The sequence below is a fragment of the Mesocricetus auratus genome, unplaced genomic scaffold, assembly GCF_017639785.1.
Source record: "Mesocricetus auratus isolate SY011 unplaced genomic scaffold, BCM_Maur_2.0 Super-Scaffold_100040, whole genome shotgun sequence".
NCBI lineage: Eukaryota > Metazoa > Chordata > Mammalia > Rodentia > Cricetidae > Mesocricetus > Mesocricetus auratus.
The window spans coordinates 1049426-1121514 of NW_024429217.1; the positions used below are offsets into that span (position 1 = coordinate 1049426).

General features: G+C 35.7%; 1 protein-coding gene across 1 annotated transcript; it reads left to right on the forward strand.

Annotated features, from left to right (window-relative positions):
- The first annotated feature begins 1813 nt into the window (after window positions 1–1813).
- LOC101833079 (vomeronasal type-2 receptor 116-like) lies at window positions 1814–56180 on the forward strand. The gene is made up of 6 exons (XM_040734720.1): window positions 1814–2022; window positions 29867–30158; window positions 30521–31324; window positions 32013–32240; window positions 33652–33775; window positions 55258–56180. The coding sequence occupies exons 1-6, from the start codon at window positions 1814–1816 to the stop codon at window positions 56178–56180; spliced, it is 2580 nt and encodes an 859-aa protein (XP_040590654.1).
- The last annotated feature ends 15909 nt before the right edge of the window (window positions 56181–72089 follow it).

Below are 72089 nucleotides of genomic sequence, written 5' to 3' on the forward strand. Positions count from 1 at the left end.
CCTTTGCTGCTGTTAATATTCTTTATTTATTCTGTATGTTTTGTGTTTTGATTATTATGTGGTGAGGAATGTTTATCTTAGGTTGGGAAATTTTTTTCTATGATTTTGTTGAATTATTTTTCTGCACATTTGAGCTGGGCTTCTTTGCTTTCATCTACACCTACTATTCTTAAGTTTCATCTTTTACAGTGGCCCATATTTCCTAGATATTTTGTGTTAAAGATTTGTTGGACTTAAGATCTTTGGTTGATGAATCTATTTCCTCTAGTGTATATTCAACATCTGAGATTCTCTCTTCCGTATCTTTTCTTCTGTTGGGCATGCTTGCTTCAGTTGTTCCTGATCATTTGCCCAGTTTTTCTATTTCCATCATTTTCTATGTTTGTGTTTTATTGTTTCTATTTCAGCTTTCAGTTCTTGAACTGTTTGATTTGCTTCCTTCATCTGTTTGATTGTTTTTTCTTGTGTTTCCTTGCTTTCTTTAAGAGATTTGGTGACTTCTTACATTTTTGGTTTGTCTTTTCTTCCATTTCTTCCATTTTTTATTTGTGTTTTTCCATTTATATAATGAATTTTCTCACTTCCTGTTTGAGAGCCTCTATCATCTTCATAAAATTGATTTTAAGTTGGTTCTCTTCTGTTTCATCTGCATTAGGATATTAAGACCTTGTTGTTGTAGATTCCCTAGAATCTGGTGGAGGCTTATTAGTTTTTCTGTTGTTGACTGTATTCTTATACTATCATCTTCCCATCCCTTCTTTTAGTTGGTGCAGGTATGGTTTCTCCCTCTCCTGGTGTGTATGGATCGAAGGCTGTCTCCCTCTTCTGGTGTATGGGGGTTCAAGACTCTCCTCTTTGGGTGGGTGCAGGTCCAAGATTGGGATTGCTCAAGATGCTGGATTCTTTGGTCTTCCTCTAAACTCTCTGGGAAATTTTAGTGTGGTGTGTGTCTGGGGGCCACGGTCCAGGTGATTCCAAACAGGAAAGTGGTATTGGAGAAGCATATCCTTGTTCCCTCACTTATAGAATTAGAAAACTGAGGAATAAACGACCACTTTTCCAATTTACTGGAAAATTGATTTAGATAGTGAAAACAGAAAATAAACTTATTGCTGACCTCCTTAGTTATATCTCTAGGAGTCAAGGTTTTAATTGTGTACAGTGTAACTCCATGCATCTGGTAGCTAGTTCCACAATTAATTCAAAGAATTCTAACAAAATTCCTTTATCTTATCAAAGTACCTTAGTGACTTTCCTCAGAATAGGAAAGTAGGCAATAATAAAAATATTTGGAGGAAAGAATAAAAATTGATTGTAATCAGGAAGGAAAATTAGAAATGTAAATGATGTGAACTATTTTTATCTGAATAGAACTTATTTTTGTCAAATTCTTTTCGTTACATGGACATTTTCTTTGGGCCCCATACTCATTTCTAATATATTTGCATTATCCTCAGTGCCTTCAACACTAAAAACTTCTTTGTTTACACTTGTAGTCAAATCCACCCCAGATGTCTATGCCTGAGGTCTTGCTGTCTCTTGTCTTACATCGTAGGCATGCAGCTGAAGATCAATAAGCATTTTTTCAACTTGCTTTTCACTTAAATGCAGGGCATCAGATGCAGAGCCTAAGGGAAGAACTCTTTACGGCCCCATATGGCCCCATTTGGTGTGATTATGCTAACAAATACAGTGACCAACAAAGTTATAAGTTCACTTGCACAAAAACACATAAACTGAGTATATAGCTGGTGGACACTATGTCTTATATAACTAGCAATCTTAAGAATTGGAAGTCACTTGTATTAACAGAATGATCTCTTGGAGTTCTATCCCTTGGATTCTGCAGATTCCCCATCTGGTTTGTGCGTTTGGGGACTCTGAGTGCTATTTCAGAGTCAAAGACTTTCGTCGTGATGGAAATGTAATGATTGGAGCATTTTTCCCTCTTTATTATTATTACACAGCCAATAAAATTCCTCATAAAATTCTGCCAAACCATTTTGAGGATTTTTACTTACAGTAAGTGCCTTTGAGTTTCCATACAGTACTTTGAGGCTATATGGATTCAATGAAACTTCTCTCTGATTTCTACTTTTAATCACTCTTGTCCATTCTTAAGTTCTTTTTAAAATACCTTTTCTTCTTGATTTCTATGCTTCTCAAATGGGGTAAATAAGACTTTTGGCTTTCCTCATTTTAACATCCACTTTTAATAAGTAAATTTTCTTGCTATTTTTATGTCATGTCTATATCACTCCACACTATGCATATTTTAAATGTTAAATCTTCAGGATGATTATTAATCAGGGATTGATATCATACTTCATGGCATTATAGAAATTGAGCTGTGCTCTTACAATGAGAAATGATAAATGGAATTTCATATATGATGTTAGAATCACAACTCTTGCTTATATTAGATGATGCTAATTCTGTGCCGGAGTGTCAGAATTAGAATTTTCAATGGTTTCTCTGATATATAAATATCATATTTTTGTGTGTGTATATATATACATATATGTGTGTGTGTGTGTGTGTCTACTAATTTTCCTGATGCTCAGAAATACATTTCATGATCATTGATTTTCTCTATAAATTTCCAATATGCCTTTCATAGTTAAAAATGTGTTCAAGAAGACACATTGATTGTGCTGGCAGACACTTAGTACTGTTTCTTAATTGATTTAAATACTTCAAGTTTAAAGGATGGTTCTGACATGTCCATTTGATATACTTAGTCTAATATAAGAAAAATAACTCCATGTGTTACCTTCTAAAGAAAATAATGTGTGTTTTATCTCACACAGATGTTACCAGAGAAGTAGGAATACATTCAATAAGGACCCATTGAGAAAGGCCATAACTTGCACATCACATTGAATACAACATGAGGAAAGGGAATTACATACTAAAGGGCATGTAGGAACTCACTTGATGGAAAAAACAAAAGAGGAATAAAACATTAGTGAAAGTGGATTGTCATCAGTATAACATTACTATGATTTTCTAAAAATTTGGTGAGGTAAGAAGTAACTAGATCAGAGTGGAGAAGATGAGATTTTAGATGGTCAATGCTCTTGGAGATTGAAGATATCTTGCCATTTATTTTGAAAATGACATAGTAAATATGGTCACAGCAATTCAAAACAGGATATTTGAGAACATTTTATTGTTCAGAAGCCTCTAAGGCCATATCTTATATCAACAAGATTACTATTTTTGATATGTTTTAGTTGATATAATAACTGTTGTGGTGGATGGAGGTCATTCTACTTTATAAAAGATAATACTGCCTGTAATTATGTACTCTTTTACTAATTTTTTCCAATAAAATAATAATATTCATTATTGCACATTATGAACCTCTCATTTTACTGTAGAGTAGCTAGGCTTTTTGTGCCAAGAGCCTGCTTTCATTTGCATGAGCTCTTAGTTCCTGGCTTATCCATAATAAAAGAGGATATTGGCCTACAAAGATGATTTTACTTCTTATTAAGAAAAACATCATGATTAGGAAATTGTTATATTTAGTATGAAAGACTAAAATAACTGATTATGCAGCACTTTTTCTCAATATATTTATTCATACATGTGTAAAAGATAAAGGATATATACTTCAAAGCAAAACAAGGAAATAATCTATATTGATTCTGATTAAGTTCCCTTTACAGGTGTTTATATATATATATATATATATATATATATATGAAAGATATTGTTCTATTTCTCTCTTCAATTGAATCCATTCATATTCTTCTACTCTGATTATTATATATCACAGTAATCATGATTATTAAAAAATAACATGAGGAGCTACAATTATTTTGTATCACGTTAGTTTGTATATGCTACAATCTTTTAATAGGAATTGAATTCCAGGCAAACATAATTACTCACCAGAATTTCCTAACATAAGGAATATAAGAAATATGTCCTAGCGTTCTGATTAATGCAAGCTTATTTTTGGGAACACAGTTGATTTTTGATTGTTAAATTGTTTTTGTGAATGTCAAAGTCTTCAAATATATACTATGTTTATTTAGTTTTGTTTGTATATGTTTATGAGTATGTGTATGCACCAAGCACACACATTCTGAAACCTACAAAAATCTCCTTATTCAATGAGATATGGAAGACTTTAATTGTTCAGATAGGCAAAATCCTTGACTATAGCATGAATATCTTAGAGGTCCTTTGGTCAATAATTGAAATATATATAAACAATTCCTGCCACTACAAGTTCCCCTAGCTTAAGAAATCTATCTCATAGTTGATTCAATTTAGATTTCTTTTCTCTATGTATTTTGAGATGATTTTACAATAGTAAGTTTCCATATAACCCCTCAGATGTTGTCCTTCACCATATTCCTTTCCTTACCACCCTCTTTATCCATTTCTTCATTTAATCCTCTGACTATCATCTCCTCTCTCTCTTACTGTAAACATATATTCTATTTCTTCTTCCTTGTGCTGTCCTTTCTTCCCAACTAATCTCTTACTCTATATGTAACTTCTGTCATATTTATGGTAGAGTGCCTATGGAAAGCTTAAAAGGTAACATTACATGTAAAAAGCATTACGGACAATATTTTACTTTTTGTGTTTGGGTTATCCTACATCAGAGTCTCACTAAGAATATGGAATCTGTATTATGTTTACAGATTTCATTTGATAGGAAGTTCATTCATGTTCATTCTTGCTTAGATACAGCCTTGATGCTCATAAACAGATAAATAAGTAGATAAATGTGTTCAACAATGAACTACTATTTACCTTTTTGAAAAATGGAATAATAAAAATCTGACATAAATGGATTGAATTAGAAAAAATTAGGCTAAGAGAGATAACCCATTGTATGCTTGGATGTTCGTAGATGTATGGAAGTTTCTTTTAGCTTTCCTGGAAATTTTGTGGTTCCATGTGACACTGAAAATTATCTTTAAAATTGCTGTAAAGATTAGTTTAATAAGTTTGATGAAAATTTTGTTGAATCAGAAGATAGTTTTTGTAGGGCAGCACTTTTTCTATACTAAACCTACTATTCCATTAGCATTGGATATCATTCCAATTTCTAATGTCTTCTACATTTATTTCTTCAATTTCATAAAGATTTAAACAAAAAGTCATCTCCTTTGTTAGAGTTATCCCATGGTACTTTACATTTTGAATCTATTGTAAGAGAGATTATTTTCCTGATTTCTATTGTAATCTGTTTGTCAATTGTACTATAGGAATATAGCTGATAATTTTGCATATTGAATTTTTACATTTTAAAATTAGAAATAAGCTTGTTTCCCATGTCAATTCCACCTCCCTCTCCCTCCCCACCTCCAGCAACCCCCCACCAGTCACCACCCAGCTTCCCACATTGTACTTAATTCCTTCCCCATAGAGGATATCTAGAGTCTATCTTTTCACCTAGGGCAGGGCCTAAGCCCTCCCCTAGGTGTCCAGGCTGAGAGACCATCCCTCTTTGTGTTATTGACACTCAAAGTCCATTTGTGTGCCAATGATAAATACTGATCTACTGGCCACGGCCCCATAGATTGCCCAGTCATCTTCCCTGACAACCACATTTAGGACATCTGGATCAGTCCGATGATGGACTTCCAGTTCTCGGTATGATATCCAAGTGTTCCCCCTTGATCAGGTCAGCTGTTTTTGTTCATTTCACTTGCCCATTCTTCACATTTTGCTTATCTCTCCTCCCTCTCTGTCATTGATTTCCAGGAGGTCAGTTCAGTATTTAGCTGTTGGTGTGTGCTTGTGCTGCAATCAATCACTACATGAGGGGTCCAGGATGACATAAAGGTCGTAGTCAAAGTCATTATCAGGCATGGGCATATAAAATAATGTCTCTACTATTGCTTGCTTTGCCATTTGGTGTCATCCTTGTAGATAACTATAGGACCCACTAGTGCCAGAACTCTCCTCAAACCTATAATGACTGCCTCTATTATCGTATTTCTCATCTTCTACTCCCCTACTTTTCCCCAACTTAACTTTCTTGGTCCCCACTGAACTCCCCTCTTCTGCTTTTCTCATCCTCTCTTTTTTTACAACTTCTGGTCCCCTCAACCTTGATCCCAATATGCTGAAGAGATTTTTCTTCATTCCCTTGATCTGAAGTACCATGCATAGCTTTGTTAGGTTTCTTTCTGATTCCCAGACTTTCTGGCAGTAGGCTAGCAATCACCTGACCCATGTCTAAAACACATATATGAGTGAGTACATACCATGTTTGTCTTTTTTGATTGGGTTACCTCACTCAGCATGGTTTCTTCTAGTGCCATCCATTTGCCTGTAAATTTCAAGATTCCATTGTTTTTTTTCTGCTGAGTAGTACTCCATTGTGTAAATGTACCACATTTTCTCTATTCACTCTTCAGTTGAGGGGCATCTAGGTTGTTTCCAGGCTTTGGCTATTACAAATAATGCTGCTATGAACATGGTTGAACATATGTCCTTGTTTATAAATGTGCATCTTTTGGCTATATGCTTAAGAGTGGAATTGCTGGGTGTGGTGGTACACTGACTCCTATATTCCTGAGGAATCTGTATACTAATTTCCAACGTAGCTGCATGAGTTGGCATTCCCACCAGGAGTGGAGGAGTGTTCCCCTCTCTCAACATCCTCTACAGCATAAACTGTCATTGGTGCTTTTGATTTTAGACATTCTGAAAGGAGTGAGATGGTATGTCAGAGTTGTTTTGATTTGCATTTCCTTAATGGCTAAGGATGTTGAGGATTTTCTCAAGTGCCTTCAGTCATTTTCGACTCCTCAATTGAGAATTCTCTATTTAGTTCTGTACCACACTTTTTAAATGGATCCTTTCGTGTTTTGGAGACTTGATTCTTGAGTTCTTTGCAAATTTTTTAGATCAGCACTCTGTCAGATGTGGGGTTAGTGAATATATTTTCCCATTCTGTGTTCTCCCATTTTGCCTGATTGACTGTGTCATTTGCCTTCCAGTAGCATCTTAATTTCAGAATTGGTTAATTGTCAATCTTAGTGTCTGTGCTACTGGTGTAATGTTCAGGAAATGGTCTCCTCTGCCAACTCATTCAAGAGTACCTCCCACTTTCTCAAGAGTTTCATTGTGGCTGGATCGATGTTGAAATTTTTAATCTATTTTGCCTTAAGTTTTGTGCATGGCAATAAACATGTATCTATCTCCAGTCTTCTACATGCCAATATCTAATTATGCCAGCACCATTTGTTGAAAATACTATCTTTTTTCCATTTTATAATTTTAGATTCTTGGTCAAAAATCAAGTGTTCATAGGTGTGTGGGTTAAAATCAGGTTTTTCATATGTAGATTGCATGGGTCTACCTGTATATTTTTATGCCACTACCAAGCTGTTTTCAGGCCTATAACTCTATAGTATAGCTTAAAGTCAGGGATGACGATTCCTCCAGAAGTTCCTTTATTATATAGGGTTGTTTTGGCTATACTGGGTCTTTTGTTTTTCTGTATTAAGTTGAGAATTTTTCTTTCAAGGTATGTGAACAATTGTGCTGGTATTTTGATGGATATTGCACTGAATCTTGAGATTGCTTTTGACAAGATTGCCATTTTCACTCTGTTGATCCAGGATCTTCTTTAATTTCTTTCTGTAGAGACTCATAGTTGTGCCTACATAGGTCTTTCCCTTGTTTGGCTAATGTTATCTGCAGTTATTTAATATTGCTTGTGGCTATGGTAAAGGGTGATGTTTCTTTGATTTCTTTCTCAGCCCATTTATTGTCTGTATGTAATAGGGTTACTGATTTTTTGAGTTAATCTTGTATCCTGACACTTTGCTGAAGGTATCCGATTGCTGTAGGAGTTCCCTTGTAGAGATTTTGGGGTCACTTATGTAAACTATCATATCATCTGCAAATAGTGAAAATGTCACTTCTTCCTTTCCAACTTGTATCCCCTTGATCTCCATTCATTGTCTTTTTGCTCTAGATAGAATTTCAAGTACAATATTGAGGAGATATGGAGAGACTGGAAAGCCTTGTCTTGCTCCTGATTATAGAGGAATCATGTTATGTCTCTCTCCACTTAGTTTGATGCTGGCTATTGGTTTACTGTGCATTGCTTTTATTATGTTCAGATATGTTCCGTTTATCCCTAATCTCTCCAGGACCTAAATCATGAAGAGCTGTTGGATTTTGCCAAAAGTTTTCTCAGCATCTAGTGAGATAATCAAATGGTTTTTCCTTTGTCATTTGTTTACATGGTGAATTGTATTGATATTTTTGCATATGTTGAATCATCCCTGTATCACTGGGATGAAGCCTACTTGAACATGGTGGATGATTTTTCTGATGTGTTCTTGGAATTTATTTTCTAGCATTTTATGAAGTACATTTGCATCAATATTCATGAGGGAATTTGGTCTGTAGTTCTTTTTCTTAGTTGAGTCTTAGTATGTCTTGGGTACCAAAGTAATTGTAGGCTCATAGAGTTTGACAATCAACCTCCTGCTTTTATTCTGTGGGACTCTTTGAGAAGTATTGGAATTATCTGTTCTTTGAATTTATGGTAGATTTCTGCACTGAAGCCATCGTGGCCCACCATTTTTTTATGGGAGACTTTTGATGAAGCTTCTATTTAACTATGATATAGGTCTGTTTAGATTGCTTATCTATTCTTGATTTAATTTTGGAAAGTGGTTTCTATACAGAAAATTGTTTACTTCCTTTAAATTTTCAATTTTTTTTGAGTACAGGACTTCAAATATGACCTCATGACTGTCTGGATGTCCTCAGTGTCCATTGTTATATTCCCCTTTTCATTTCTGATGTTGTTAATTAGCATGCTCTTTCTCTGCCTTTTGGTTAGTTTGGATAAATCTTTGTCTATCTGGTTGATTTTCTCAAAGACCACACTCTTTGTTTCATTGATTCTTTGAAATGTTTTCCTGATTTCTACTTTATTGATTTTCTCCTCAATTTGATTATTTCCTGGCATCTATTCCTCCAGGGTGACTTTGCTTCTTTTTGTCCTAGAGCTTGCAGTTGTGCTGTTAATTCTCTAATGGGACTATTATCCAGTTTCTTCATATGAGAACTTAGTGCTATGAAATTCCCTCTTAGCACTGCTTTCCAAATGTCCCATAAGCTTGGGTATGTTATGTCTTCATTCTCATTGAATTCCAGGAAGTCTTTAATTTCTTTTTTTTTCATTTCATACTTGACCAGGGATGGTGCAATTGTGCATTGTTCAATTCTTATGAGTTTGTAGTGTTTCTGCAATTTATGTTGTTGAATTCTAATTATAAAACATAGTGGTCTGATAAGTGGGGCAGAGGGTTATTCCATTTTTATGTATCTTTCATTTTTTTCTATGTTTCTGGTTATGTGGTCTATTTTAGAAAAGGTTCCATGTGGTGCCGATAAAAAGTATATTCTTTTGCATTTGGATGGAATGTTTTATAGATGTCTGTTAAACCCATTGGGTCATAATTTCTGTTAGTTCTTTTGTTTCTTTGTTAAGTTTCTGTTTGGAGGTCCTTTATATTGGTGAGAGTGGTGTGTTGAAGTCTCCTACTATTGTGTGAGATTTTATGTGTGATTTGAACTTTAGTAATGCTTGTTTCATGAGTGTGGGCACCTTTGTATTTGGGGCATAGATGTTCAGAATTGAGACTTCAGTTTGATAGACTTTTCCTTTGATGAATATGAAACATCCTGCTTCAAGACTTTTGATTTATTTTAATTTGAAGTCTAATTTGTTAGATACTAGTGTTTATACACCAGCTTGTTTCCTGGGTCCGTTTGATTGGAAAATCTTTTAGAAACCCTTTACTTTGAAATACTGTCTCTTTTTGATACTGAGATATGTTTCTTGTATGTAGCAAAAGGATCAGTTCTGTCTTTGTATCCATTCTGTTAGTCTTTGTCTTTTTATAGGCAAGTTGAGACTGTTGGCATTGACGTTATTAATGACCATTAATTGTTGATTCTTGTTTGGTTTGGATTTATTGGTGGTGGTGTTAGTGTATATGGCTTTCCTTCCCTTTTTCTTTTGATGCTTGATAAAGTGGGATTATCTATTGCGTATGTCCTTTTGAGTGTAGTTATCTTCATTGGGTTAAAGTTTTCCTTCTAGTACTTTCTGTAGCGCTTGATTTGTGGATATGTATTGTTTAAATCTGGTTTTGTCATAGAATATCTTGTTTTCTCCATCTATGGTAATTGAAAGCTTTGCTGGGTACAGTAGTCTGGGCTGGCATCCTTGTTCCCTTCATCATTTTAGGACATCTGTCCAGCATCTTCTGGTTTTCATAGTTTCTATTGAGAAGTCAGATGTAATTCGGATAGGTCTCCTTTTATATGTTACTTTATCTTTTTCTTTAGCTGCTCTTAAGGTTTTCTGTTTATTTTGTAGGTTTGAGGTTTTGCTTACTGTGTGGTGACAGGAATTCTTTTTCTGGTCCAGTCCATTTGGTGTCCTGGAAGATTCTTTTACTTTCATATGCTTTCCTTTTTTAGGTTAGGGAAATTTTCTTCTATGATTTGGTTGTATTTTCTGTACCTTTGATCAGTATTTCTTCACCATCTTCTACACCTGTTATTCTCAGTTTGGCCTCGTCACAGTGTCCCATATTTCCTGGATATTTTGTGTTAGGAATTCTTTGGACTTGAGTTTTTCTTTGGTCGATGAATGTATATCCTCTAATGAGTCTTCAACACCAGAGATTCTCTCTTCCACATCTTGTATTCTATTGGTTATACTTATATGTGTAGTTCCGGATGGTTTACAAAGTTTTTCTATTTCCAGCATCCCCTCATTCTGTGTTTTCTTTATTGTTTCTATTTTAGTTTTCAAGGCTTGGACTGTTTGTGTTTTTTCCTTCAGTCACCTGAGGCCAGCATGTAGGTGTCTTGTGTATTGATTTTATGTCCTACTGTTTTGAATTTATCAGCTTCAGTATTTTCCTTGTGGATTTTAAATCTTTTATACATAAAATCATACCACCTACAAATCAAGATACTTTGACTTCTTCCTTATCTGTTACTATTATTTTGATCACTTTCACTCATCTTACTTCTCTACCTACATTGAATGGGGAATGCCATCCTTCTCTTATTCCTTATGGTAATTGAAAATAATTTAATTTCTCTTAGTTTAAGTTGATGTAGGTTGAGTTCTTGCTGTGTTTTGCCATTATTGTTTTGAAGTATGTCCTTTATAACCTTAGTTCCTCCAGGACTTATATCATGAAGAAGCATTTAATGATATCAAAGGAACGTTCTCATATAAAGTGATTAGCAGGTAATCTTTGTCTTTGTTTAGGTGGAAAATTACATTTACTAATTTATATACAAATATCTTTTCAATTCTATGATAAAGCCTACTACATCAAGGTGTATCATCTTTTTGATGTGTCCTTGAATTTTATTTGCAAATATTTTATTGAGACTTACTTAATGTTTGCTCATTAATGAAAGTGAATCAGAATTTTCTCTTTTGGATCTTAGTGTGGTTTAGGTGTCATGGCAGTTGTGTCATCATGAAAAGAATTAGGCAATGCAACTTCCTGATATTAATTTCTCTGAACTTCTAATAGAATTCTTTTATGAATGCACATTGCCTCATCTTTTTAGGTTTCTGTTGCTAGATGAGTTTAAATAACTGATTATATTTCACCAAGGATATGATGCTATTTAAGTTTCTTATCTGATTTTAATTTAACTTTCACTGGGTCATACATATCTAGGTATTTAACCATTTCTGTTTTGTTTTCTAGTTTGCTGAATTACAGAATTTTAAAGTATGCCCTTAGTATTCTCTGGATTTCCTTGGTGTTTATTATGATATCATCTATTCATCTTCAATTTTATTAATTTGGAAATTCTCTCTACGTCTTTGTGTTAATTTGAATCAGATTTATCAATCTTATTGATTTTCACAAAGAACATCCTCTTCATTTTATTGACTATTGTAATTTTCCTTAATTTGTATTTTGTCAATTTCAGATCTGAGTTTGTATTTCTTGATTTGTATGCCTCCTCTCTGTTAGTATTTCTTTTTGTTCTATAACTTTGAAGATGTCATTTGGTTATTTGTAGTAAATATCTACAAATATACATGATCAGTTTTGAGAAAAGTTCTATTAATGACAAGAATCAACTATATTCTCTGCTTTTGGGTGAAATATTCTGGAAATATTTACTAGGTCCTTTGAATTTTATCATGTTATTTAACTGTTTATTTCCCTATTTAGTTTTAATTAATTTTTATTTAATTTTTTCTGAGTTAATTTTGTGTAGGCCATCTGCTACTAGAAATCAGTCTTTCCCTTATTAATGTTTCCCCCAGTGAGACAATCTTCAATTTAAAAATTTTTTTATTTGCAAGTGGCTATAAGTCAGATATATCCTCTTGGTTATGAATGGTATCTAGCGTTCATATCTCCTTTCAGCAATAGGACTGCATCTGGGCCATACCTTTGCAGGCCCAGGCAATGCTACCTCAGTCACTGAGTTCAGCTTGCATTGGTCTTACTTGTTAAAAAGACCTTGTTTCCTTTTTTGTAATTTATTTTTTCTGGATCTTTCACTCTTTCCATTTCTTAGATTTTTAGTGGGGGTCATCCTTGTGGTTTCTTGGGAGTTTCCCAAGTGCCCAAGCATGTCGATTTCAAACTACCAAATAATCCAATTGAAACTGGGATTCAGAGATAACCAGAGAATTCTCAACAGAGGAATCTAAAATAGCTTAAAGACACTCAAGGAATTGTAGAACATCCTTAGCCATCAAGGAAATGCAAGTCAAAACAACTCTGTAATACCATCTCATACCTGTCAAAATGGTTAAGAACAAAAATACTAATGAAATCATATGCTGCAGAGGATGTGGAGTAAAGGGAACACTGCTAATTGATGGTTGGAGTGCAAATGTATGCAGCCTTTTTTCAAATCAGTATGATTAATACTCCAAAAATTGGGAATCAGTCGACCTCAGGAGCCATCAGTAACACTGTCACATACTCAAAGGTTGCACAATCATACCACAAGGATATTAGCTCAACTACGTTCATAGCAGCATCAGTTTTAAAGCTAGAACTTGGAAGCAACCTAGATGCCCATCGACCAAAGTAAATGGGATATCTTTACCCAGTGGAGTACTACTCAGTGGAAAAAACGACATCTTGAAATTTGCAGGAAGAGAATAAACTATCCTGAGTGAGATAACTGAGCCTGAAAGACAAACATGGCATAAGCTGATGTTAGACACGAAACAAAGGATAGCCTGCCTATAGACCACGATCCCTGACAAGCCAGTAACCAGGATGACACTAACAGAGACATATTTGGATCTCCCATGGTAGGGGAAATAGAAAAGCTCTCCTGAGTAAATTAGCAGCATTAACAGTGGGGGAGGAATGTTAGGAGAGTGAGGAAGGGAGAAGGAGAGAGGAGAGAACATGAGGAATTGGGAAGCTCAAGTTGGGAGATGATGAAAGAGGGAGAGCAAGGAAAGAGGTGCCTTGATCGAGAGGGTAATGATGTTGTTAACAAGGAACCTTGCATTTGAGAATTCTTTTTTTTCACACTTTGATTCACATTTTATACAGCGTTGCATTTATTCAGTGCATATATTACATGAAAATAATCAGACAGCCTCTTCTGTCTGGGCTTAAGATGAAATAATCCTAAATAAACAAACAAACAATTGCACATGCACACATGCTAAGGCATTCCTATGCTTCCCTTTCTGAGTGACAGCCTCTAAGAAGTAAGATAGGGAATGGCTGCAGCTGCAGTATGTGCAGTTGGGAGTAGGGTGGGGTTCTACATTCACAGTTGTACACACCCTACCAGGGCTGTACTCCTGCAATAGTGCTCCTATCCCAGGATGGAAAAGAAGAGCATGGACTCTTCCACAGGAACCATTACCATTCCTACTATTATAACATACATCTTGGTTTTTTAAATATTTTATTACTTTAATTTTGAATAGCTTGATTCACATGACAATCCCAGTTCCCTCTCCCTCCCCTCCTTCTGCACCCCTCCACTATACCCCCAGCCTCCCACCCTATCACCAATTCCTTCCACATAGGGGATATCCAGATTCTATCATTTTACTCAGGGCAGGGTCCCGGCACACCCCTAAGAGTGCAAGCTGAGAGAGCATCGCTCTTGTGTTATTGACAAATGAAGTCCATTTGTATGCCAGGGATAAACACTGATCTATTGCCCAGGGCCCCATAGATTTCCCAGGCCTCCTCACAGACTCTCACACAAATGGGGTCTGGATAAGTCCCATGCTGTCAGTCTGGGGTCCAAGAACTTCCGCTTATTCAGATCATCTGCCTCTGCTGGATTCACCAGCTCATTATTTGCCAATTTGCTCATCGCTCCTCTCTCTCTGTCACTGGGTTCTATGGGTTCAGTTCAGTGTTTAACTGTGGATGTTTGCTTACGCTTCCATCAGTCACTAGCTGAAGGTTCTAGGATGGCACATAGGCTAAACGTCAAGTTCATTATCAGGAATGGGAATTTAAGGTGGTCTCTCCACTATTGCTTAGCTTGCCAGATGGTGTCATTCCTTTAGATCATTAGAAGTCTCACTGGTACCAGATCTCTCTTCCATCCTATGAGTCCCTCTACTTTGGTATATCTCATCATGTTCTCCCCCTATTCTACCCCCACTCAACCTTTCTGTTTCCCCATGATTTACTCTCTCTTCCTCTTCTCTGCCTCTCTTCTTCCCAGCTCCCAATCCCCCCTACGTCTGACCGTGTTCCCAATCTGTTCAGGAGATCTTAGTGGAGCAGATTAATTGTTGCATGAATTTGCATCTTTTGAATATATGCCTAAGAGTGGAATTGTTGGGGTTTGTGGTAGATTGATCCCAATTTTCCTGAGGAATCTCCATATTGATTTCCAAAGTGGGTGTAAGAGTTGGCACTCCCACCAGCTTTGGAGGAGTGTTCCCCTCTCTCCACATCCTCTGTAGCATAAATTGTCTTTGGTGTTTTTGATTTTAGCCATTGTGACAGGAGTAGGATAGTATCTCAGTGTTGTTTTGATTTGCATTTCCCAGATGGCTAGGGATGTTGAGCAATTTCTAAAGCGCATCTCAGCCACTTTAGACTACTCTATTTTGAATCTCTATTTAGTTCCGTACCTCCCTTTTGGTGATTTGAAGCCTTGCTTCTTGAGTTCTTTGTAAATTTTGGAGGTCAGCCCTCTGTCAGATGTGGGGTTAGTGAATATATTTTCCCATTGTTTGTGTTGCCTTTTTGGCTTTTGACTGTTTCCTTTGCCTTACAGAAGCTTCTTAGTTTCAGGAGGTCCCATTTGTTAATTGTCAATCTCAATGTCTGTGCTACTGGTGTTATGTTCAGGAAGCAGTCTCCTATACCAATTCATTGAAGAGTATCTCCGACTTTCTCTTCTAAGAGTTTCAGTGTGGTTGGATTTATGTTGAGGTTTTTGATCCATTTGGATTGAAGTTTTGTTCAAGGCAATAGACATGGATCTATCTGCAGTCTTCTGTATGCCAATATCCAGTTATGCCAGCAACATTTGTTGAAGATACTGTCTTTTTCCATTGAAAATTTTAGCTTCTTTGTCAAAAATCTAGTGTTCATAGGTCTGGGATAAAATGAGGGTTTACAATTCATTTCCATGTCTATTTTTGTGTAAATACCAAGATGTTTTCAGGACTATAGCTCTGTAATAGAGCTTGAAGTCAGGTATGGTGATGCCTCCGGAAGTGCCTTTATTCTTTAGGGTTGTTTTGGCTATCCTGGCTCATTTGTTTTTCCGTTTAAAGTTGATTATTGTTCTTTCAAGGTCTGTGAAGAATTGTCCCGGAATTTTGATAGGGATTGCATTGAATCTGTAGACTGTCTTTAGCAAGATTGCCATTTTTATTATGTTGATCCTACCAATACAAGAGAATGGGAGATCATTCCATTGTCTGGTATCCTCTTTGATTTCATTCTTTAGAGACTCAAAGTTATTGATATACAGGTCTTTCACTTCTTTGGTTAACGTTATTTCCAGATATTTCCTGCTGTTTATGGCTATTGTAAAAGGTGATGTTTCTGTGATTTCTTTCTCAGACCCTTTATCATCTGTATATAATAGGGCTACTAATTTGAGAATTCTTCAAAGAAGATATTAGTTTAAAGAGAAAATTTTTCCCACATTAAAAAATGGGAATCACTATTATAGTAGAAAATGTTTGGCCCCTGCAATGCTTGATTTAAAAAGGGAACAATTAAATGAAGGGTTAATCATATTAACTGGGATTGAAATAAAGCTAATTATTATTTTGATAATATTTCTTGTTGGTTTAATAATTGCTGATTCATCTCAAAATAGTGGGTTGATATGAGTCCTGACATGCAGGACTTATAAAACTTGTTAAAGTAGATCTTAGAGATATTCAAATCCAAATGGAGGAATTTAGCGAAGAACCACATTCAGTGTTGCATTATAAGGTAAAAGAAGAACAGCCTAAGTTTATCCAGAGAACTAACAATAACATATCCAGTAACCTTACATGAAGGCCCAGTTGGTAGATGCTGTATAATAGGTAATTGGACCCTTGTGTCAGTGTTCTATATGAAGAAATTCTACGGAGCAATAGTTGCATATGACATGCATTCCTCATCTGTGAAGCAGATGTTAAACTCATGGGGAACTTGCAATAATATTATTCTTAAAAACTGGATATTCTTGGTCAATAATGTCTCAGAACTTGGTCAACAAATATGATGGGTTGCCTGGTCCAAAGAAGTGGTTACACTATTGAAAAAACATATAAAGCTCAAGGAATGGGAATCTCCTAATATCAACTTCTTGGATAAGGAGATTATGCTACTATAGAAAGGAAATCTTCATGTGATAGCCATACCCTGGCTTTATGCCTTGTAGCAGCTTTGAATGCTTGGGACAGAGTTAGAGAAATAGGAAAGAAAATTTAATCATTTGAAATAGTTACACAGGACCAAAGGAATGCTTCATGATTTTTTATATTTTATTTTTAAATTTAAATTTAAATTAGAAACAGGGTTGCTTCACATGTCAATTCCAGGTCCCTCTCCCTTTCCCTCCCCTCCTCCTGCAACCTCCCACCAACCTCCCCAATATACCCTCATTTCACCAGGGAGGGTGAGGCCCTCCATGGGGTATCCATAGTCTGTCATTTCATCCAGGGCAGGACCTAGAACCTCCCCCAAGTTTTCAGGGTGAGATTGCATCTCTCATTTTTGGATGGGAACCCAAAGTCCATTTGTATACCCGAAACAAATACTGATCTACTACCCAAGGCTCAATAGATTACCTAGGGCTCCTCACTGACACCCACATTCAGGGGGTCTTGATCAGTCCCATGCTGGGTTCCCAGGCATCAGTCTGGGATTCAAGAGCTAAAACTTGTCAGGTCAGATGTTTCTGGGGGTTAAACCAGCCCAGTCTTAACCCCTCTTGTCATTATTGCTCCCTCCCTGTCACTGGATTTCTTGAGTTCAGCTCAGTGCTTAGCCGTGGGACATGGCATGTACTCTCTCATATATGGATTTTAGACATAGATCTGGGGAGTACCTGCCTACAATCTATACTGCCAGAGAGTCTGGGAAACATAACCTTCATTCAGTGGCTGATGGAAGCAGAGGCAGACTCCCACGGCTAAGTACAGCTAAGCTTCATTATTTTTTTTTACAAAGATTGATTTCAGAAGTAATTAGGATGGTACAGATTCAAAAGCTAGAAAAAAGTAGTTGAATCTCTGGTTTTTGAAAATGCCAATTCTCAATGCAAAACAAGAATTCAAGGTCAGAAGCTTTCAAAGATTGGATCAGAGATACAGTAACTATTGAGTCTCATGACCTTGATGATGCATGGAAAAGTGGGGTGGTTTTAAGAGGCTTGTAGAAAATTAGAAATGCCAAATGTTTTAATTGTGGCAAACAATGCAATTTTAAAAGGTATTATAATTGGTATTCATAGAAACAATTTTTTCTAAGCATAATACAAACAGAATGTCCCTCCATTCTGAATTATTTAGAAGGCGTTGCATTTCCAGGCATTGCTCTAATGGGTAGAGATCTACAAGAAATTCAAGGCAATCCTTTGCTGTTGGACAAATCCTTCAGATGGCCTTTAGTAGTCCCCTATGCCAAATCTTGCTTAGTCCTTCCCTGACACTGTGGAAACTCCTTTCCAGAGTAATTAAGGAAGCATACTCCTCTGGATGTTAGAAGTATTATAGAAAAGAGAAAATTTTCAAAGAAACCTGCAAAGCAAGTATATTGGCAAACAACTATAAATGAACAAACACCAAAATGAAAATTATGAATAGAATAAATGACTTTGTCATTGATGGCCTGGTCTGGTAGACAGAGTGTGAACATGACAGTAATTTCGCCAGAATGTTTGCATTCACATTGGCATCTTCGGGATATAAATATTCATCTACTAGGGATTGGAATTTTATCGCAGGTGGAATGGTGCATGAGATGGGTTGAATTACAGGACCACATGGACAGAGAGGAAAAATAAATGCATATACTGTTAACATAGCAATGAATTCATAGGGGTGTGATTTGTTGTAACAATAGAACACACAGATTATATTCCTCCAATCTTTGAAAGAAACAATAATTAAATATATGTTTCCAGGACAAATATTAAAAGGTATTGTAAAGAACAGTCACTGATCTTTCAGATTATGCAAGAACATGGTATCATGGCTGCTGATCTTCCAAATGCATCAACATCCCTATTTTTAATGTGGTTGACAGACAAACCCTTATGGACTGTACAATGGCCTTTAGCAACAAAGCTACTGCAGGCTTTGGAAGAACTGGTACAGAAGCAACTAAATTCTCAGCATCTTGAAGAACCCAGCAGCCCATGGAATTCTCTTGTACTTATTATTAAAAAGAAATATGGAAACTGAAGAATGATAATAGAACTAAGAACTGTTAATAGCTGATATACCAATCAGGCTCTTTAGAGTCTGGAATTCCTTTGCCTTCCCTAGTGCCTAAAGGATGACCTCTCAGAGTTTCATTGAGAATTAGTATTTTCAAAATTCAGAGATTCAATTATTAGTTTTGTAACTTTTGAATCTGTACCATTCTAATTACTTCTGAAGTCAATCTTTGCAAGAAAAACATGAAACCTTCCTTTGGGTCCTGTGCAACTATTGTAAATGACTAAATTTTCTTTCCTATTTCTCTAGTTCTGTCCCAAGCATTCAAAGCTGCTACAAGGCATAAAGCCAGGGTATAGACATCATATGAAATTTGCCTTTCTATATAGCTAAATATCCTCATCCAAGAAATTGATCTTGAGAGATTTCCATCCTTCTAGCTTTATACCATTTTTCAGTACTGTAAATCACTTCTTTGAACCAGGTATCCCATCATAATTATTTCTCTAGAATGCCATTACAAGAAAAAGTCAGAGAAATATTCGCCTTCACAGTGCCTACTTAAAATATTTCTCAGCTTTCTAACAGATACCAGTGGAATGTCCTCCAATAGGAATGTTAAACAGCCACACTGTGTGCCAATATTTTGTAAGGCAGCCATTGGAAATAATACCTAAGCAATTTCCTCAAACTATAGTTTGTATTTACATAGACATTGTTGTATTAACTGAATCAAATGTAGATAATTAAAAATAATATTTGAATATGTAACAAAAAGTTTGCTTTCTTGGGATTAGTCTGAAAAAATACAAAGAGGAGGTGCTCTTAATTATTTAGGCTATGAAAGAGGTTCACAAAAATTAGACCTCTAATGGTGAAATTAGGAGCGTTAATTTGCAGACAATGACATTCAAATATTACTTCAAGACATTTCTATCTATGTACCAACTGATTAACTTACACTAAGCCTTAGATGGAGACAAGGAATTAAATAGTCTCTGAGAATTTTCAGCTAATCCTGAGAGAGTATTTGATTCAGTGGAAGAGAAATTACAGATTACAAATATGTGTCATGTGGTCCGAAGTTTAATTGCATTCTTGTCACATTACCCTCTAAGTAGTGCAGCAGGAAGATATTGTCATAGAATTGATCTTTTTTACCACGTAAATTGTGTAAAACTCAAAACCTTATGTGGAAAAGTTTTCTTAGTTGATTCTAAAAGGAAAATTGAGACTTTGCTAAATAGCAGTAGTAGAAAAAGTAGAAATTTAGTAACTTTTTCTAATGATGAAATTGACAAATTATGCACAGAAAGTGAACCATGATGAAAAACTTGTAAAAATATTTGGGAGTTATCAAGAACAAATATCCAAGAAGCTATAAAATTCAACTTATAAAGAGACCTAAAGGATCATTTCTGTAATTGTAGAGGAAACACCAATATCTAGAACCCCTATAATCTATGATCATGCAAATGGATCAGACAAGGTAGGTTACAAATCAGAAAATTTGAGTAAAATGGATCTATAACTTTAGAATTCTTTCTAAAAGTAATAATTATATACTATTCTCATGATGTTAATGGATCATATGGAACATTTCAACACAGTTACTGATTCACAATATGAACAAAGTATTGTGTTGAATATTATAACCACTGAATTTATAACAGATGATACTAGATTGTCATTATTATTTAGATATAGGTCATAATCAGGAATAAGAATCAACCCATATAAATAATGCACATCAAATCCCACATCGTTCTGCCAGGCCCTCTAGCACAAGGTAATAAGGAAATTTTTCAACTATTGATTGGAAATGTTCTGAAGACCTAAGGGTATCAGGAAAAAATAAACATTGTCAGTAGCAAGGGTTTGAAAAATGTATGTTCTATCACATTGCTACAAGAGAAGGACATTGTAAGGAAATGTCCTTTTTTTTCCTTGTATAACCAAACTCCACCACATGTGGGAAGTAACCCAAATGGTGCTCAAAGGAATGAAACATGGATTTGCTCAATTTTGTAAAAATTGTTTTCAATGGGAAACTTCTTTGAGTTCAAAATGGCTGATTTGGCAGTCACAGATTTGCTAGTATTTATGTCCATCATGGTTATACCTGTACAAATAAAAACAGACCATTATCCAGCATATGCACCAAGAAAATGAAACAGCATTTTGCACAGTATACGATAAGCCATGGAAATTACACTATCCTAAACGGCAGGCAGTTATGGAAAGTCCAAATCGAACTCTAAAGGATATGATAAATAAACAAAAAAGGATAATAAAGATCTCCCCAAATTCATTGCATAATGCTTTATTTTGAATTTTCTGCTAAGAAAGGAACATCAGCAAATGGAAGATATTGAATAATAGAAACAAACTATGGAATTAAATAATCAGGTATACTCTAGGTATGTGTTGACCATAGAAGAAATTTTGCTTCCATTGCATGGGAGAAGTAAATCTGTGGATTCCATCAAAATTGATAAATATTTTATTTAAAGAAGAGAGACCTCTTACGTAGAACAGATGATAGTTCATCAAGCAATGTGGCCACTTAATCTAAACTAACCTCTAAAATTAACAAGTGCTTTTCTTTTCATAAGATATAACTTGCCAAAAGAGAACCTACCTGTAATTAGGGTTGGAGAAGGGTTTCTATTTTGTCTGTCTAGGAGAATAAGGGCATCCAGCTAAGGAATCTGAAGACCACTGGAGAAATGATACATCTGAAGAGAAAAAAAAATCATCCAGAAAAAAAATGTCCCAAGAAAAAGAATATCACATTCCCTACAGAAAATTTTGAGAAAAGTTTGTTTCCAACATTCTCTGCAGACATATAATGCAAATGATCTTTTTGTAATCCCAGTTCAATTAAGTACTAAAGCTGGCTTTAGATTTAGAATGTGGCTCTCTCCTTTAAACCCAAGCATGCTTATTAAATTAAAATCCAAAATCATTTTCTCATGTCAGAAAAACCAACAAAATTTTGAAGACTATTATATTGTCACTAAACTCATAATTCTTTGGTTTCATTTTGACTGATTAAAACTTTTCTTGATATAAATTATTTAAGGTTATATGAGATTTATATACAATACATATAAACATATATGTATTAAAGTTTTTGTCATTATGTTAATGTTTATATACAATACTAGCTAATTCTAGAAAAAGTTTTATCTACCTTCTTATGCATGATTACTGGTTTGAATCTCTATGAGTTTTCTCCAGCGAACCAGGAACATACCCAACAGTCAACTTTGAAGTCTCCAAAATGAAGATGGGGCCCAATAATGATATTTCCAACAGGATTATGATAACATCATGAAGCTGACACACACCAACTAAAGATCTGCTTTGCATTGCAAACCACTCAAAACAATTTCCCTGTGGCTAACTGAGATTGTCCAGCCTCATACACACACTTCTTAGAAAAAGTTTGAGGTAGCTAGCTGACATGATCCATCCATACAGAGTACTCTCCCCACGACTTGAAACAAAGATCTGCAGCTTCCCATTATGCAGAGAGTGTACAAAAATGATACAGCAAGGTCTCCCAAGACTTGATAATTAGACACAATTATTATTTTCTAAATCCTCTAAAAATGCTTTTTCCCACAGTTAACAGGAATTACATTTAAGAACATGACGCTCACATTCTAAAGAAGTGGGATATGTAGTTTCTGTTTTTTCATTTGGTTTGGATATTTTTATTGCTTAGATGGATGTTTCCAAGTTGTTATAGGTTATAGTCAGGAAGAAATTTCAATAAGGTCATTAGGTTCAGAGTTCTTTGGCCACACATATATTATAGAATAAAAGGGTGTTTTATTCTATATTTAATCCAGTCTGAATAGGAAAATGGGAGCATATAGATATGATAAAATAAAAAAGATGTATTACTGAATCTACTTTTAAAAGGCAACTACTAGTTTTAAATATTCTATATTGGATTGAACTTTTGTATATTGTATACAAATATTGTATATTGATAAAATTTTTAGATTACTTTACTAAAATATACTGTATGTTTGTTTCTAGTCTTGTTCAAGGAACTGTACTTATACAGCTAATTTAACAATGTAATACAAATTTGTAGTATTTGAAATTTATTTTTAACAACTATATAGGATAAAAATCAGATGCAGGTTAGTACTTAATCAACTAATACAGTTAAACTTGCAGTCACATTAGGTATACTTTCAAGGAAAAACAGATATATTTGATGGATGTATAGAAGATAGCATTTAAGATGTTTTTCAATAACATAAGTCTTTTTTTCACAGTCTTTGGGAAGCCACAATCTTGCCCCTTATCTTGTTATTGCAATGTAAAACCTAAGTTAACCCCTTGGGTTTTAAGTCCTCACTAGAAGTTTCACTACTACCCTGTCCTCCTCACCAGATACTCTCCTGCAGCCCATCTGTTTTGATAAGCCAATGTCTTCAAGCAGTTAGTAACTGTAGGAGCTAAGTGTGCAGTCCACAGTGGGAGCTAGGTTATGTCATAGTTGCTTGAAAACAGTTCCCGTTTCCTAGAGGGCACAATTGCTAGAGTCCAGAGATCCACTTTCACCCACACCTCACACAGTTCAATATGATAATGTACACTGATTAAATGATCCTTAAGGAGGGAATCACATAAAAAATGACTTTTGCTGACCTTATTGTTGTGAAATTGTATATATAGAGAGCTTAAAGAATGAATTGTTGCTAGCACCCATTACCAGATCCAGAAGGCAGGCATGTACCCTTCTATTCACCCTTATAATCATTTTTACATACCTATGTCTCTGAATCACTTCCTCAGTATCCTTTACCACCTAATGGTATATCTGAGAACACTAAAGATTTCTTTTGCCACTTGAAAGTTTCTAGAAATTGAATTAGTCCATATAAATACTTTTTAGGCATGCTGCTAAAGATCCCTATATCTGAAGCTTTACTTTTGAAATAATTATATATTTTATATGAAATTGTAAATGTAATAGAAGACTCTAGTATCTTAAGTTAGCCTCCCCAAAATTAATATCTTCCATAACAATAATATCATATCAGACTAGGACATTTCCATCACTGATGTCCACTGACTGTATTTGGATCTCACCCTTTGTGTGTATCCTTATATGACATGTGCATTCTTTTTTTAATTTTTCTTTTATGTATGTACTATTGTTTTTGAAATAGGATCTTACTATATAGCCCAGGCTAGTCTCAAACTTGCAATACTCCTGTTTCAGCCTTCCACGTGCTGAGATTACCACATTGGTTTTTTTTCAATGAGGCATGTCTACTCCTGGAGCACAGATCTACATTGGAGAAGATGATGAGCATCAAAGTAACTCTACATGGAGTTTCTTTCTTTGTGGCAAAATTAAACCAGTTGGCATGAAAGTACACTTACGTCTACTGCTGACAGTATGCTTTCCAAATTCAGAAAGCAGCACATGAAAAGAGTGACTACAAAATAATGTCAAGATAAGAGAGGACAGTCCTTCAAAATTCTTGCTTCACAAAAGGGTCTGTCAGATATTCAAGGTCTATAGGCAAAGATGAATGCTTCATAATTGCAGTAGAACTTGGATGACTGTCCAGGAAACCATCTGTTTTTGACTTTTCTCAAATTTTTTGTATTTGCTTGCTCATACTTCCTGTTTACTCAGTTATTACTTCCTTCTCTCATGCCTGAGAGTGTTGAAGACTAGACAATCATAGTTATTGTTTTCCTGGTTTACCAGACTCAGAAAAGAAATTCAATAAAGAGATATAAAGTGGAAATGTTTGAGAGACATTAAAAGGTAATTTGATAATGAAAATTAGAATGGAAAGAGAATTAGTTACAAACTTTTGAACCCATCAAGATAGGCTAGATAATGGAGTATTTTCTCTGTATTTTTCAAATGAAAAGTGGATACATATTGCCTGTATATATTGTACATAGTTTTGTACTTACTCTACATAGTTTTTCTTATATTAGTGTTACATTGTTTTTATTTCAGTCACAAAAGGGGAAATGTGTGATATTTCATTTATGATCTAATAAATCTTGCCTGAATATCAGAATACAAAGCTGTACAGGCCAGGCAATGGTGGCACACAACTTTAATCCAAGTTGTCACTCAGTCATAGAAGCTGGGGAGATGGTGGTGCACGACATTAATCTCAGTACTAGAGAGGAATATAATGGGGTCTGTAACAGAAACTTGTTCTTTTTTCAGTCTGAAGATTTTTTAATAGTAAGACCTCTCTAGTAGTTGACTGATTTCTGATCTTCAGCTTGAACCTGATTATCTGGGATTTTATTATTCATGTTATATAGTAGCCATAAATATGATTGAGCAAATGTCTGTTTAGCAGGATGAAGCATGTCCAAGAGTAGTAATATACTGGATCTTGAGGTATATCCATTCTCCACCTCTTGAGGAATCCCACACATATTTATACTGGTTGTACAACTATGCAGTAGCACCAAGAGTGGATTAGTGTTTCTATTACACTACATCCTTGCCAAAATGAGATGTTATTTGTTTCATTTATCTTGCTTGGCTAATGTGATGGATATAAGTTGAAAACAAATTAGGTTTGATTTTTAATATAGACTGAATGTTTCTTTAAGTTCTTCTCACTCATGTGAGTTTGCTGTTGAAAGTCATCCATTTAGATTTGCACCCAGTTTATTTCCTTGATGATTTTGAATTCTTTGTTTTCAATATAAGTCCTGTATCAAATACATAGTAGTAAAATTGTTTTGCCTTTCTGTACTCTGCCAATTTGTATGAATGTTTTTCACTGTCATATGGAAGTTTCTCCATTTCATGGGGCCCCATTATTAATTGTTGATTTGAGTGTCTGTGTTATCAGTGTTAAGGCTGTGACAAAAATTTTTCAATTGTGTTCACAACTTTCTATTCTACCATATTCTGAATTTCTATAGTATATCTCTGTTGGGGAGGTCCTGTGCATTTGTCAATAAAGCACTGTCTATCTATCTCAAATATATTTCTGTATATCTAGAAAACCTAACTTACCTAACTATAAATTCTATTATAAGTAACTATCTATAGTCTGTATTCAATTATGCATTATGTTTTAAAAGATCAGTATAAGCACAATACTTAATCAAGAGGAGAAATATACACATCACAAAATTGACCTTGGATTTGCATCAATAAATGAAAAACAATGCCCATACCATAATTCCTCTTTTTACCATTAAAAGGAGATTGGTTGTGATCATTAACCAATTATAAACAATCCCATTTAAATGAAAACAAAGATTTATGAACAAGATGGGAATTGGGATGTCGTTCATTCCAAACTGCTTCCTGCTGGAAGGGGGGAGCTGTTCATACCATGGTTATCATGACAAAACTCAGAAACCCATATAAGTCCTTATTTTCGTGGACTGTAAAGCTGCATCATCTTAGCTGTTTCAGCTGTTGGAACACCTGGTCCACTGCTTCTGGGGGTCTTGGTTCATCAAACCACAGAAGCCTGGAAGGAATTCTCAGCTTTTCATTTTCTGTAGAAACATATGCAAAATCTCCTTTTCCGAGTAACATATCCTTATACTTAAATTTTGAAGTCAAGGCATTTTCAAAAGATATAAGTTGGATTAATTCAGCAGCATTTATAATCAAGTGTACTTTAGCATTTGTTCCTTCCTTAGCAATGAAAAAACTGAAAAACACAATAGCATACAGTATCCAGACTCTCTGTGTATTTTCCATTTTTACATGGCTTATTTATTTATCTATTATTACTTTATTTATTTTACTTTTATTTATTTTTCTCTGAGACAGGGTTTCTCTTTGGAAATTCGCCTGCCTCTGCCTCTGGAGTAAATCCTACCGGCGTGCACCACCACAACGCCAGCTTTTGTATTTATATACCACTTTGCTGTTTCATTTTCTCTCTCAATCTCACGTATATTTTTAAACACACTGTAAACCTTTAGAGGCTTTTCTTTATCCAAGTCTGACTTTACAGTAAATCTTTATGTTTTTCTGGCCATGTGTCTTATCTATTAAAACCGCGGCAGTTTAACTGCCTTTTTTTCAAGATGGCGGGTGTAAGCGTGATTTCAACTTACCACCTCAGTCCATGCTGACATCCAGCAAAAGCTGCCACTTCCAGGTATACATACACACCTTTCAATCGTTAACAGAGTCTCTTAAAACAACCTTGGTGGTTTTTTTTATGCCGAGTCAGGAAGATTCCAGTAAGCGAGGCACGTGAATCTCAGCTTGTGGCTAGCAAAACAGACACACCTGAGAAAAATACTGCTACTAAAATCTGTGCTTCTCTCTGTTCTTCTGTTTCTAAAATTCCTTTAAAGCTGTTGTTGCTTTGCATGGAAATTCAATCCCACAGTCTTCAAACCTTTCAAAGACCTTCAGAAAATAGCATTTAAAATGGTTTAGGGATTTTCTTGACAATGATAGATGTCTGCTCCTGGCAACACCAATTATGTCTGAGAGGAAGATGGGCATCGAAGAAACTTGTTATGGAGTTTGCTTTCAACATGGCAAGAATAGCCATTTGGGCAACAAAACTGCTCTTGCCTACACTGTTTGACTGTTGCTGTATAAACTGGACATACAGGACCCACAGGAAAGTGACTAGTGAACTCAGTCTTACAGGTTCCTGCTTCATGATGGAAAGAGTCTACTAGACTTTCTACAGGACACAGAAAAATGACTGACAGACTGCTGATGCAGATGGACAGTTTGAAATTTCCTGCTTTGCTGAGAAGTGTTCCAGACACATTGTGGCCTATGGGCTGAAGATGGATGCCCCAACGTTACAGAGGAACTTCGGGTGACTGTCCAGGCAGTAAGATATCTCTGTCAATCCTAGTGTTTATATATTATCCTTCTGTGGTCTTTGGTGGAGTTGAAGACAGATAGCTATAATTATAATTTTCCTTAGTTATGATAAGAGATAAGCTACATATAGGACTTTGGACTCACAAGGATGAGATGGATGATATTTTCTTTAAATCTTCCTAAAATATTGTAACTATGTTCTTATTTGATAACTGCTCTGTTATATATAATTTGACTATGTGAAAGTTAAGACCTTTCTTTTTGTTTAAACAGAAAAGAATAGATGTTGGGGAGGTCCTGTGCATTTGTCAATAAAGCACTGTCTGGCCTATAGGGAATCAGGATAGGAGGGACTAGGAGTCCAGAAGGACTCTGGGTAGGAGAAACACAAGGAGAGTCAACATGTAACCGCCATGTGGTAGGAAGCCTGGAACTATTCTCCGGTAAGAGAAATACTTAGATTAACAATTATGGGATAATTACTTAAGTCTGAGCTAGCCAGTAGGAAAAAAGCAAGGCCAACAGCTTTATAATTAATACAGAGTCTTGTGTGTTATTTGGGGACTACAATGCAGCAGAGCCCAGGCGGCTGGCGGGGGATAAACCAAAGTGGTTAGCAAAGAAAAAGCTTCTCATAACATATCTCAATTTATATTGAAACCCTTTTTCCATTTAGAATTAATTTTTGTGCAGACTTATAAACATGAATGTATATTCATTCATCTATAAGAAGTCAGCTAATTTGTCCAGAAGCATTTGTTTAAGGTACATCATTGTCAAATATAAGGAATTCACAGGAGTGTGCATATATGTCTGGGCCTTCAAATTGATTCCATAGATTAATAGTTCTGTTTTTATGGCAATACCAATTTGTCTTTACTCAAAGTCTGAAGTACAAGTACATGAATGTCTGTAATACTTCTTGATATCAGGAACGGTGATACTTCTGGAAGTTCAGAAATATTTTAGACAAACTTTTATTGTTGTTGCTTTTGTTTGTTGTGTGTGCGTGTGTTTCTGTGTGTGTGTGTGTTTGTGTGTGTGTGTTTACATACAAAGGTGAAAATTTTCCTTTTAATTTTTGTGCAGAGCACTGCAGAATGTTTGATGGGGATTACAGTAAAGCTGTACAGTGCTTTGGTTATGATTTTTGTTTTTGTATTTTTTTACTCTATTTATTCTACTAATCCATGAACTTAGGAGATCTTTCCTTCTTCTGAAATCTTCTTACATTTTTTTCTCCAATTTCCTAAATGTTTGATTATGTGGGTCTTTTAATTTCTGGTTTAAGGATACCCTAAGTTATCTTACAATGTTGAGTATATGGCAGACAATATTATCATAGTTTATTTCCCATTCAGTTTGTCACTTCCACATCTGGAGGCTAGTACTTTTTGCTTTAATTTTGTATCCTGATAATTTGAGGAAGTTCTATATCAATTGTAAGACTTTCGTTGTAGCATTTTCAAGTCACTCATATGTATATATGATCATATCATCAGCAACAAATGGTACTTTGTATTCTACCCTTTCTATTTGTATCTTCTTGATTTCCTTAATTAGTCAGAACTGAAACATATGTACAGGTATATTAAATAGATTGAAATATATATGTACATGCAATAACAACTGATGAGAAAATGAAGCTATGAATTTGAAGGAGAATGTGGGAGGGTAAACAGGATAATTTAGTTGTAGAAAAGGTAAAGAAGAGAGGTTTTAAATAAGTTGTAGTTTCAAAAATAAACAAAACAGTGTTATCTTAGAAAAGTTAATTGCTAAATTCTAAAATGTTGGTTTTATATATTTGTAGAGGCTGAGAAACTATGGTCCAAATATCAGAACATTTCTGTATTTGAGGGTTTACTTTCTGTTTTCAGGGCAGAAGTTTTCATGTATTCTCATAAGAAAGGTGCATAAAACATGCTCACCTTTAGCTTTTATTAATTGCTGTTATAACAATAGGATCATAATTAATCCTAACTATAAAACAACCCTTCTAATTCTAGCCATTTAATGGAAATTTTAAATAATTGGTTTTGCAGAAAAAATAACATTTTAACTAAAGGAGAAGATACGTGTTGTCTAAGCCCTGCCTCCTATATATTTTTATATCCTATTTGCAGGTATAAATTTAAGAACTACCAGTTTGTCCTGGCTCTGGTATTTGCCATTGAGGAGATCAACAGGAACCATCATCTTTTACCTAATACATCTCTTGGATTTGATCTTTATAATATCCCTTTCAGTGAAAAAAATACTCTTATGAATGCTTTTATTTGGCTCACAGGGATAAATGATTTCAAAGCTAATTACAATTGTAAAAAGGAGCAGAAGTTAGCAGCTGCACTTACAGGAACATCATTTGCAGTATCAGCCCATATGGGGACACTATTTCAACTTTACAAAATGCCGCAGGTAAGGGAGCATGGTGTGCTGGAACAGGAAATCAGCATTCCTTTGGTGATATTTCAGATTCTACAGAGGTAAAATATGTCATTTGAATTATTAATCTGACAAGGAGTAAATATCTAGACATTTAATGATTTATTTATACTTCACCTACCTGGATAGAATGGACTAACAGGTAAAGAAGACAAATGGTTCTGTTAATCTTAGTATTCTTGACATAAACTTTTGAAACTTCACATGGGGGTATGTCTTAAAAATTAGAATATATAGATTATCATGTTTACAAGTCCCAACTGTTGCTTCAAAAGTAAAACTGCATTTGATGGCAATGTTCTCATATTTTTTTCAAAACTCTGCTTTCACCTTAGCTTACCTTTGGGCCTTTTAACACTATTCTGAGTGATCGAACACAGTTTACATCTCTCTATCAGATGTCTCCCAGTGACATATCTCTGCCACGTGGCATTGTCTCTTTGATGCTTCATTTCAAATGGAGCTGGGTAGGACTGATCTTCACAGATGACCACAGAGGAATGCAGATTTTATCTGACATGAAACAAGAGATGAAGAAAAATAAAGTCTGTGTGGCTTTTGTGGAAATGATTTCAGGAACCTGGGACTCATTTTCACACAAATTCTGGAAAAGTCTGGGAAAAATCCAAGACTCATCTGCAAATGTGATTATCATTTTTGGAGACACTGATTCTCTACAAGGTGTAATGAAAAATATAGGGCAGAAGTTAACAACATGGAAAGTCTGGGTTATGAACTCACAATGGGATGTTACCAACCACATTGATTATTTTATGCTAGATTCTTTCCATGGTAGTCTCACATTTTCACACCACTATGAGGAGATTGTGGAATTTGAAAATTTTATACAAACTGTTCAACCTTCCAAATACCCTGAAGATACATATCTTCCTAAATTATGGCATTTGTTTTTTAAATGCCCGTTTTCTCACAGTGATTGCAAATTGGAGAACTGTCAACCCAATGCTTCCTTGGATTTATTGCCTAAGCAAAATTTTGACACAGCCATGAGTGAAGAGAGTTACTATATATACAATGCTGTGTATACAGTGGCCCACAGTCTCCATACAATGATTCTTAAGCAAATTCAAATTCAGCAACATAAAAATGGAGCAGAAATTGTATTCCTCCCCTGGCAGGTAACATCTCTTCATTATGTTTTTAAATCAACATTGTTTCACTGAGATTGTTTTCAAAGTTACCAAACCTGAACACTGTAGGTTATGGTATATGTGTTCAAATTGCATAGGAATGCATGTATTTGTTTCTCTGGAGCTCAATACTTAGAAAAATTTCTTTTTCCCTGATAAATTAGGTGCCAGATACAAAAAATGTTTTTAAGCAGTACAAAATTTGTTTTACAAATAGGCTAAGAGTCACCTTGGTAATAGTTTCAATAAGAAAATGGTTGACTTTCTTTGCACATTATTCACAGTAGAAATAAAAACGTAGATGCATAAATATCACATTGTTATTAAACACTGCAGCAATGGTTAGGTATGTAAATAATCATTTAATTACCATTTTTACATTTTACCTTCATGTTATACATTGAAAGCTTAGGTATAATTTCAAAATAAATAGGGCTGTCCAGGTTTGATATTTGCCTTATCTTTGACTTATGTGTGAAACAGATGTACATTTTATGATTATAATAATATTTCTTATCAGTTGGGATTACATTTATTACTCATTTCCAAGTAAAATTACCTATACTAAAGTTTCATTTTACTTCAGGCACAGAAAACACAGAGACTTAACCTTATTTTGGTTCTATTGCAACTGTCAGAAACCTACATTAATAATAGGTTCATGTATCTCTTTTAGCTCCACCCATTGCTACAGAATAAATATATGAATAATCACGTGGGAAGCCATATGGAAATGGATATGAAATCTAAGTTAGATTCTAAGTATGACATTATCAACTTTTGGAATTTCCCAAAAGGGATTGGACTAAAGGTGAAAGTAGGATCATTTTCTCCAAATGCTCCACATGATCAACAATTGTCTTTAACTAATCATTTGATACAATGGCCCACAAGATTTACAGAAGTAGGTTGTTCTTGTTTCAATTGCTTGAAATTACTAAATAAAACAAAACATGTTTGTATAGGTAAAAGTCTTAGTTTCTCACTTAGATCCAATCAGTATAGAACTATGAATTCAGAATACCATAATAACCCAACATCCACTCAGATCAATGGAATTTTCAATATTTCTTAATTTTCAATAATTTCCTGTCATAAATATATGCTAACATAAAATTCATGTCATTGCATCAAAACATTCATATGAGGCTTATTTGATGCCTACTTGTAAAACTGCAGGAGTTTTCCTGGAATTTAATTCTCTATCAAAACTATAAAGTATAAAGGATATATGTGTGCATCTTAATTACTTATATTGGAGCTGAAAACAAATTTGTTGACAAAAATATTTGAAATAATTTATTTGGCTTTCAAATTGAGAGAACAGTTTCATTAAGTTGTATAAAATATAATTATAGGAACAGGAAGTCACTGGTAATATTATATCTACATTCAGAAATCACAAATGGTAAATGAAACTGCTGATTTCATTTCTGCTCTTAATTCAGAATGAAATATCCAAAGAAATACTTTAAACCATTTTAAGAATTTCTCTTTCTAATCCATGTAAACTCATGTGGCAATACCTCAGATTAGTCTGCAAATATTTATCCCATATTGGTTATATGTATTTCTAAGCTGACAGGATTAGCAATTCTTTTGGAAATAAAAGATTTATTGTCAATACAGGCAGAGAAAAGATCAATTTAGAATCATACATAGACAGGCCACTATCACCAAAGTTCTTCCTAATTAACCATGGCCCTTATTGATGAGTGATGTCCTTATGTGTATATGTTTCTTTATTGGTTGATAGAAAAATACTGTTTGGCCAATAACCAGTGAGACAGGATGATAGGTTGGACTAGGAGACAGGGAAAATTCTGGGACAGGTAGAAAAAAGAGAGACAAAGGGGACGCCATATAGAGACTGGGAGGATAGGACACAACAGGTTTTGTCTGGTAAGATAAAGACATGTAAAAACAGATAGATTACTAGTTATGGGTTAATAATTAAGACAGAGCTATCCAAAAAGAAGCCCTAGTCATCTGCCAACAGTATTATAATTAATAAAGTGTGTGTGTGTGTGTGTGTGTGTGTGTGTGTGTCTTTACTTGGGTCAAGGCAGCTGCAGAATATGATGGAACAAAACCCTACAATAACATGTTACAGTTTACATAATTCCAACAAAATCATGGTCTTTGAGTCAAATTTTATCACTATGGTCTTCTGTTGAGCACAACCTTCCAAAACTGGTAGTACCATTACTATTATCATCACAAGTATGAAATCTGAATTAATAATTTAATATTTAATAACTGTACTTATCCCTAGAACACTGAAAATTTTCTAAAATGTCTTCCATTTTCTTCAGATCCCTACATCTGTATGCACTAATCTCTGTCAACCTGGATTCAGAAGAACTGTCAAAGAGGGTCAAGATCTGTGTTGCTTTGATTGTACTTCCTGTCCAGACAATGAAATTTCCAATGAGACAGGTAAATGAAAGTCTAAGAAACATTCAAAATTTCCATCAAATCCTAAAACATCTAAGCAAATGAAATAAAGATCTAAAGGAGAACTGCAGTCATGAAACTTTCTTTTCGTTTTTTTCTTTTATCATTTTTTATTTTAATTTTAAACAGCTTGTTTTACATGTCAATCCCAGTTCCCTCTCCCTCCACTCCTCCCGCACTCCCCTTCCCCCCCTAGCCTCCCACACTATTGTCAATTCCTTCCACATAGGGGATATCTAGAGTCCCTCATTTCACTCAGGGTAGGGTCGAGGCACTCCCCTAAGAGTCCAGGCAGAGAGAGCATCCCTCTTTGTGCTATGGGCACACTATGACAATTTGTATTCCAGGGATAGACACTGATCCACAGCTCAGGGCCCCATAGGGTGCCCAGGCCTTCTCGCTGACACTCACATTTGGGGGGTCCAGATCAGTCCCATGCTGGCATCCTTGCTGTCGACCTGGGGTCCAAGAGCACTCCCCTATTCAGATAAGCTGTCTCTGCTGGTTTTGCCAGCCCATTTTTGCCAATTTGCTCATCACTCCTCTCTCTGTCACTAGGATCCTTGGGTTCAGTTCAGTGCTTAATTGTGTGTTTGCCTCTGCTTCCATTAATCACTGGATGAAGGCTAATGGATGGTTATCGACATCAACTTCATTATCAGAATTGGGCATTCGAGGTGGTCTCTTCACTATTGCTTAACTTGCCAATTGGTGTTATCGCTTTAGATCACTAGAGGTCACTCTGGTGCCTGAACTGTATTCTAACCTATGATTCCCTCTTCCCCCTATTCTACACCCACCCACTCAACTTCCTATTCCCCCATGACCTACTCTCTCTTCCTCTTGTTCCATTCACTTCTTCCCAGCTTCCACTCCCCCCTCAGCCCTCACGGTGTTCCCCATCCATTCAGAAGATCTTGTCTCAATCCTCTTCTCTTGGGTACTATGCATATATGCATATATTTTAGGTTCTTTCCTGTTTCCCAGACTCTCTATCAGTGGAAGTGCAGACAGGCACTATATTGATCCATGTCTAAAATCCATATATGAGTGAATACACACCATGTTTGTCTTTTTGCGACTGGCTTACCTCACTCAGGATGGTTTCTTCCAGTGCTATCCATTTACCTGTGAATTTCAAGATTCCATTGTTTTTTTCTGCTGAGTAACACTCCATTGTGTAAATGTACCACATTTTCTCTATCCAGTCTTCAGTTGAGGGGCATCTAGCTTGCTTCCAGGTTCTGGATATTACAAATAATGCTGCTATGAACATAGTGGAGCAGATTTCCTTGTTGTATGAATTTGCCTCAATTGGATATATGCCTAAGAGTGGAATTGCTGGGTATTGTGGTAGATTAATTCCCATTTTCCTGAGGAATCTCCATACTGATTTCCAAAGAGGCTGTACGAGTTGGCACTCCCACCAGCAGTGGAGTATTGTTCCCCTCTCTCCAAATCCTCTCCAGCATAAATTGTCTTCGTTGTTTTTGATTTTAGCCATTCTGACAGGTGTAAGAAGGTATCTCAGAGTTGTTTTGATTGTCATTTCCCTGATGGCTAAGGATGTTGTGGACTTTCTTAAGTGTCTCTTGGCCATTTTAGACTCCTCTATTGAGAACTCTCTATTTAGTTCCACCTTTTAATTGGATCCTTTGGTGTTTTGGAGACTTGTTTCTTAAGTTATTTGTAAATTTTGGAGATTAGCCCTCTGTCAGATGTAGGGTTAGTGAATATCTTTTCCCATTCTGTGGACTTCCTTTTTGTCTTGTTGACTGTGTCCTTTGCCTTACAGAAGCTTTTTAGATTCAGGAGGTCCCATTTGTTAATTGGTGACCTCAGTGTCTGTGCCTCTGGTATTATGTTTAGGAAGTGGTGTCCTGTACCAACTCATTGAAGAGTATCTCCCACTTTCTCTTCTAAAAGTTTCAATGTGGCTGGATTTATGTTGAAATCTTTGATCCACTTGGACTTAAATTTTGTACAAGGCGATAAAAATGGATCTATCTGCAGTCTTCTGCATACCAGTAACCAGTTATGCCAGCACCATTTGTTGAAGATGCTTTCTTTTTTCCATTGTACAGTTTTAGCTTCTTTGTCAAAAATCAAGTGTTCATAGGTGTGTGGGTTAAAATTAGGGCTTTCAGTTCGGTTCCATTGGACTACCTGCCTATTTTTGTGCCAATACCAAGCTGTTTTCATGACTAGAGCTCTATAATAGAGCTTGAAGTCAGGTATGGTGATGCCTCCTGAAGTTCCTTTATTGTATAGGGTAGTTTTCGCTATCCTGGGCCTTTTGTTTTTGCATATAATGTTGATTAATGTTCTTTCCAGGTCTGTGAAGAATTGTGCCGGAATTTTGATAGGGATTGCATTGAATCTGTAGAATGCTTTGGCAAGATTGCCATTTTTATTATGTTGATCCTACCAAGAGCATGGGCGATCTTTCCATTATTGGTATCTTCTTTGATTTCTTTCTTTAAACACACAAAGTTCTTGATATACAGGTCTTTCACTTCCTTGATTAACATTATCCCCAGATATTTGATGCTGTTTTTGGCTATTGTAAAGGGTGTTGTTTCTCTTATTTCTTTCTCAGTCACTTCATCATCTGTATATAATAGGGCCATTGATTTTCTTGAGTTTACCTTCTATCCTGTCACATTGCTGAAGGTGTTTATCAGCTCTAGGAGTGACCTTGCGGTGTTTTTTGAGTCACTTATGTAAACTATCATATCATCTGCAAATAGTGAAAGTTTGACCTCTTCTTTTCCTATTTGTATCCCCTTTATCTTCTTTTGCTGTCATTGCTGTAGCTAGAAATTCAAGTACAATATTGAAGAGATATAGAGAGAGTGGACAGCCTTGCCTTATTCCTGATTTTAGTGGAATTGCTTTGAGTTTCTCTCCATTTAGTATGATGTTAGCTGTTGGTTTACTGTATATTGCTTTTATTATATTCAGGTATGTTCCTGTTATCCCTGATCTCTCGAGGACCTTTATCATGAAGGGGTGCTGGATTTTGTGAAAGGCTTTCTCAGCATCTAGTGAGATGATCATGTGGTTTTTCTTTCGCAGATTGTTAATATGGTGGATTACATTGATAGAATTTCTTATGTTGACCCATCCCTGCATTCCTGGGATGAAGCCTACTTGATCATGTTGGATGATTTTTCTGATGTGTTCTTGAATCCGGTTTGCGAGTATTTTATTGAGTATTTTTGCATTGATATTCATGAGGGAAATTGGTTTATAGTTCTCTTTCTAAGTTGTGTCTTTGTGTGGCTTGGGTATCAAGGTAATTGTAGCCTTGTAAAAAGAGTTTGCCAGTGAGCCTACTGATTCTATTGTGTGGAGTATTTTGAGGAGTATTGGAATTAGTTCCTCTTTGAATTTCTGGTAGAATTCTGCACTGAAGCCATCTGGGTCTGGGCTTTTTTTGTTTGGGAGATTTTGATGACTGCTTCTATTTCATTAGGGGTTATAGGTCTGTTTATATTGTTTATCTGTTCTTGATTTAGTTTTGGCAAGTGATATCTATCCAGGAAATTGTCCATTTCCTTTAAATTTTCAAATTGTGTGGAGTACAGGTTTTCAAAGCATGCCCTGATGGTTCTCTGGATTTCCTCAGAGACCGTTATTATGTCCCCTTTTTAATTCCTGATTTTGTTAATTAGCATGCTCTCTCTCTGTCTTTTGGTTAGTTTGGACAGAGCTTTGTCTATTTTGTTGATTTTCTCAAACAAGCAACTCTTTGTTTCATTGATTCTTCTCAGTGTTTTCCTGGTTTCTACTTGATTGATTTCAGCCATCAGTTTGATTATTTCCTGGCATCTGCTCCTCCTGGGGGAGTTTGCTTCTTTTTGTTCTAGAACATTCAGCTGTGCTATTAATTCTCTAGTATGACTGTTCTCCCATTTTTTCATGTGGGCACTTAGTGCTATAAAATTTCCTCTCAGCACTTCTTTAAAGTGTCTCATAAGTTTGTGTATGTTGTGTCTTCATTCTCATTGAAATCGAGGAAGACTTTAATTTCTTTTTTATTTGTTCCTTTACCCAGGGATGGCGCAATTGTGCATTGTTCAATCTCCATGAGTTTGTAGGTTTTCTGCAATTTGTATTATTGTTGAATTGTAATGTTAATGCATGGTGGTCTGATAAGATACAGGAGGTTATTCCAATTTTTTGTATCTGTGGAGATTTGCTATGTTTCCTATTATGTGGTCAATTTTAGAGAAGGTTCCATGTGGTGTCGAGAAGAAGGTATATCCCTTTGTATTTGGGTGGATTATTCTATAGGTGTCTGTTAAACCCAGTTGGGTCATAACTTCTATTGGTTCTTTTGTTTCTTTGTTAAGTTTCTGTCTGGAGATCCTGTCTAGCGGTGAGAGCCGAGTGTTGAAGCCTCCTACTATTAGTGTGTGAGATTTTATTTGCATTTTGAACTTTAGTAGTGTTTCTTTCACGAATGTAGGTTCCTTTTTATTTGGGGCATAAATGTTTCAATTTGAGACTTCATCTTGATGTACTTTTCCTTTGATGAATATGAATTGTCCTTCTTCATCTCTTTTGATCGATTTTAATTTGAAGTCTAATTTGTTAGATATTAGGATTGCTATACCCACTTGTTTCTTGGGACTCTTTGATTGGAAGATCTTTTCCCAACACTTTACTCTGAGATAATATCTGTGTTTGATGTTGAGATGTGTTTCTTGTATGCAGCAGAAGGAAGGGTTCTGTCTTCGTATCCATTCTGCTAGTCTGTGTCTTTTTATAGGCACACTGAAGCTGTTGACATTGAGGGATATTGATGACAATTGATTGATGATTCTTGTTTGTGCTTGATTTATTGTTAGTGAAGTTATTTTGTGTACTTTCTCCTCCCTTTTTCTTTTGGTGTTTTGTAAAGTGGGATTATATATTGCCTGTATCTTTCTGAATGTAGTTATCATCCTTGGATCTAGGTTTTCCTTCTAGCACTTTCTGTAGAGCTGGATTCATGGATATATGTTGTTTAAATCTGGCTTTGTCATGGAATATTTTGTTTTCTCCATCTATGGTAATTGAGAGCTTTGCTGGATATAGTAGTCTGGGCTGGCCTTCTTGTTCCCTTAGCGTTTGTAGGACATCTGTCCAGGATCTTCTGGCTTTCATCGTTTCCATTGAGAAGTCAGGTCTGCCTTTGTATGTTACTTGGCCTTTTTCTTTAGCTGCTCCTAATATTTTCTCTTTACTCTGTAGGTTTGATGTTTTGATTATTATATGGCGAGGCGACTTCTTTTTCTGGTCCAGCCTATTTGGTGTTCTGTAAGATTCTTGTATTCCCATAGGCATATCTTTCTTTAGGTTAGGGAAGTTTTCTTCTGTGATTTTGTTGAATATGTTTTCTGTATCTTTGAGTTGTATTTCTTCGCCTTCTTCTACACCTATTATTCTCAGGTTTGGCTTCTTCATGGTGTCCCATGTTTCCTGGATATTTTGTGTTAAGGTTTTGTTGGTTTTGAGATTTTCTTTGGTTGACGACTCTATATCCTCTATTGAGTCTTCAACACCTGAGATTCTCTCTTCTATCTCTTGTATTCTATTGGTGATACTTGCATCTGTAGTTCCTGATCATTTACCCAGCTTTTCTATTTCCAGCATCCCTTCATTCTGTGTTTTCTTTATCGTTTCTATTTCAGCTTTCAATCCTTCAACTGTTTGAGTTGTTTCCTTCATTTTTTGGTTGTTTTTTTTCTTGGTGCTCTTTAGATTCTTTAAGAGATTTGTTTATTTCTTGAATTATTTCCCTCATTTCATGGATTTTTTCGTTTGTTTTTTCTTCTATTTCTTTAAGGTATTTCTTCGTTTCTTCTTTGAGGGTCTCCATCATCTTCATGAATTAATTTTTAGGGTCTGTCTCCTCTTCTTCGTCTATGTAGTGCTTTTCGGGTCTTGCTGGTGTTGGATCCCTAGATTCTGGTGGGGTCGTGTTGGTCTTTCTATTGCTGAATGAGCTCTTATTCTGTGTTCTTCCCATCTCTTCTTCCAGTGGGTGCTGGTGGGGTCTTTCCGTCTCCACTGCTCTCCTAACTTCCTGAAGCTGAAGCTTGGGATGCTGACACAGAGTTTGGGGCCGGGAAGGGCTGATGTCTTTCCTGAAGCTGGACTCGCTGGAGCTGGGGTCTTGGAAGGGCTGATGTCTTTCCTGTGTGGGCGAGTCTTCTGGATGACAGCAGCAGCCTCGGGAAGATCAAGGGGATGGGTGTTGGGTGGGGGATCCCCACCGGAGACCCAGTCTCACCTGAAGCTGGACCCGCTGGGGTTGTGGTCTTGGAAGGGCTGATGTCTTTCCTGTGTGGGCGGGTCTTGTGGATGCCAGGAGCAGCCCCGGAATATCAAGGGGTCGTTTTTTTTTATTTTAATGGTACAGCTAGTTATACTATTTTCTTGAATAACACAACAATGGAATTAAACTTCATACTTGATTTAGATATTTATCCATTATTGATTTTCTTGACAGAAAACAAATTACTTTCCACATCCAATTTTTTTCAATATTTTTTTTTACAAATTACATTTTATCCACATCTAAGACTCACTTAGGCTTGGTTTAGTGTGTATTTTTAAGGATACTTTCTACCAGAAATTTTTTGGGAGGGGTTTTTGAGACAAGGTTTCTCTGTTTAGCTTTGGAGGCCATTATGGAATTAGCTCTTGTAGACCAGGCTGGTCTCAGATTCACAGTGATCCTCCTGTCTTTGCCTCCCAAGTTAAGGGATTAAAGGCATACACCACCACCGCCTGGCTTGTACCATATTTTTACACACAACAGATGACTGGAAAATTTTGAATTTTCTAGTACAGAACATTTTAGTGTCTTACATACTTGATAAATAGTAATATTTATTTTTATTGTTTTGTTACAATGGAATAAGAAACAATATTTACAAAAGTAAACTCAAAAAGAATGATTTCTGTTTGCAAGGACATGACATTAAAAAAACTAAGAAATTCAATGGTCTACAGAATTTCCATTGGCAGATTAGGTCTTAAACATATTCAATTCTATGGTGAAAAAAAATTTAGAAGTTGGTATTTCCATCTATATATGTGTGGCTTTGCAAAGGTATTGTTAAAATCAGGCTTATTGATGAAAGTTTTCGAACTATGAATAACATAATGCTCATTGATGCAGCAATACCCACAAATGCTTACAACTTATAGACATTGTAATGTTTATGTTTTATATACATTGTGAAATAACAACTTGTGGCTAGTAGTTATAAGATAAAATGATAGCATTCAGCCACTACAATCAATGTTGGTAGAGTGAATATCCACGCATAGCTGTATGTATGTACCTGTTGTGATGACAATGAGTCATTAGTTCCAAGACAGTTTGTTCATAGTAGACTAAAATGTTTCAAAATTAGTTCAGGGGTCAGTGTCACTATTACCAGAAGATGAGAATGAGCATTTAAGTATATTGAATAAAGTCCAACGTAAGTCTAGATAAACAAATTTTGATACACCAACACACTAGAGTATTACTCAGTGATAACAAATAATAGCATTTTGAAAATTGTAGGAAAATGTATGGAACTAGAAAAATCATCTAATTAATAATGGACTTCCCTGAGAAGGGTAAATAGATGAGATCTCCTGTGTAAATAGGTAGTCAGGCATATGGACGGGATGGATTGGGAGAAAAAAGCTTGAGGAATCTGATTGGTCAAATGTAGGGTGAGGAAGGAGTAGTAGACTAATGAAATAAATATCTTGATAGAGGAGGCCATTGTGGGAATAGGGAGAAACCGTATATTGGAGAAATTCCAAGGAATCCACAAGGATTATTCCAGCCCAGACCCCTAGCAATAGTAGACAAATAGACAAAATGCCTAAACTGGCCTCCTGTAGTCAGCCTGTCATCAGAGAGATTTCATCGATTAACTTTCTTTTATTTAAATTAGAAACAAACTTGATTCACATGTCAATCCGAGGTCCCAATCACACCCCTCCTCCTACACCCCTAACCAACCTCCCAACCCTTAAACCAATCCCCATGCTGTGCTCCAGGTAAGGTAAGGTCCACCATGGGGGAAATCCTATGTCTGTCATATCATCCAGGGTAGGGTCTAGGTCCTCCCCCATGTGTCCAGGCTGAGAGAGCATACCTCCAAATGGAATGGGGTCCCAAAGTTCATTCATATGTAAGGAAATATACTGATCCACTACCTGAGGCCCAGTAGATTGGCTAGGTCTCCTCATTAACATCTAATGCTGGCCTGTCAGTCATCAGTCTGGGGCCATGATCTCTCCCTTGTTCAGGTCAGCTGTTTCTGTGGGTTTAACCAGGCCTGTAATGACCCCTTTGCTCATCACTACTCCCTTTCTGCAACTGGGTTCCAGGAGTTCAGTTCAGTGTTTAGCTGTGGGTGTCTGCCTTTGCTTTCATCAGCCACTGGATGAAGGCTCTAGGATTGCTTATAAAGTAGTTGTCAAAATCATTATTAGGGGAGGGCATTAAAGGTAGCCTTTTCACTATTGCTTAGATTGCCAGTCGGTGTCATCCTTGTCTCTGAAAATCTCACTAGTGCCAGATCTCTCCTCAAACCTAAAATGACTCCCTCTATTATGGTATCTGTCAGTTTTCTGTCATCTATTCTTCCCCCAACTCAACCTTCCTGCTCCCCTGTGTACTCTTCTCGCCTCCTCTTCTCCCCCTGTCTTTTTACCAGGTCCATCCCCCTCGACCGCATACTCCCAATCCACTCAGGAGATCCTGTCCCATTCCCCTTCTGTGGGGTAACATGCATATCACTCTTAGGGTACTCCCTGTTTGCCAGACTCTTTAGCAGTATGATTGTAGATTGGTACTCCCCTGCTCCATGTCTAAAACCATATATGAGTAAGTACAGCCCATGTTTGTCTTTTTGCGACTGTGTTACCTCTCTCAGGAAGGTTTCTTCTAGTACCATCCATTTTCGTGCAAATTCCAAGATTTCATTTTTTCCCACAGAGTAGTACTCCACTGTGTAAATTTACAACATTTTCTCCATTCATTATTCAGTAGAGGGTCATCAAGATTGTTTCCATGTTCTGGCTATTACAAATGATGCAGCTATGTACATGTTTGAACAGATGTCATTTTTTATGAATGTGCATTGTTTGGGTATATGTCTAATAGTGGAATTGCTGGATATTGTGGTAGACTGATTCTGCTTTTCCTGAGGAATCTCCATACTGATTTCCAAAGTGGTTGTTGGCACTCCAATCAGGAGTGGAGGATTATTCCCCTTTCTCCACATCCTTTCCAGCATAAATTATCATTAATTTTTTGATTTCAGATGTTCTGACAGGAGTAAGGTGATATCCCAGAGATGTTTTGATTTGCATTTCCATGATGGCTAAGGATGTTGAGTACTTTCTTAAGTGTAAATGAGACATTTTAGACTCCTCTAATGATAGTTCTTTATTTAGTTCTGTACCCCACTTTTTCTTTGGATCCTTTGGTGTTCTGGAGACTTGCTTCTTGAGTTCATTGTAAATTTTTGAGATCAGTCCACTGACAGATGTGGGGTTAGTGAATATCTTTTCCCATTCTGTGGGCTGCCTTTTTGTCTTGTTGTCTGTGTCACTTGAATTACAGAAGCTTCTCAATTTCAGGAGGTCCCATTTATTAACTGTTGATCTCAGGGTTGATGTTACTGATGTTATGTTCAGGAAGTGGTCTTCTACAGCAGTTCATTCGAGGATACATCCCACTTTCTCTTCTAAGAGCTTCATTGTGGCTGGATTTATGTTGAGGTCTTTAAACCATATGGAGATAAGTTTTGTGTATGGTGAGATCTATCTGCAGTCTTCTACATGCCACCATTCAGTTATGCCAGCACCATTTGTTGAAAATGCTTCCTTTTTTCCAATGTTTAATTTTAGCTTCTTTGTCAAAAATCAACTGTTCATAGGTATTTGGGTTAAATATCAGGGGTTTCAATTCCATTCCATTGATCTGCCTGTCTATATTTGTGACAATGCCAAGTTGTTTTCAGGACTATAGCTCTATAATAGAGCTTGAAGTCAGGGATTTTGATGCTTACAGAAGTTCCTTTATTTCACAGGGTTGATTAAGCTATCATGGTTCTTTTGTTTTCCCATATAAAGTTGATTATTGTTCTTTAAGATTCAATGCAATCCCCATGAAAATACTGGCAGAATTCTTCACAGACCTTGACCCCAACTAAGAATCTAGGCACTAATGGAGAGTCTTTGATACCTTTACCCTATATGAGATTGATTACTACCTTGGGAGTCATTCTAGAGCCTTCATCCAGTAGCTGACTGAAGCAAAAGTAGGCACCCACAGATAAACAATGAGCTATACTCCTGGAAGCCAGTTGTAGAGAGGGAGGAGGGATGAGCTTAGGAGCCAAGACAGTGGCATGACTTTTAATTACTACTATTGTGAAATTTTTGTAGTTTTTATTGATCTCAATATTCAGGTTTATTTTAATGTGATCAGTTAGAATGCTATATGTTATTATGATTTTCCTGTATTTGGTGAGATTTAATTTGTTTCAAAATATGTGTTCAATAACAGACAAAAATCCATGGGCTCCCTAGGGGGCAAAAAAGACTAATTTTCCCAACTAGGATAACGTATTCTGTAGATGTATTTTGTATCCATTTGATTTATGATAGTATATAACTGCAATATTTCTTTTTTGTTGTTTTTCCTGTTTGTTTCTATTGTAAAAAATGCGATACTGAATTTATCTACTATCACTATGGTCTGGCTATTCTATTGTTGTACATCTTATAGCATTTATTTTCTGAAATTGGTGGCAGCTTAATTTACTACATATATGTTTATAATTGTAATATCCTGTTGGTGCATTTTCCCGTTAATGAAAAATATTTGATTCTAGTTATCTTTGTTTTAGTTTAGGCATAAAATATATTTCTACCCTATTAGTATAAGAATCTGTGATTATTTATGGATTCTATTTGCTAGTAGTCTATTTTACATATGTTTCCCCCTAAAGAGGTATCTATATGATAAGATATAATTTGTCCAGGCTGCATAAGAAAAATATAGATTCTGTTTTTGTTGCAATTTTTAGTGTGTACCTCATTATTAGGAAAGTGAAATCATTAATACTAGGAGTTATTATTTAACAATGTGTGTTAATTCTGACATTTAGATATGTTGTGGTACTTTTGAACAATAAAATGTCTCAGCTATCATTATATTTAACGGTGTGACAAAGTGTCTCTAATTCAGACTAGGAGTGTTATTTGTTTGTCGGTATAAATAAAACCATTTGCTGGGTGTTTTGACATTATGACAATTTAACTAAGCAACAGAAGTTCCTGCTAAGTCTTACAATATCCCAAAATATAAAGTAAGTTCACAATGCATTGAATTCACACAATGATACAGATTTTAAAAATGCTAGTCACCTGTATTTCAAGAACTCAATGTTAGTAGGACTAAGTTGTCCTTTCCTTTTATGGTATTATTGTATGTGGTGGAAGATTCTATCTGAAGTCTTCCTCTGAGAATGTTCTTTGATAGGTTGGACCACCTCCCACATTCAGCAATTTTCGCTGTGAGTTTTTAAACTCTCCATACTTATATTCATATAACTTAGCATCAAATCTCCTCATGACCCAGTGCCTACTCACACTCCCACTGATGCTTCTGGGATGTCTTGAACTTCCCACACATGTGTTGGCATAACACTGAATGAAATCCATTCCATACCAAGGATCCTTATTTTCACCTGCTAGAACATTTGTAACTTTGATCAATCTTTTACATCCAGCCCTCTTCTTTCTCTATCACCTCTCATGCCTATATTCTTTTTAAGACTCTCTTGTAAACCTTTGACCACCAATTCAAATGGAAGGTCTCTTTCTTATCATTGGAGCATATTTAGTTTATCAATGCTCTTAGGGGAAGGTTAGATATTCCATGTGTACACACATATTTAATATGTTCTAGTAAAATTCAAAATTTAAAAACAATTACTAAGTGTAATCACCAAAAATGAAATTGTGAAGTCTGATGCCAAGGTCATATTACAGAAATACACAAATTTGGTAATAAAATATGGCATAAATAAACAAATGTCCATTTGTTTCAAACTCAATATGAATTTTATGTATCTTTTTTGATTTATTATAATGATTTCATAATAAAAGTAATCTAGTAAATATTCATTTCTAGAAATGGTAAAATATTTAGTAAATTAATATATTTCCTTACAAAGATATTATATGTAAACTCTATATTCACATCTTTACACACACACACACACACACACACACGCACAAACAAATACAAGAGATTTCAGTTGTAAGACAGACTTCAAAAAATAAAACATTGAGTAAGTATTCAAATATCTCAAATACAGAGATATAGGATTTGTTTATATTGTACTTTCCTTATTCTTTCAAATTAATTGGAATCTATTCTAGTTGATTTATGATACACAGCGTGATGTAGAAGTCACATGGATTACTCTATTATTTAGGTAATTAGAATAAACATCTCTACAGATGGAATTAGAGCTTTCTTTTGAATATTGAGCTCACTTTATTTCATAGTAATAATTGATATAGAGTTCAATAATATGTACACACTAAGACAAGACAGGGGATGTATACAAGTATAAATTTTCATTATACATATATATATATATGTATATGTACTCATTAGAATACTAGAAGATTTCACAATGTTTTTATACACAGTCTTTAAAAAAACATAAGCTATCACCCTCCACTCTCAAAAACATTCTCACATACTTTAGAAGATGACCAAGTGTATAGTCTCTGTTGAGCTTTATTCATGATATGTAAGATTCTCTGGGGTTTTACTACTGCATACACTGGTATCCTCTAACAGTAGTAAAACCCCAGAGAATCTGTTTTGATTCAACTCCCAGTCACCTCTGTGACATAATAGCAATGACTTTCATTAAGTGGTCCCCAACCAGCGTTAAATTTAATGAACTGTGGACTGTCTGACTCAAAAACTAGGACACAATAAACTATCCATATTCTTTTCACCAAAATCAGAGAGAAGGGATACATTAATCGAATCTAGCTACATTCTTCCATTGTAAAGGCTATTATTTAGGTAAGAAAAAGTTAAATTATAGAATATGAGTAGTGATACAATGTACTTGATAAGCAGAAGACTGGGTAGAGATGTCAGTTACACGATAAAATCAGTTCCCACTAAATACAAATCATTACATCTGGCAAGATTTAAAGGTTCAACCCTATTCTCAAAATAGCAATGGTTCATATAAATAAACAATTAGTACATTTATATCTAAACATGAATGGGATATCAAATTCACTTTCAAATATAGTATATAACATTTTGTTATATTATTCTAAAATATATGGCTAAAATGTCTTTTTTCTCTCTGTTTTAATTAAGTTAGAAAAAAATCTTATTTTACATGTCAATCCCAGGTCCTTCTTCCTCCTCTTTCCCTATCCCCCACCAACTCCCTATCCTATCCTCATTCTGCACCCCAGGGTATATAATAATTTCCATGTGGGAACTTCAAAATCTATCACATCATTTGGAGCAGAGCCTAGGCTGAGAGAATATCGTTCTATGTGGAATGGGCTGCTGAAATCCATTGGTATACTAGGGGCAAATAGTGGTAGGATGCACTACCAGAGGCGCCATAGACTTCCCAGGCCTACTAACTAACAACCTTGTTCAGGGGTGCTGTTTCGGTCTTATGATGAATTCCCAGCAGCCAGTCTGGTTTCCATGAGATCCACCTTGTTCGGGTCAGCTGTATCTCTGGGTTTCATAAGTCTGGTCTTGATTCCTTTGCGCATCACTCCTCGCTTTCTGAAACTGTATTCCAGGAGTTCAGGTAGGGCTTAGCTATGGGTGTCTGCTTCTCCTTTCACCAGCTACTGGATGAAGGTTCTAGGATGTCATATAAGGTAGTCATCAATCTCATTATATGGGGAGGATATTTAAGGAAGCCTCTCCACTATTGCTTAGATTCTGATGTTGGATTATCCTTGTAGATCTCTGGATATTTCCCCAGGGCCAGATTTCTCTTTAACCTATAATGACTCCCTCTATTACGATATCTCATTTCTTGCTCTACTATATTTTTCCACAGACTCGATCTTCCTGTTTCCTCATGTTCTCCTTTTCCTCCCCTTTACCCTTGCCTTTCTGTGAACTCCAACTCCCCTTGCCTTATGATGCCAATTTGCTCAGGAGATTATGCCCTTTCATGGTGGACCATGTAAGTGGCTATTAGGGTACTCCTTGTTACCTAGCTTCTCTGGTGCCGTGAATTGTAGGCTGGTAATCCTTTGCTCTATGTCTAATATCGATATATGAATGAGTACATACCATGTTTGTCTTTTTGTGACTGGGTTACCTCATTCAGGATGGTTTCTTCTAGTTCCATCCATTTATCTGTGAATTTCAAGATTCCAGTATTTTAAGGGGCTGACTAATAATCCATTATGTAAATATACCATATTTTCTGTATCCATTCTTCAGTTGAGGGACATCTATGATGTTTCCAAGTTCAGGATATTACAAATAATGCTGCAATGAACATAACTGAACAGATGTCCTTCTTGTATGAATGTGCATCATTTGGGTGTATGCCTAAGAGTAGAAGTGCTAGATCTTGATGTTAGAATGATTCTCATTATCCTTGGTGGACTGTCATACTGAATTCTAAACTGGGGGTACAAGTTATCACTCACACCAGCAATCAACAATCATGTGTGCATGGTGTGTGGCTTAATATTAGGATTTTCAATTAGATTCCACCTGTCTATAATTGTGTCAATACCAAGCTCTTTTCAGGACTATAGTTCTATAATAGAGATTAAAGTCAGGAATGTTGATGACTCTGGCAATCCCTTTATTTTACAGGGTTGTTTTGACTAATCTTGTTTTTGCACATAAAGTTGAGTATTGTTTTTTCAAGGTCTGTGAAGAATTTTGTTGGCATTTTGATGTGAATTTTATTGAATGTGTATATTGCTTTTGGAAAGATTGCCTTTTTTATGTTGACCCTATCTATTCAAGAGCACGGGAAATCTTTCATTTTCTGGTATCGTCTTTAATTTCTCTCATTAAAGATTCAAAATTCTTGTTATACAGTTGATTCACTTGTTTGGTGACCATTGCCCCAAGATATTTTGGTGGTTTTTTTGGCTATTGTAAAGGGTGATGTTTCTCTGATTTAATGTTTAGCCAATTCATCTACTATATATTGTAGGAGTACTGATTGTTTTCAGTTAATCTTGTATCCTGTCACTTTGCTGATAATCCCTGGTATATTTTTTCAAGTCACTTTTGTAAACTAGCATATTGTCTGCCAATAGCGAAAGTTTGACTACTTCCTTTCCAATTCGTATCCCCTTTATCCCTTTTTCTTGTCTTATTTTTCTAGCTAGAACTTCAAGTACAACATTGAAGAGATATGGAGACAGTGGACAGTCTTGTTTTATTCCTGATTTGACCTCTCCATTGAGTATGAGTTTCTCTCCATTTAGTTTGATGTTTGCTTTTGGTTTACTGTATATTGCTTTTATTATATTTAAGTATGTTCCTGTTATTCCTGATATCCTTATCATGAAGGGGAGTTGGGGTATGTAAAAGTTTTTTGACATCTTGTGAGATGATCATGTGGTTTTTGTTTTTCAGTTTGTTTATATGGTGTATGACATTGATAAATTTGCATATGTTGAATCATCCCTGCATCCCTAGGATTAAGGCTACTTGATCATGCTGAATGATTTTTCTGATGTGTTCTTGGATTCAATTTACCAGTGTTATTTCATTCAATAATCTTTGCATCAAAGTCCTCGAATTCTCTTTCTTTGCTGTGTCTTTTTGGGGCTTGGGTACCAAGGTAATTGCAGCCTTGTAGAAAAAGTTTGGCAATGACATTTCTGCTTCTATTTTGTGGACGTATTTTGTAGAATTGGTATTAGCTGTTCTTTGAATTTCATGTAGAATACTGTACTGTAAACAACTGGTGCAGTGCTTTTTGTTTTGTTTTGGGTTGGGAAACTTTTGAGGACTGCTTCTATTTCCTGAGGGGCTATAGGCCTATTTACATTGCATCTGTTCTTGATTTAATTTAGGTAAGTAATATCTATTCAGAAAATTGTCTGTTTCCTTTAAATTTTCAAATTTTGTGGATTACAGTTTTTCAATGTTACTTCAATCAATATGACTTGATGATTCTCTGGATTTCATAAGTGTCCATTGTTCAGTCACCCTTTTCATTTCTGATTTCGTTAATTTGCATATTCTCTTTGTCCTTTTTATAGTTTGGATAAAGGTTTGTGTATGTTGTTGATTTTTTTCTAAGAACCAACTCTTATTTTCTTTGTTTCTACATTATTGATCTCAGCCCTCAATTTCACTATTTCGTGGCATCTTCCTGGCAACTTCCAGTTGTGTTGTTAATGCTCTAGTGTGACTATTTTCCAGTTATTTATGTGGGCACTTAGTGCTAAAACTTTCCTTTTAGCACTTCTTTCAAAGCATCTTATAAGTTTGAGTATGTTGTGTCTTCATTCTCATTGAATTCTAGGAAGTCTTTAATTACTTTTTTCATGACCCATGAATGCTGCAATTTTGCATTGTTCAGTTTTCAAGAGTTCATAGGATATTTGCCATTTGTGTTGTTGTTGAATTTTAACTTTAAATCATGGTGATCTAATAAGATACAGGGGCTTTTTCCATTTTTTGTATCTATTGAGGTTTGTTATGTTTCTGAGTATGTGTTCCATTTTTGACAAGGTTACATGTGGTGCTGAGAAGAAGGTATATTATTTTGTGTTCAAATGGAATGTTCTATAGATGTCTGTTAAACCCAATTGGCTCATAACTTCTACTAGTTCTTTCATTTCTTTTTTTAAGTATCTGTCTGGTGGTCCTGTCTAGTGGTGAGAACGGGGTATTGAAATTTCCCACTATAATTGTGTGAGGTTTTATGTGTAATTTGAGTTTTACCAATGTTTTTTATTAAGGAACATGGCATATTTGATTTGGAGGCATAAATGTTCAGAAGCGAGATTTCTTCCTGATGGGCTTTTCCTGTGATGAATATGAACATTACCTTCTTCATCTATTTTTATTGATTTTAGTTTGAAGCCCAATTTGTTAGAGGGTAGAAGAACTACATCAGCTTGTTTCTTGGGTCCATTTTATTGGAAAATCCTATCCTAATCCTTTACTATTAGGTTACTCTGTCTTTGAAGTTAAGGTGTGTTTCTTGTATGTGTCAGAAGTTTGGATTCTGTCTTCATATCCATTCTATTATTCTGTGTCTTTTCTATAGGCGAGTTAAGACCATTAATATTGAGGGAAATAAGGTACCATCGAGTGTTAATTCTTGTTTGTTTTGAATTTGTTGTTGTTGTTGGTATTATATGTGGGTTTATCCTGCTTTTCTTTCAGTTTTAGAAAAGTGGGATTATCTCTTGCCTATGTTTTTGTGAGTGTAGTTAACATCCTTAGGTTGGAGGTTTCCTTCTAGTACTTTCTGTAGGGCTTGATTAGTGGATATATATATATATATATATATATATTGTTTAAATCTAGTTTGTCGTGGAATATCTTGTTTTCTCCATCTATAGTGTTTGAAAAAACTTTGCTGGGTATAGTAGTCTGGTCTGGTATCCATGGTATCTTATTGTTTGGAGAATATCTATCCAGACCTTCTGGCTTTCAAATTTTCCATGCAACAGCCAGGTATAATTATGATAAGTCTGCCCTTATTTTTCCTTTGTGTTTAATATTATTTCTTTCTTCCCTATGTTTGGTGTTTTGATTATTATGTAGTGAGGGGACTTTTTGTGGTCCACTCTTTGTTTTTCTGTCAGTTTCTTGCATTTGCATTGGCATATATGAGAAAGCTTTCAGAAAATGATTTTGTTGCATGTGATTTCTGCACCTTTGAATTGGCTTCTTCACCTTTATCTATAACTATTACTGTTAGTTGTGGCCTTTTCATGGTGTTCATAATTCCTGCACATTTTTGTTAGGGATTTTTGGATTTAAGATTTTCTTTGTTCAATGAATCTATTTCTCCTATTGTATCTTTAGTGACTGAGACTCTTTCTTCTGTCTCTTGTGTTGGTTATCCTTACATCTGCAGTTCCTGATCATTTACCCATCTTTTCTGATTAAAGAATTACTTCAGACCATGTATTTTTATTGTCACTATTACAACATTCAAGCCTTGAACTGTTGGAATTGTTTCCTTTTTTGCTTGATTTTCTTTGATTCCTTTGCTTTCTTTAAGAGATTTATTTATTTCTTCACTTTTTGGTTTCTCTTTTCCTCCATTTCTAGAAGTGTTTTGTTTTTCTTCCTTTTCATTTCCTCTTTAAGGTTCTCTATCATCTTCATAAACATTTTTTATGTTCATTCCATTCTGTTTCATCTGTGTTGGGATATCCCATAGGGGATATCTAGAGTCTATCATTTCATTCTGGGTAGGGTCCAGGCACTTCCTAAGAGTCCAGGCAGAGAGAGCAACCCTCTTTGTGTTATGGACACACAATGTCTGTTAGTATTCGAGGGATAAACACTGATCCACTGGTCAGGACCCCATAGGTAGCCCAGGCCTCCTCATTGACTCTCACATTCAGGGGGTCTTGATCAGTCCCATGCTTGCCTCCCAGCTGTCGGTCTGGTGTCCAAGAGCTCTTCCCTGTAGAGATCAGCTGTCTCTGCTGGTTTTGCCAGCCCATTCTTTGCCAATTTGCTCTTCACTCCTCTCTCTCTGTTGCTGGGTTCTTTGGGTTCTCTTCAGTATTTAACTGTGGGTGTTTGCCTCTGCTTCCATCAGTCACTGGATGAAGGCTCCAGGATGGTTATAGACATCAAGTTCACTATCAGGAATAGGCATTCAAGGTGGTCTCTACACTATTGCTTAGCTTGTCAATTGGTGTCATCCGTTTAGATCACTAGAAGTCACAATGGTGCCTGATCTGTCTTCTAACATATAATTCCCTCTTCCCCCTATCCTACATCCCCAGTGGACCTTCCTGTTCCTCCACGCCCTACTCTCTCTTCCACTTCTCCCCCTCTCTATTTCCCAGGTTCCCCTCCCCTCCTACCCTCGCCGTGTTCCCCATCTTTTCAGAGGATGTGGCCTCATTTCTCTTCTCTTGGGTACCTGCGAATTTCAAGATTCCATTGTTTTTTCTGCTGAGTAATACTCCATTGTGTAAATGTACCACATTTTCTCTATCCACTCTTCAGTTGAGGGCCATCTAGGTTGCTTCCAGGCTCTGGCTATTACAAATAATGCTGCTATGAACATAGTGGAGCAGATGCCCTTGTTGTATGAATTTGCCTCCTTTGAATATATGCCTAAGAGTAGAATTGCTGGGTCTTGTGGTAGATTGATTCCCATTTTCCTTAGGAATCTCCATACTGCTTTCCAAAATGGCTGTACAAGTTGGCACTCCCACCAGCAGTGGAAGAGTGTTCCCCTCTCTCCACATCCTCTTCAGCATAAATTGTCTTCGGTGTTTTTGATTTTAGCCATTCTGACAGGAGTAAGAAGGTATCTGAGAGTTGTTTTGATTGTCATTTCCCTGATGGATAAGGATGTTGTGGACTTTCTTAAGTGTCTCTTGGCCATTTTAGCCTCCTCTATTGAGAATTCTCTGTTTAGTTCTGTACCCCACCTTTTGATTGGATCCTTTTGTGTTTTATGAACACTTGATTTTTGACTAAGCAGCTAAAACTATACAATGGAAAAAAGAAAGCATCTTCAACAAATGGTGCTGGCATAACTTGGTACTGGTATGCAGAAGACTGCAGATAGATCCAAGTTTATCACCTTGTATAAAAATAGTGTATTCTTAAACTAATATATTACACCTGGTTTGGGAATTTGAATGTAATCAGCCTCCATTAGTTCATAGGGAATGGCACTATTAGAAGGTGTGGCTTTGTTGGAGCTTGTATTGCCTTTTTGAAATAAGTTGGTCACTATATGTGTGAATGTGCATTGAGGTTTTTAATGCTTCATGGAGCAGTCAGTGTTGCAGTCCAATTCCTGTTGCCTTCTGATTATGAAATAGCAAGCACCATGTCTGCCTACATGCTATCATATATACAACCATAATAAAAATGGTTTGAATCACTGGATTGTAGGATAGTCACTCCAAATTAAATGTTTTCCTTTGTAAGATTTTTCATGATCATGGTGTCTTTGCACCATAATACAAACTCTCAGACACATTGTTTTTACCAAATTTCCATGTCCTTTTCCATACAAATCTCCAAGCCTTGAGTGTAAGGTGTGATAATGACATTTCATTCAGGAATGAACAGTACAATATCTTTTATTCTCTGTATGTTCAGTTGTGGATCTTATTAATCACTATCTACTGCAAGAGAAATTTCTGAGGATGGAATGATAGACTGATCTATGAGTATGGGGATTTAATAGTAGGAGTAGTTTTATTTCTGTGATCATTCAGCAGATTGATAATTTTAGGTTTGCTTGATGAGCTAATACTCAATCTATCCAATTTCCTGGAAGCATTAATAATATAAGCTATAGGTTCTATCTAATGGAACAGGTGTTAAATACAATAAAAATGCAATTGTCACTCTCCTAACAGTCCTGACACTGTTGTATCAGTGCACATATCTTGCAGTAGGCTGTTGTTACAGTTCACAGTATATGAGGTGAGATAGATGATAATTTTCTTCTCTGATTGTGTATATAGAACTTTCTAGTACTATTGATGTTAACTAGAAGTTGTGAAACTTCCAGTTAATTATCTGACATATTTTCCCAAGTTCTATGCCATATCTACATGTTGCCTTCTGTAATAGTCTTGTGATCAGGATATAGATAGTAACCACTTTTTACAACAAGAGTTTAATATTAAAGAATATAACACATCTAAAATATACTAATATGCAATACTCAAGGTCAATCAGATAATGAGAAAACTTGAAGAAATCAATGAACTCTGTGAAAATGGCTAAAGTGGGAACCTTATCTGTGATCAGCATTGTAATATCTACTTTTAATGAAAATTCTTTAGTTACACATGAGAATACATTCAATTTGGGAATGAGGTTTTATAAAGAATTGACATAAGAATAAAGTTAGGTTTAAGTAAGGGAATTTAATAATGAAGTTACTTTAAACAAATTAAATATATATATATATATATATATAAATTCAAGGTAAACATGAAAGTAAATACAGATAAATTGGGATTAGCTTTAGATAATTTGTGGCTTCATGAAAATCAAAGGGTTTATGAATTTGGAATTACTCACTAAAGAGTGTTTATTTATGTCTGAGAGACCAAACAAAATCATTTAGGTAATAATCCAATAAGTTGGTGCTGAAAGTAACTTAGGATAAAAAGAAACATCTGAACACATTGTCATGATCACCATAATATCTTCCCAGATATGGATCATTGTGTGAAGTGCCCAGGAAGCCATTATGCAAACACAGAGAAGAACCACTGCCTCGAGAAAGCTGTGACATTTTTAAATTTTGAAGATCCCTTGGGAATGGCACTCAGTAGCACAGCCTTGTGCTTATCTGCAATTACAGCTACTGTTCTGGGCATCTTTGTGAAACATAGAGACACTCCCATTGTAAAGGCCAATAATCGGGCCCTCAGTTACATTCTGCTCATCACACTCATCATTTGTTTCCTTTCTTCCTTGTTCTTCATTGGGCAGCCCAACACAGTCACCTGCATCTTGCAGCAGATGACATTTGCAATTTTATTCACCATGGCTCTCTCTACTGTGTTGGCCAAAGCTCTTACTGTAGTTATTGCTTTCAAGGTTACTTTTCCAGGGAGATTAATGAGGTGGTTAATAATATCAAGAGCCACTAACTACATCATTCCCATCTTCACTCTACTCCAAATCATTCTTTGTGGAATCTGGCTGGGAACCTCTCCTCCCTTTGTTGATCAAGATACTCATGCTCAACATGGACACATCATAATTTTGTGCAACAAGGGCTCAGCCATTGCTTTCCATTGTGTCCTGGGGTACCTCTGTTCATTGGCACTAGGGAGCTACACCATGGCCTTCTTGTCCAGAAATCTTCCTGACAAATTCAATGAAGCCAAGTTCTTGACATTCAGCATGCTTGTGTTCTTCAGTGTGTGGGTCACTTTCCTTCCTGTCTACCACAGTACCAAGGGGAAGTTTATGGTGGCTGTGGAAGTCTTCTCTATTTTAGCTTCCAGTGCAGCACTTCTAGGCTTTATATTTGCCCCGAAATGCTATATCATTTTGTTAAAACCAGATAAGAATATGTTTCATGGCATCAGAGACAATACACACTATAGAAGAAATGACTTTAATTAATCTTAATGAAATTTTCATTTGGCCACATGTTTCAAAGTTAAATTTTAGGATTGAAGCCAGCCACAAGGCAATCTAACTACTAGCTACAAAGTTAGAATATGATATTGAATTCCATAAGCTATTTTTCTTTCATCCAGTTATATTAGACCCCTTTCTAGTGTAGGCTTCCAAACTCTAACTTTAATATCAGTGTTGTGAGTTTTCTTCTGAGAGCGTATCACTATGTAGACCCTGGAAGCAGGACTAGCCTTGAATCAAGAGGTTTTTCCTGCATCTGCCCCTTTGTATCAGAGTTTACAAACCTGTGTCATATCATCTACCAAAGGCTGAACTTTTCTGTCCTATTTTATGTTGATTATTAAATTTTTAGTTATTGATTTAGTTTCTATTTGCTATCTACACTTATTTTGCCATATTTTAGTATGTAAATATTTTCTTGTTTTGGAAAATGGATTCTGCCAAACTTTTCATCCTTTCCTTAAACATTTCTGATGTGAACGTAAAATGTCATATATCTAAATTACAAACAATTTATACTATTACTTTTTTCAATTGAATGCATCAAGTTTGTAAACATTAACAGTTTGTTTCTGAAACCCTCAAAACTCATCACTAAGTTATAATGCTTTCATATTTATGCATTTATTCTTAAGAAAATATTATTTTTAATATTCAATGTATGTATTAAATTTCTTTTCTAGTTAGTCAGCTGAATCAAACCTGGCAAAACTATTTATTATTCCTTTACTCTTACTGAATTTATGTATTTTGTTTAATGTATCCTGACAATACTTTGTCCTCTTCATCCCAGCCCCATCCAGATCCACTACAATTCTGTGTCTCATTACAAAACAAGCTCTATTCTAAGAAATAATAATAAAATAAGATAAATAAAAAACCTTGGTATATGATAAAACAAGCAAACATAAGTAAAATAACCAAAGAAAGGACACAATAAGCATATTAACATTAGAGAACAACTCTTTTTACAGAGCTCCCTTAGAAATAAAAAAACACATATGAAAATCTATCAATGTAATCCACAATGTAAACAAACTGCAAAAGAAAAACCACATGGTCATCTCACAATATGATGAAAAAGGCTTTGACAAAATTGAACACCCCTTCATGGTAAAGGTCCTGGAGAGATCAGGGAAAACAGAAACATACCTGAATATAATAAAAGCAATGCACAGTAAACCAACAGCAAACATCAAACTAAGTGGAGAGAGACTCAACATGATTTCTCTATAATCAGGAACAAGACAAATTTCCTCTCTCCGTATCTCTTCAATATTGTTCTTGCAGTTCTAGCTAGAGCAATAAGACAACAAAAGGTGACCAAGTGGATTGTAAAGGAAGAAGTCAAACACTCACTAGTTGCAGATGATTATGCAGAGAGTCTACATAAGTGACTTGAAAAACTCTACCATGGAACTCCTATAGCTGATTAGCACCTTCAGCAAAGTGATAGGATACAGATTAACTCAAAAACATCAGTAACCATACTATATGCAGATGACAAATTGACTGGGAAAGAAATCAGAAAAACATAACCCTTTAAAATACTCACAAACACAATAAAATACCTTAGGGTAACATTAACCAAACAAGTGAATGACCTGTGTAGCAAGAACTTTGATTCTTTAAAGAAAAAAATTAAAGAAGGTACCAGAAAATGGAAAGATCTCCCATGCTCATGGATTGATAGGGTCAACATTGTAAAAATGACAATCTTGTGAAAAGCAATCTACATATTCAATACAATTCCCAGCAAAATGCCAACACAATTGTTTCAGACCTTGAAAGAACAATAATCAGCCATATATGGAAAACAGAAAACCCAGGATAGCCAAAAACAAAACTGCACATTAAAGGAAAGTCCGGAGGCATCACTATCCCTGACTTTAAGCTCTATTATAGAGCTATAGTCCTGAAAACAGAGAGAGGGAGAGACAGACAGAGACAGAGACAGAGAGAGATAAAGAGAGAGAGAGAGAGAGAGAATGACACCAATTCCAAAATTAGGCTATGAAACAAAATATGGTGGTTTCTAAAGATGAAATATATTTAGTGTTCATCATCTTTAACCATCAAGAAAGTGAAAAGTAACATTAGATTGAGATTTTATGCTACTAAAGTCAGAGTTCATAAGATCAAGAAAAATAACATAAAAACTGAAAACAAATACTGGCAATGCCAGTGTTGGATATAAAATATGCAGAGCAATTACTCACTGCTGATGTAAATACAATCAGATGCTGCCACTATGGAGCTCATTTTGGTCCATCCTAAAACTCTAAGTAAATATCCACTACATGATCAAAAGCAAAGAGGGTGCATACATTTAATCAATCCATCAAGAGATCAGAGGCAGGCAGATCTCTTTGGGTTTGTGGCCAACTTGATATACATAGCCAGTTCTAGGACAGCCAGTGCTACAAAGAGAAACATTTTCACAAAAAAGTAAATAAAAATAAAAATCTAAAGTTCTATTATATTTTTCAGTTAAGATATTCTTGGGCATAAACCAAAAAGACTATATGTTATTAAATAGCTAACGTTTTGATCATGGTCTTTGATACTTTATTCACAATAAGAATGTAAGCCTCCTATTCATCAAGACTTATGAATGGATAAAAACTGTGGTATATTTACACAATAAATTATTTTCCCACTATTTAAAGAATAAGTAAAAATTTAATTCTTAGGTAAAGAAATGAGTTTGAAACAACTATTCCATCTAAGATAACTCAGATTCAGAAAAATATGTCACATGTTTTCTCTCCTATATGAATGTTAGCTTTTAACTTCAGGTACAGATGTTTCATTTGAAACACCCACAGAGCTTAAAGAATTAGTAAGAGAGTGGGCATATTGTGGGGAAAGGCTACTAAAATCAATGAAAGGAAAGTTCAAAAGGAAATAATGATACAGGAAAGGTCAAATCACATTAGGAGGTGGGAGGGTAGCATACAGATGAAAATTATGGATAAATATAAATAAACATGAAGACAGAGAGTCACTGAATATGTAGATGTTAGGCTAGTACTCAGTCATATTATTTAGCCATGTCTAGTCATAATTTCTTAGAGATAAAATTATGCCACATATGAGCTTCATCTCATCAAACAATGCTTACTTACTGCAGTCAGGATGTAGTTTGTTAGTCCTACAATATTTGTAACATCATTGCACAAGTGGCCATTTCATTTTTGGCAAGACATTATATTTCACAGAGTTTCTAGCTTTTTCTACCTGGTAGAGCAAATTGCAAATTCAAGACCTGTGAAAACTAGTTATTAGGGATGAAGTTTTGTGTTCTACTAAATAGTCATAAAATTATTTGAAATTGATATAAAATTGTCTTCCTAATGTCTTATACATAGAGACAAAATCATCTTGAAGCCTTATCAGAGAAAGTTCTACTTGCAGTAGATGGTGATTAACACAGAGGCACACAGGAGTGAGGCAGTCAATGAATACAATCAAAAGAGCTACATGTACAAATTCACAGTGGTTATGAATGTATTCATAAGCACCATGCTTAATACAGAAAATATCCTCTCATGAAGAAGGGAAGTTGTCACAAATCCACTAGTAACTGTGATTGCAAATCCACATATTACCAGTAGGTCATCATTGTAGATCACAGGGCTTGTAGCTGGGTTAGTTGTTACTTTTCTCCCTTGGGAAATTTTGCAAAGTACTTTCCAGTATCATGAACATTAGTCAGTGACGATAAAGGCTATAGGTAAACACTAGCTTAACTTCTTATTTTTCATCAAGTTATATAGGTGTTATCCTCAAAAATAGCACCTTGTCATCATGAATTTTTAGAAAACAATATGTAGCCCTGTCAGCAGTCTGGATTGTTTGTGGAGTTCTGATGGCGCCCTTTTGGCGAACAATGCAATTAAATATGATCCATTCCTAGAAATGGGGGTTTCATATATATATATATATATATGAAGTTTACAGTATTGAGTCTCCATATGATGCTTCAAATGGCCAATAGTTTTAACTGTCCTTCCCATATCCCTATTTTAACTCCCACTTCTCATACCAGTTGTGTGCCTTTCACTGTCTCACCAGACATGTCTCACCTCATGACACAGTGACTCATTAGTTGTAAAGTTTTGGACCATAGTTTAAGACTGTTTATTGCTAGCTCTTATAAGTAAATTAACCTGTATCCTTTAATCTATGTTCCTTTATGTATCTTGGTTACCATTACTTTGCAATGCCCATGTTGCTTTTCTGCATCTTCTGGCATCTCTTCCTTTTGCTTCCCAACATTGTCTTGATCCCACAAATCCTGCCTAGTTATTGCTGTTCAACTTTGTCTTAGAGTAATCCAAGTGACACATCTTGGAGTGCTGGAGAATAATCTTTAATATCATTTCTATTTCACATTATTTTTCTATTCATTTTTATTTAGTTTAGAAACAAGCCTGTTTCACCTGTCAATCCCAGCTTCCTCTCCCTACTCTCCTCCCCTGCCCTTCCCATCAGTTCACCCAATCTTCCACCAAATATCCACTCCAATACCCAGGGATGGTGAGGCCCTCCATGGTGGATCTCCAGAGTCTGTCATTTCATCCAGGGCAGGGCCTAGGCCCTCCCCTCATTGTAGGATGGGCACTCAAAACCAATTTGTACACCAGTGATAAATACTACCCAATTCCCCATGGATTACATAGGCCTCCTCACTGACAAGGAAAGATCTGATATCATCCCACTGAAAAATTCCATACTAACCTTTGTGTTTATATGCAATGTAACCTACTTATCAAAGACTTAAAGACCAACATGCATATATAAGCAAACATACCATGTCTTTGTCAGGATTTTATATATGACAAGAACTGCCTTAATTGTGGCAACTCCTATGAAAGACAGCATTTAATTGAGGGTTGCTTGCATTCTTAAGTTTAGTACATTATTTTCATGCTAGGAAGCATGGTTGCACACAGGCAAACATTATGCTACATCTGAGTCAACAGACAGATGGAAAAGAGTGACACTCTGTCTGAATTCAGCTTCTGAAAAGTCTAAACCCAACCCCCAGTGACATACTTCCCACAACAAGGCCACATCTACTCCAAAAAGTACATACCTGCTGATAGTGGCACACCTTGATGACCAACCTTTCAAATATATGAGCCTATGTCAGCTATTCCTATTGAAATCACAACATAACCATATTTGTCTTTTTGTGTATTTTACCTCATTCAGATTTTTTCTAACTCCATTTTTCTATAAACTTCATGATTTTAATATCTGTATAATATTCCATTGTATAACTATATCACACTGTCTTTATTCATTCATTCATTGCTAGATATCTAAATTGTTTCCAATTTCTCGTTATCATAAATAGAGTAACCAATGGACATTGTTCAGGAAATGTCTCTGAGAGGATTCAGCATCCTTTTGGGCTAGGCGCAAGAATGATATAGATGGATCTTAAAGAATATTTAGTCCCATCTCCCCAGGCAAGTACCACACTGATTTCCATAGTGGCTATACAAAATAGATGAGGGTTTCCTCTAACTCTATATCCTAGTCAGCATGTGCCATCATTGATGTTAACATTTAATATGAATGTAATTTCTCTGATGACTAAGGATGTTGAATATTTAAAAGCTTCTCAACCATTGTGTTTTCTCTTTCAAGAATCTATGTTTAGTATCTATATCCCAATATTAACTCAGTTATATGTGGGTCATTTGATGTCTTGTTTTTAAGTTTAATATGTATTTTAATTTATAACCCTCTATTGGAGGTATTGTGACCCACAACTCTCTCCCTTTATATAGCCTGCTTCTTTGTACAGATATATTCTTAGTAGTTTTTCTATTTATGTTCTATTCAGAAATTCTTTTCCACTTTGTCTTTTATACAATTCACTGGGTATTACATTATTTTTAATCCTTTGTTCTATTTGGAGTTGAGTTTTCTGTTGGGGACTGCTAAGAACCTTGAACAAATGGAGTCTGTCAGCCATTTCTTGGCCTTCTGCCTACGTGACTGCGGGCACACATGCCCTTGAGACAAAGGAAATAGCTAACCACAAAAGTTAAATTTACACAGGGCAGCCCACCCGTCTAGCCATGGGGAAGTAACCCTTATAGAACAATTGCCTTTGTTAACAAAAGGTTAATGTGTTCCTTTGAATGCTTTTTACCCCGCCCTTTTTCCTGCACCTGGCTTATACTGACAAGCATTTGCGGAATGCAACTGATGGAAAATTACAGCTTCGTCTTTACCTTATTTGATGTATATTTGAATTGAGACTTGATTGACATGCTTGTACCGCCCCCTGAGATACTCTACATATAAAACCTATTTAACCCCCAAGAATAAATGCTCTTGATCGGCAAAAGTTGTCGTGAGCCTGTTTCCCTTAACCTCTTGAAGTTTTTAAGATCAGATCTGCTCGTGAAGACCCACCAAATTAGTAGCGACCCTTATCACTTCATCCCCGTGGGTCGGGGGTACCCTACGGGGGTCGCAGTTTTCTGAAAGACATTAATGTTGGATCTATCTGAATTTTTGTACATGCAAGCTATCCCGTTTGACAACACCATTTGTTGAAGATGCTGTCTATTTTATTGTGTGTTTCTCTCTCTCATTTTTGCTTCTTTATACAAAAAAAGGTGCCCACAGATGTGTAAACTGACTTTTGAGACTTTAATTCAATCCCATTGGCTAATGTATCTTTTTTGTGCCAAAGAGATGCTGTATTTATTAGTATGAATTTGTTGTTAAATTTAAAATTTTGGATGGTGATAATTCCCCCAGTTTTTGTCCGTTTATTTTTGTTTTACTTTTAGTTGTGGATTTTTTATTTCTGCTTGTGATTTAGTGTTTCCATATGAAACTGAAAGTAGTTCTTTCAAGATTTGTGAAGATCTGTGTTGGAATTTCACTAGAAATTATATAGAATCTGTTTGCTTTGGGTATAATTCCCATTTTTACTGTAGTAAGTCTACCTATCCACGAACATGGGAGATCTTCCCATCTTATATCATCTTTACTTTCCTTATTCAATATTTTAAAATCTTTATTATGTAAGTCATTCACATGCCTGGTTAGAGTTACGAGAAGACATTTTTGAGGCAGTTGTGAAATATTTCATTTCCCTGATTTCTTTCTTCGTCATTTATAATTTGTATATAGGAAGGCTACCATAGCATTCAGATTTTTGTGTAATGATATTGTATTCTGCTAGCTTGTTTTCTGTTTATATAGTTTTATAAGGTTCCTGGTAGAGTTTTAAAACCTTTTATATATAAAATAATATCATCCAAAAATAAAGCATTTTAATTCCTTCTTATTTGTGTTTTCTTGCCCTTCTTCATTTGTCCCATGACTGCAGATAATATGTGATGCACTGTCTCAGACAGGTAAGAGAATAATAGATAACCTTGTCTTCTTCATGATTTTGGTAAAAATTCTCATGTTTTTCTTCTCTGATTAGATTGATGTTGGCTGTGAGTTTGCTTTAAATAAACTTTAATATATTGAGGAATTTTTTTGTATCCCTAGTCATGAAGAAATGTTGAATGTTATCACAAACCTTTTCTTCATCTAATGAGATAATAATGATATCCTGTCGTTAAATCTGCTGATGGACATTATGGTGATTAATATTTATCAGTTTATGTATATTTATTATCCCTGAATCTCTAGGATCAGCCTACTTGATCATGGGAGTTGATCTTTTTGACCTGTTTTTATATTTGTATTGCAAGTTTGTTGCTAAGATTTTTGTATCTAGGTGGTGATATATGCCTTTAATCCCAGTACTCAGAAGGCAGAGGCAGGCAGAACTCTATGATTTCCAGGACATTCAAGGAAGGCTGTGTTGAGAAACCAAAATAAATAAATAGATAGATAAAAAGATTTTTGCATCTCTGTGCATAAGGGAAATTGGTCTCTAATTATTTTTATTTTCACTTTATGTGGTTTAACTATCACAGTAATTCGGTCTTTGTAAAAAAAAGAATAAGACGATGTTCCTTATATCTCTATTTTGTGGAATAGTTTGAAGAGAGTTGGTATCAGAATTTTTTTGACAATCTTGTAGATTTCTATGCTAACAATCTTATCCTAGCATTTTTTCCATTTGGGAAACTTTTAATTACACATTCTGTTTACCTAGGGGTAATAAGTCTATTTAAATTGCTGATATAATCTTTATTTAAATTTGTTTTGTTGTATATATCACCAAAGTTATCATCCTTCATATATAAGAAGTTTACTGATTTTTGTGTATTGGTTTTGCATTCTGCTACATTCACCATATTTTTTAAATTTTCTAATTTTTGGAGTGAAGATTTTTAAAGTATTTTCTTATGATCCTGTGCATTTCCTTTGTTTCTGTTGGCATGCCCTCATTTTTGTTTCTAATTCTGTTTGCTTTCTCCTCTACACCTCTTATGTAATTTTCCTAGGTTATTCAATTGTATTGACTTTCTCAAAAAATTATTTTATTTAAGCTTTTCACAATGGTGTTGTTTTGTCCATTTTATTGGGTTGATCCCTCAGTTTGATTACTTCCTTCCTTCTAGTATTTTAGATTGTTATTGCTTCTTTTTATTATGGACATATTTTGTGGACTGTAAAGTTTCTAACATGGGATCTTTTCTTTCTTTTTTAATGTAGGAATTTAATGTTATGAACTTGTGTCTTTAAAGTACATTTATTGTGTTCTACAACTTTGTGTAAGTTGTGTTCTCATAGTGATTCCATTCTATAAAGTTATTAATTCATGTCTTGATGTATTTTCCATTCAATGTGTGTGTTTGAGTTACCATGTGTTTGTATGTTTTCTCTTGTTTTCATTGCTGTTGATATTTAGTGTTAATCAGTAGTGATGCTGGGCTATTGTAATTTTCTTGTTATTAATCATTTTTATTTAAATTAATAACAATCTTGCTTCACATGTCAATCCCAGCTTCCTTCCCCTCCCCTCCTCTCCTACCCATCATGAACTCACCACCACCACACCCAATCCCCACTCTATTCCCCAGAGAGAGTGAGGCCCTCCATTGGGGATTTCTAAAGTCTGTTATTTCATCTGAGACAGGGCCTAGGACTTTCTACATTGTCCAGGCTGAGAGAGCATCCCACCATGCAGAATTCCCAAAGTCCACTGGTATGACATGGATAAATACTCATCTAGTAGCAAAGGCCCCATAGATTGCCAAGACATTCTCACTGACACCCAAATGTAGCGGGTCTGGATCAGTCCCATGTTGACCTCTCAGCCATCAGTCTGGGGACCATGAGATTCCCCCTTGTTCAGGTTAACAGTTTCTGTGGGTTTCACCAGCCTTGTCTTGACCCCTTTGCTCATCACTCCTCTCTTTCTGCGACTGGGTTACAGGAGCTCAGTTGAATTTTTTATTTGTTTTGTGTCCAAGTGTGTGGTCAGTTTAGGAAAAAGTTCAAAGAGGTGCTGAAAATAATGTATATTCTCTTTTGTTTGAGTGAAATTTTCTGTAAATATCTGTTAAGTTTGTTTTTTTTAGCTCCAGCATTTCTCCTTTTAGTTTTTCTCTAAAGTGGATATTGCACTACACTAACTCAGTATTAATCTGTGAATGTTAACATGTGATTTTAGCTTTATTTATGTTTTCATTTTGAACTCAGGTGCACAGTTGCAAATCTAAAGTATGTTTACTGTTGAATCTTTCCTTCAGCAAGCATTTGGTGTCCTTCCCTGTCTATTATGATTAGTTATGGTTTGGGATCCATTTTATCATAAATTAAAATGGCTATACTTGCTTACCTCTTCGGTCAGTTTGCTTATAATATCTTTTTTTTTCTTTCTTGTATCTTGAGGTGATGTCTATTCTTGATGCTAAGGTATGTTTCATCGTTATATCAGAAAGAAGAGTTATTTTTCAATCCAATCTGTTATTCTGAGTTTTTATTAGAGAATTTATATAATAGATGTTGAGAGTTATCGAATAGCAGTGCTTGTTCACTTCGATGGTTTTGTTCTAGTGGTGTGGACATTTGCATGGTCTAAGTTTGTTTATTTCATGTGTTTCCTTGGTGTGGTTAATATTTTCTGGTTGAAGTTTTTCTTCTGGCACCTTCTATACTACTGCATTTGTAGGTAGATACTGCTTACATTTGCCTTTATAATGTAATGGTTTCCTCTCTCCATCTGAAATGGCAGTCCATCTGCTGGGGTCTAGCCCCCACAGGGTCTCTGAGTTGTTTGTCAGCTTACAGCCACAGGTGCATTCTGTTTTCTAGTCCTGGCTTACTGCCCCCGCATTGCCTTGCTGATATCAACATCTAGCAGGAGGAAAACATGCTCTCTTCCACCTAGGGTTTTCCAATGCATTGTAAGCCTATATATAAGAGTGCTCCCTCCTACAAGAGAAAGACCTCTTAGCATTTGCAATAGAGACACACACACTCTCTCTCTCTTCTGGAAATAATGGCAGCACATGTATTTTTTAGTACAAACAGCTGAATGTCTGCTCTTTCTTTTCCTGATACCTCAGATTTGCTTGTGGAAAGGGTACCATAATTGGAGGTCCCACCAATATCCAGAGAGACTTGGAAAGGCTGGGAAAGATCAGCCAGAAAGAAGACTCAGGAGGGGAGAGACTCGAGAAAATAAAGATTTGAAAACAGTTACTTCAAATTCTAACAGTAAAATTTAATGGTCAAATCTCCAGACTTTTGCTTGAGAGATCACCTTCTAAGGAGAAGATGTACTGAATTAATATCCACCCTTTTGCCTGATTCATTGAGGTCAGGAAAGTAAAGGGGAACTGAGAGATCACCCTCAAAGACTGGCCAACAAGACAGGCTATGAGCGTGTATTGGAAAGGGTACCAAGTTTGGGGTACCAGATTAAAACTCCAGGCCTTCTCCTGACAACAAGGTTGTGAAAGAAAGGGGAACCTGAGAGATCGCACTCAGTTGGAGGGTGGATTGAGAAAATCTTAAGACTTTTGCCTGAGGAATCATCCTTGGTTGGAGGATGGATTGAAAATAGGTGAACTGAAAATTGTTAACAGTTAGTAAACAAGATACTTGTATTAAGTGAAAGAAAAGAAAAGAAAAATGTAAAAGTATATGGAATAAAAAATACATGGAGCATCTGGACACTGTTTGCTGTTCTGTTGTCTTTAAACTGTTTAATTCCTAAGAAAGTAACAAAAGTGCTAAAAGACATTTGATTATCAATACTGCTGAAATAATCCAACTTGTATGTTTCAAAAATGCTTTGACTTCTAACTTTAAATATACAGACAGGTTACTTGGGAAAATAATTTTTGTTTTTGTTTCCACAGAATATAAAAAGCTGTGGGTTCCTTCCAGACTAGTATGGTTTGATGAAACAATGCCTCCGGAAGCAATGGCCCAGGTGATCCAACATCTAAAACACCTGAGATGATGCAGCCTTACAGACCACAAAAACAAGAACTTCAACAGGTTTCTGTTTTTTTTGTTATGATCCCCATGGTATTTCAGCACTCCTTAACAGCAGAAAGTAGTGTAAAAAGAACAACACCACATTTCCAAATATTGTTTATAAAGGTTTCTTTGCCATTATATAGGGTTGGTTATTGCTACAAATTTTAGGTCAATTTTGTGAGTCATCTCTAAAAACTTTTGATGAAAAGCCTGTTCTCTCCACCTTGCATCTACAAATATACAAGGAGTGGGTATGGTTATAGACCCTGAAAAAAATAACAAAAGCCTACAACATGACCTGAGAACCAAAAAATCTGTATAAATATTTCTATAGAGTAACAAACAGTTCAAACAAAATTTCAAAAAATAAAAAAGGGAGAGATGTTGGGGCCTAGACCCCACAGGGTCTCTGAATTGTTTTCAGCTGATAGCCACAGGTGCACTCTTTTTTCTAGTCCTGGAATACTGCCCCCGCATTTTTCCACTGACATCAACATGTAGCAGGAGGAAAACATGCTCTCTTCCACCTGAGGTTTTTCCACTATGTTGTAAGCCTATATATAAGACTGCTCCCTCCTACAAGTGAGAGACCTCATAGCACTTGAAATAAAGACACACACACTCTCTCTCTCTCTCTTTCTCTCTCTCTCACTTGTTTCTCTCTCTCTCTCTGGGAATAAAGGCAGCACATGCATTTTCTTAGTACAAACAGCTGGACACCTGGTCTTTCTTTTCCTGATACCTCATATTTGTTTGTTGCATGGGCGCCACATCCATCAGTGTTCTCTGAGTTTACAGAATATGTTTATGTCTTTCTGTGATTTAGTGCCTCCCTTGACAGACAGGTGTTTTCTAATCTGTTGGCTTTTTTGTGTTACTTAGTCTTTTACCATTGCAACTTTTCATAGTTTTCCTTTTTCCTGTATATTTAGCACTTTGACATGTATGTGCTGACAGGACTTTATTTTCTGGTTTAATCTATTTGGTATTCTCCATGATTTTTTACTTCATGGGCATCACTTTTTCTATGTTAGGAAAATTTTCTTCTATGATTTTGTTGAAAATATTTTTTGTGACTTTGGACTATGATGTTTAGAGAAGGGTCCTTTAATCTAATTAATCATAGATCTATTTTTTTGGAGTGTCAGAGATTTCCTTCATGTTATGTGCCTATATTTTTAGGTCCATTTATTCTATCTTATCTTCAACGCAAAAATATTGCTGTCTTGTTTGTTTTGCATTTTGTTGGTGAGGCTTATTTCTTATTGACTTTCCCTGACCTGAGTGCATCTTGATTCCTGAACCTAGGATGGGACGACCTAAAAAACTAGGCAAACTATATTCTAATACTACTGACAACATTCAATTTCAGTGTTCCTTTAAACATGAATGTAATCAACAAAGCAATGGTCCAAGGAAGGTTGTTTGACCTCAGAAAAATATGATCACACAAACATTATCAGAAAAGCATGTGATTCTATTCTTTTTGGAATGTCAGAAATTTCTTTCATGTTTTGGGCCTGTAGTTTATTTAGGTTCAATAATTTCATTGAATGAAATGTTCATTTCTTCTATCATGTTTTCAATGCAAAAAATGCTGCCTTACTTGTCTTGCATTCTTTTCGTGGGGCTTATTTCTTACTGACTTTCAACTACCTGAGTAGCTCTTGTATCCTGTACCTGGGATGTGAGGACCTGAAAAAATGAGGCAGACTACATTCTAATACTATTGAAAACCTTCAAATTCAATGTTCTTTTATATTTGAATGTAACCAAGAAAGCAATGTTCCAAGGAAGGTTGTTTGAGCTCAGAAAAACATGGTCAGATAAACATTATCAGAAAAGCACATGATTAAATACCAGAGGACACATACTAAATATTAACATAGAAATTTTTCATGAAAGAGCAATTTCTGGCACATGCTATAGATTATACCTGGAAAAGCATGAAAGTAAGGCAGAAAACCATATTCAGATTGAGGGTACCCTGGCCAGATTGGGTTCTATAGTCATGTTGTAACATTCCTGATATTCAATAAGAACAAAAACATGTTATAATTTGAATGTGAATGTTTGTCACAGGAGGCAAAAAAATCATGTCTAAGAATAATCAGGGAGCAAAATGCACCTGAGATAAAATGCCCTCTGCTTTCTTCTGAGACCCTTTCTCATAGTTCCCCAAAGCATTTCTCACCGTGAAATTTTTGAGATTCCTGTTTGATTTATTAAATTATTCATTTATAATTTTTCTCACTTTTGGTTTTTGATTGATTCTATTTCTGTTTACATATCTTAAAATATTTTCTTCATTTCATTTCAATGCTTATTCATATTTTCATAGATTTCAGTTAGTGATTTATCATATTCATAATACTTATTTTGAAGTCCTTCTTTTATTATTTACCTATATTTCTCCAGGCTTACTATAGTAGGGTTGCTGTGAGCTGGTATATACACATTATCTTGTCTCTTTTTATTTGTATTTTTATGCTGGCAAGTATGCATCTGAATTCGAATGATTGTAATTCAAGGTGTTTATATCTGTTCTTTTCTTTGTTGGGTGAGTGTTCCATTACTTCTTTTCTAGATCTTAGGAGCTTATGTTGGTTGAATGGTACCTGGTAGGGAATTATTCTAAGTCTCTCCCAAGAGTGGCCACTGGGAGTCCCAGGTACACCATTTGTCTAGGTGTTTGAAGCTGACATGAAAAAGAATGGAAATGAGCTATAAATTATGGAATTCTGACATTGTCCACAGAAGGCAGAAAAGCTGGGTCAGCCACAAGGATCTTCAGAATCCCCAGGGAATGAGGGAAAGTGGACAAACCTTCCTCTCCATGTGATCTGCAATGGGGCTTGCAAGGAGACTGTAGAAATGCTAATATAGAGAACATTAAGGGGTATGAAGATTGGTTATCTGATTCACAAGTCATTGTGGCAGGTAAGTTTCCAGATAGGGTGAACCTCTAGTGTTGGCCACTGAGACAAGAGATGGGGCCAGGGAGGAAGGCTGAATGAGAAGGTCTGTGGAATCCCTTTGGAATGGGGTCAGAGAAAAAGGAGAGCCACAACAGGTGGTCTTCTAGAAGGCTCGATAAAGTATGTGTAATTAGACCTGTAGGACAGAAAGATGAATGAAGATAATAACTTGATTTCCAGGCAAGTGGGTTTTTTAAACATTTGTTTGTTGTTTTACAGGATGAAATCTGTTTTAGAGTGGCTTTCATAGACTTCTGAATAATACTTGTGTTGTTTTGTGTTTGAGTGATTTTCATCTTGGGCTTAGGTGGTTTATTTTGCTTATACCTTCACATCACTGTTCCTCATCAAAGGATGCTCTGGTGAGAACTCATGAACCTGGAGGCAGAAATTAATAAAGTGGCCATAGAGGGTTGCTGCTTACAGGACTGCTCCTCATGACCTTTTCAACCTGCTTCTTATAGAACACAACACCAACAGCCCAAGGTTGGAACCTCCAACATTGGCCTAGGAATGTACACATTAATATTTAAGAAAATACCCTACAGGCTTGTCTGCCTCCAACCCAATCTTATGGAGACAGTTTCTCAATTAAGGTGACAAAAGCTTGTATCATTCTGACAAAAACTATCCAGAACAGACTTATAAAAAAGGACAGAAATAACTTCTGCAAGTTGTCCTCTTACCTCTTTATGTAGACCATGACCTCAGCTCACATGAGTGTGTGCATGTGCATCTTCCCCAATACACACATGTACACAAAATATATCAAAGTGGAAAAGAGTCAATCTGATTGAAACACAAATAAATAGGGAAATATGATCCACTCAAAAGAAACATGAACCAGGAGAATATTTCCCTGAAAGGGAACTGTTTTCCAGATGGAGTGGTAAACAAGAAGCTTAAAAGCATTTGTAATGAGCATTCTTCCAGCCATTCTGGTCCCAGAGACACATCAACCTCAAATAACACACAGAGACTCTATTAGTTACAGTGCTGTCAGTCAATGTCCGGGGCTACTCATTGACTAGTTATATCTTAAATATAAGTATTACACACACACACACACACACACTATATATATATATATATATATATATATATATATATACATAAAGTCTTATCTTACCAAGGATGCCAGCCACATGTGTCCTCTCTTCCCGGGATCACATGGCGACTCTCTACTCTTGACTACTTTTCCCAGAATCTTCCTTGACTCCTAGAACCACCTATCTTTCTTCCCTCTTGGCCAATATCAAATAATAAGACAAACATATCCACAGAAGGACTTCCCCATCAGCTATTGAGAGGCATATTCCATGTATATCTTTGAATTACAGTTAATGTACTAGATCATTGAATTCTGATGTTTCTGTTTATGTTCGACCAGATTACATATATGATGGAGGTAATGGTACATTAAATCATCTGCTATTACTGTCTTCTCTTAATCTGTGTCTTCAATTCTAGTACTATA

Coding starts and splice junctions, on each gene's coding strand:
- LOC101833079 (XM_040734720.1), top strand. CDS start 1,814: ATGATCTCTTGGAGTTCTATCCCTTGGATTCTGCAGATTCCCCATCTG. Junction 30,159..30,520: donor AACTTTACAAAATGCCGCAG/GTAAGGGAGCAT, acceptor CTTTCACCTTAG/CTTACCTTTGGGCCTTTTAA. Junction 32,241..33,651: donor GGCCCACAAGATTTACAGAA/GTAGGTTGTTCT, acceptor CATTTTCTTCAG/ATCCCTACATCTGTATGCAC.